At 36.0% G+C, this 72,089-nt stretch overlaps 1 protein-coding gene across 1 annotated transcript; it reads right to left on the bottom strand.

Annotated features, from left to right (window-relative positions):
- Positions 1–42,199: 42,199 nt before the first annotated feature.
- Positions 42,200–44,650, bottom strand: LOC100723129 (ras-GEF domain-containing family member 1B). The gene has a single exon (XM_063226694.1). The coding sequence runs from the start codon at positions 44,645–44,647 to the stop codon at positions 43,229–43,231; it is 1,419 nt and encodes a 472-aa protein (XP_063082764.1). The 5' UTR covers positions 44,648–44,650; the 3' UTR covers positions 42,200–43,228.
- Between the last annotated feature and the right edge of the window lie 27,439 nt (positions 44,651–72,089).

The following is a 72,089-nucleotide window of genomic DNA, read 5'->3' as shown; positions in this document are numbered from 1 at the left end:
TAGAGGGACCCAAACAGTCTGGGCTCTGGGCAGAGTGCACTGAGCACTCACCACAGGCTGCAGGGCCTCTGGAACCCGCGATGCTCCACCGCCCGCTGAGACATCCACAGTCCTCCAGACACACAGGGAGGCCGATATAGGTGCCCCAGATCCGCCCAGCCCCTCCTCTGCACACCGATGGCTAGGTACAGGAGGCCCAAACAGGCTGGGCTCTGGGGATAGTGTGGGCCTGCCCACCCGTTGTAAGCTCAGCAGTTCTCCAAGTGCAGCCGGGATGGGGAGGCGGATGGAGAGGCCTCAAATCCACTTCTCCACTTCACTGCACCCGAAAGCCTGGAGGGTCTGGAACAGTCTGGGATTTGGGCAGAGTGCACTGAGCACTCACCACAGGCCCTGGTGCCTCAGGAACCTGTGATCCCTCCCTCCAGGGTAGCCATTGTTGACTTCCTATTTTCTTGTTGTGAGATCCTATAATACTTTCATTCTTTTGTTTTGATTGGTTTTATTCTATTTTGTTTTGTTTGATTTTACTATGTATGAAGGTATGGACAGCAATTTTGAAGACAAGAAGAGACCTTATAGTAGCCATTGTTAATTTCCTGTTTTGAAGTCCTTTGTTGCTTGCACTGTTTTGTTCTGATTTGCTGTATTCTGTTTTGTTTTGTTTTGTTTTGTTCTCTTTAAAATAAAAAAAGTTTTGTCACTTATTACCTATGTGACCTTGACCAAATCATTTAAATTCTCTAAGATTAATTTTTCTTATCTGTAATATTAAAGTAATATCAATGGAATTATATGGTGCCTAAAATTTTCTTTTCATGATTCAGGTAGGTAAGAAAATAAGCAGGATATGAATAAATCAAAATTGACTATAGACAAGACTGAGCACACATTGATTTTTTTTTTAAATCAAGAATGGTAGAGTGAAGGCTGGCAGCATATCACAGCCTCTTCATAATCTGGAAACCAGAAACCTGAAAAAAAAAAAAAACAACTTAGCAATGGGAAGTGTCTTGGTTACTTTTCTCTCATTACTGGAACAAAATACTCAGCACCCAAAATTAAATAAAAGTTTATTTAGCCTCTGAGAATGATTCCTTATGCATGGCAGACCAGAGTTGAAGAAATCCACTGCAGTGCTCACCATATTTGGGAATGATTAATCAGGATCCATTTTGAAATGTGGTTAATTGTTTAACACTGAGTAACTCTGGGAATCAGAAGTCACAGAACAACTGACCTTCGCAATAACTGGGGGGAGGTGGCCACAGAGACATTCTCAGAGAGGTAGGTGGTTATCCATACACAGCTTCACAAATGTAAGTAGGAGGCAAGCTTAGGAGGGTCTCTGTGGTCCCACTTTGTGGTGAGAATCCATGCCAGTTGTGTGTGGTTTTCTGAGGGTGCTGAATCTGAAAGTGCTGGTATTAAGTCCCATGGATTGCTTGATCCTCACCCCTGCCTAATTGTCTATATCCTGCTGAGAACCCAGAAGTCTATCTGCTTTCCCCTCTAGCCATCATGATTGAGGATATGCCTCAGCTAGGATGGTGACCAAACCTAAGTGTTTATGGATATCAGGGCCTTTGGAGCAAGGGGAGCACTGCACAAGAACACAAGCCTTCCATAAAGCTAGGCAGAAATAGTAGCAACTTCCATAAAGCTAGGCAGAAATAGTAACAACCTTAGACGTGGTGGGGGCAGAAGTGAATACAGCACTGAGATGGACACAACACCATTGATTGACTACGCCCACTGGGAAATGGGGGTAGGAATCATCAGTCTTACACACACACACAGAGGTGTGGAAACAAAATAGACCCAAGTGTTATACACTATCTCTCCCTATACCTGGTGGATTCCAGTACAGTATCACAGACTCTGGAAAGAAAGCACTCATCCCAAGTAGGACAGAATTCTTTGGACTCATTTCTCCTTTTATTTGTTTGTTTGAGAGGTTCTGTTTTGGGTTTTGCTGTCTTTTCATGTGGAATTTTTCTGTTTGCTTTATTTTTTCAAATTTTTCTTTTTTCTTTTTCTTTTTAATTTTTAATTACATGTTTGCAGTATATAATGATTACATTCATTGTTGAACCTAAGGCCTTTGGCAATGAGCTACATCCTTATCACTTCTTTAAATTTTTATTTTGACTCATGATTTAACTACAAACTCTACTGGTATAAATGTAGGTGTGCATATATCACTGTGCTATGATGTTTTTAATTCTATCAAAAGGTAGCAAGGAGGAGAACAAGTAGATCAAATTGAACTTCTAGTTTTAGCTTTTTGAGGAAACTCCACACTAATTTCCACAGGGTTCCACCAGTTTATAATCCCACTAACATTGAAGAAATGTTCCTTTTTCCGCACATCCCTTCCAGCATCATTATTGGTTGATTTCTTGCTAATAGCTATTCTTTTGGGGGAGAGATGAAATCTCAGCATTGTTTGAATTTGCATCTTACCATTGTCCAATGATGTTCAACATTTTTTCATGTATTTATTTTCCACTTACTCATTTTTAATTTTCTGGATAAAGGTAAAACAAAATTTCCTAACAAAATAACAGGAGAATAACAATAGTTAACACATTACATGCTGCTATCTTTAAAGCAGTTGCTCAGGGTACTAGATATGGGTATTAAAACTTCTCCAGTTGATATTAGCACAAACTTTCCTTTTTAATGAACTAAGAGATACTAACACTATAACCAACTTGTATTTTTTTCTTTTCCCTACTGTCCTTTCCTTTTTGACCCATCGTAGTTCCTTTTACTTTAAACTAAGAGTTTCTATGCACAGAACAAGAAATCACTAACAGAGTTAAAAGATAATACACAGAGTGGGAAAATTTTAGCTAACTGTCCACTAAACAATGGGCTTCTATCTAGAGCATACAAATTTGAAAAATCAGGCTCCTCAAATTCAAAGATCCAATCCAAAAATGGGCAACCAAGATAAATATATACTTCTCAGATGAAGAAATACAAATGGCAAATAAATATGTGAAAAAATGCTCAACATCACTGGTCATTCAAGAATTGAAAATTAAAACAACACTGACATATGATCTCACTCTGGAAAGAATGGCCATCAAGAAATCAACCAATAAAAAATGCTGGGGGCTGTGGGGGAAAAGGAACACTTTTCCACTGTTAGTGGGAGTGTAGACTGGTGCAACCACTGTTGCACCAGGAAAGGAAATCAGTGTGGAGATTCCTCAGAAAACTAGGATTAGAGCTCCTATTTAACCCAACTATTCCTGGTTGGGTATCCCCAAAAGAATTAAAAATGTCATACCAAGCTGATATGTGAACAACCATGTTACAGCAACAATCTTGGAAACGTTTCTGCTTCTTCATATGAGAAGAGTCTATTCAATTCATATGCTCATGTTTGGATTGGGTCTTCAATTTGGGGGGTCTGGTTGGCTTTTTTTTAATTCTTATATATGCCTGATATTACTCCTTTATCTGAGAAACAGCAAGCAAAACTTTTTCTTACTTTGTGGGTTATCTCACTTTGCTGATCATTTCTTTTGCTGTGAATAAAGCTTTTTTTTAATAAGATGAGATCCTAGCTGTTGCTTCTTTGTGGTATTTCCCATGTAATCAGGGTTATGTTCATAAATTCTTTACCTGCACCTAAATCTTCAAGAATTCTACCTATGCTATATTCCATCGAATTCAGTGTTTTGTTGTAATTTTAAGATCTTTCATCCACTTCAACTTAGTTTAATAGATGGTGAAAGATATAGGTCCAGTTTTAATATCAGCAAGTAGAAGAAATCCAATATTTCCAGCACTATTTGTAAAAAGACTTACTTTCTTCCAGTAAACCTGTTTGGCCTTCTTGTCAAAAACAACATGGCTCATTGTGTTTGATGTTGTTTCTAACTCCTAATCTGTTCCACTGGTCCTCAGGTTTGTTTGTTTGGTTGATTGATTGGTTAATTGGTTGGAGTTTTTTGCCAGTACTATGCTGCTTTTATCATGGTAACTCTGTCATATAGTTTCAAGACAGAGACTGTGATGTCCCCTGCCTTGCCTTTGTGGGCCAGAATTCCCTTGCTATGCTAGGTCTCTTCTTCTTCCAAATTAATTTTATGAATGTTTTCTCTAGTTTTGTAAGGTATGCTAATTGTATTTTGAATGAATTTGCATTAAATCTAAATAACAATTTTGAGAATATGGTCATTTTTACTATGTTGGTTCTTCCTACCCATGTTCAAGGGCTATCTTTCCATTTTCTGCTATCTCCTTCAATCTCCTTTCTCAGAGTACCTTAGTTTTCAATGTAGAGATCTTTTACTCTCTTCGTGAGATTGATTCCTAAGTATTTCATTGTTTTATGCTATTGTGAAAGGTGTGGTTTCCCTAATTTCTCTCTCAGTTTGCTATTTGTACACATAAATGCTATTGATTTTGAGTGTTAACTTTTTATCCAGTTATGTGACTAAGTTTGGTTATTAAAATCTGGAAGTCTTTGGTGAAGTTTTGGGGTTCTTATTATATAGTATCATGTCATCTGCAAATAAGATAATTTAAATTCTTCATTTTATATCTTTATACCTCTTACTTCCTTCTCTTGTCTAATTGCTCTAGGTAGTTTCCAGAACTGTACTGAATAGGACTGCTGACACTGGACATCCTTGCCTTGTTCTTGAATTTAGAGAGAAAGCTTTCAGGTTTTTTAAATTGTACTTAAAAGGAAAAAAAAAGAAAAAACAAAGCAAAGCAAAACAGTGTGAGGGTACAAATAATACAGAATTACAAAAAAAACAGTAAGAAGTCACTAGTTAATAGATTACATATTGTCATCTTAGAAATAGTTGTTCAAGTTACAGGATTAAAACATACAAAGTGGACATTCAAACAGTGAGACTGCAAACAGTTGTGTTCAATGATCCAACAAAAACTCAGTAATATGGTCACCTATCTTAACATACCTAAACACACTTGAAGTTGTATCCTTTAGAGCACTTTTTTTCCTCTCTTTTTGACAACTAAATTTACACATTTTGGGTTTTATTACTCCTTAGTTCTTATTACCTTTTTTGGAAGAGAATAAAGTCAAATATGGCAAAACAAAGCTGTCAGTCAAAACCAAGGATAGACATAGCACATGATGTAAAAACAGAGTACAAGGTTATCAACAATGGTTACCATAATGTCTCTTGCTTACTTAAAAAGAGTTGCCCATATCATTAGGTATAATAAAGTTGAACAAAACAGTACAGAACAAGATCAATAAAACCTCAACATTGTAAACATTACAGGACTTCAAAAGAAGATAATAGTCAAACCAGAATGGGCATCATAGTGAATCTTATTGCCTTCAAAGTAGTTGCCTATACCCTCAAACTTGATACTATCAAACAGAACGGAACAGAGTCTAATCTGTCAAAACAAGATAGTGGGAGTAATACAGGACTTCAAATCAAGTTAATAGGAAATCAAAAAGTTACTATAATATATCCTGCTAATTTTTTTATTTTTCCCCTTAATTAAAAAAATAAATAAATATATATATAAATATTTTTTAATGAATAAGGGGGAGATTGAGATAAAAGAGGACATAACAACAAGCTTTCAGTTTTTGACCATGCAGTACAATGTTGGCTGTTGGTTTGTCATAGATGGCTTTTATTAGATTGCATTAAAGACAATCTATTTCAATTTTCTGTAGGGTTTAAATCATGAATGGGGTTGGACTTTGTAAAACACTTGTTCTTCATCTATTTAGATAATCATATGATTTTTGTTAGCATAGTATATTATATTTATTGACTGAAGTATGTTGAACCATTCCCTACTTACTATCAGAACCCCTATTCAATATAGTTCTGGAAACATTACTTAGAGCATTTGGACAGAGAAAGAAATAAAAGGAATAAAGATAGAGAAAAAGGGGGTTAAATTATCCTTATTTGCAGATGGCACGATTATAATAATTAGAGTCATAGTACATAATCTTCTTAATAATTTGCTGCATTCTGTTTGCCAATATTTGTTGAGGATTTTTGCATCAAAATTCATTAGGTGACCCCATAGGTCACATTTTTGGTTGGATTCTTCTCTCATTTTGGTATCAGGGTAATACTTGCTTGTATGAATGACTTTGGAAGTATTATTTCCCTTTCAATTCCATTAAAAATTTGCACAAATAGTGGCATTATATCTCTTCTAAATTTCCTGTAGAATTCAGAGTAAATCCATCATGGCCTGATCTTTTCTTTTAAGGTAAGTTCCTAATTACATTTTGAATTTTATTAACTGATATTGGGTTATTTAGAATTTTTATATCTTCTTGATCCAGTTTTGTTAGTTGATATGCATCTAGGAATCTATTATTTCTGTGTTTTCATCTTATTTAAATACACATTCTTGAAGTAGGTATTAATGATCATCTGGATTTCTGAAAGGAATGTGGTGAAATCTAAAATTAGACCCATCTATATCACCGTACACTAAACTAAAATCAAAATAAGTTGAAGTCTAAATATTAAAACATTAAATCTGGTGTAAGAGAGAATTAGTAGAACTCTTGAAGACATAGGCATAGGCAAAGACATCATGAACAAAACCTAACTTCACAGAAAATACTATCAAGAATCAAGAATCAGGATTTCATCTTTTAAAAAAAGCTTTTACACAGCAAAAGAAACCACCAACAGAAATCAAACCACAGAGTTGCTCTTCATACAAAGGACTAAAAATCTAGAACATATAAATAACTTTTAAAAATCATATCCCCTGCTAATTTAAAGACCCTGTCCAAAAGTGGGCATCTGAAATGAACAGATACTTCTCAGAAGAATAAATACAAATGGGAAACAAATACATGGAAAAAATTTTCAGTATCACAGGATAATGGAGAGACACAAACTAAAACAATGATGAGATTCCATCTCACTCCAGAGAATGGCAATTATCAAGAAATAAACCAATAACAAATGTTGGTGGGCTGTGGCTAAAAAGAAATCCTTTCTCCAGTATTGGTGAGAATGTAAACTGGTGTAACCACTGCATAAATCAGTGTGGAGATTCCATAAAAACCAGGGTTAGAGGCTTCACTTAACCCAACTAGTTCCCTTCTTCGTATCATCCCAAAAGAATTAAAACAACGTAGTACTGCAATATATATGTGCACCCATGTGTAGGTAGCACAGTTTGTAATAGGTGAATCTTGGAAACAACCCAAATACCCATCAACTGACAAATGAATAAAAAGATATTGGGGTTTTTTCCTACTATGGAGTACTACCCAGAAACTTAAGACATGGTATGGTCTGACCATGAGATCATACTCTTAAGTAAAATAAATGGAACACATACGTGTAAATATTTCATTGTCTTTCTGGTGTGAGAAACTGAAAGTATCACTAAGAACAAACATGTATAATAGATTTGTGAAAAAAGAAGCAATTGTTCAAAGAGAAAGGAGAATGAAAGGAAAAATAAAAATGAGGGAAGGATTAAAATAGAAACAAGGCTTTGTAATAAGGATAAGGAGAAGAGGGACAGAAAAGAGAAAGGGAAAAAAAGAGAAACAAAGATATATCATATGTAGGTATGAATTCCCAGTGACAAATATGATCATCTATATCTAAATTGTACCAATAAAATTAATCATCACCCTTTACTATGCATATCCAGCATGGGCAGAGAGAGCCAGACAGATCTGCCTTTGCCTGCCAGGTACCGCCACTGAAAAATCCTTCGCTATGCATGCCCAGCACAAGCAGAGAGCCAGCAGATCCACCTTTGTCTGCCGAGTGCTGCCACCAGGAGGCTCTTTCCTACAGGTGCCCAGTGTGGGCAGAGAGAACCAGACTGTTCCACCTCTGCCTGCCAGGCACCACCACTAGAAGATCCTTTTTTATGGGTGCCCAGCACATACAGAGAGAGCCAGACAATTTTGCCTCTACCTGCAAGGTGCTGCCACCAGAAGGCCCCATCCTGAAGGTGGCCAGCATGGGCAAAAGAACCAGAAGATCTACCTCCACCTGCAGGGACTCTCACCAGAAGGCTCCTTCCTGCAGACAGCCAGCAAGAGCAGGGATACATGGCCAGGTAAGCCCTGTTCATCTGTAGGCCACCTTTGGAGGCTGTTGGTTCCCTCAGGCAGCTATCAGCCACTAGCAAAATCAGACAAACACACCATCTGCCACCATCTGCTACCATCATAAGAGTCCCAATATAGACACACAGGCTAAGAGAAGCACCTCCACACACCACTGATCATCATGAAAGCCCCAGTATAGGTGCACAGGTCTGGAGAAGCCCACTCCATACCCTGCTACCTCCCTGTAAAACTGGAGTTAGAGGAACCCAGGTGCCTGTCTTTTCCCCCTATATTGCATAGGGAAAGCCAATGTGGGAAATGCGTTGGGCGCTACAACCAGCTTGTTGGGAGGAACCAGGAGAATGTCAAGACAGAGAAGCAAAAGGAAATCTCAGACCTCTAGCCCATAGGAGAACAAGTCTGGGAGATACAGTCATAGAATAAAATGGGAGTCACACACCTGAAATCTCTGAAAGGATAGCAACTGAAGTAAGGAAACAACTTCATGCGATTGTAAAAGCAGTCAAATCAGAAATAATATCTCAGGTAAAAATAAAAAATCACAAACATACTGAAAGAATTGCTCAGCATGTCTAAAGAAAATATAGACAAAAAAAGAGGAGCACAGGAAAATGATGGAAACCTTGAATGAATATAGAAAGGAATTACAATGCATGAAACAGATTCAAAGAGAGATCCAAGAAATTAAAAATTCAATCAAAAGCTGACAAAAACTGCTTGAAAGAGACTAAAGATAGACTTGCAAACCTTGAGACAGGATTGCAGCTAGTGATCATGAAAGGAAAGATCTCTTAAAAATAACACGGAATCAGGAAATAATAATGCAAGATGACTCAAAGAAGCATAACTTAAGAGTGATAGGTGTTGGTGAAGAAGCAGGGGTCAACACAAATGAAATTAAAAGGCTCTTGACAAATGTAATAGAAGACTTCCCAAACATGGGAAATGGAGCTAGCATGCAGATAAGTGAGGCATATAGGGACTCTAACTAGCCATAACAAAAATAAACCTATCCCAGACATGTAATAATCAAGATCCCAGAAATTCAGCACAAGAACAGAATATTAAAAACTTTTAGAGAAAAGAGACAAATCACCTATAAAAGAAAACCAGCAATTTTCAGCACAAACCATCAAAAAGAGTTTGTAGTAAAGTGTTTCAAATTCTTAAAGAAAACAACTTCCAACCCAGATTGATGTAGCCTGAAAAACTATCTTTCAAACTTGATGGAAAAATAAGAAACTTCCATGATAAAGAACAACTGAAGGAATTCATGAATAACAAACCAACCTTGCAGAGAGTGCTAAAGGATACTCTAGAAAGAGATAAAATGACCATGGTTCCAAGAACAGCAGCAGAGGAGGATCGCCAAACAAGGCAGGCAATTGAATGAAAGGGAGAAGTGGAGGACCAACAACAGGAGGATAGCATGGCAGAGACAAACCAGTGTGTGCTGGTTGTAACCCCTAATGTAAAAGGACTCAGTTCAGCAATAAAAAGAAACACAAGGGGGGTGGATCAAGAAACAAAATCCATCAGTATACTGTATGCCAGAAACATTTAAACTGGAAAGGAAATTCATAGACTGAAAATCAAAGGAGAGAAAACAATTGTTCCATGTGACAGGAAACCAGGAAAAACATAGGCAAGAGTAACTTGTCCATCAACCACAGAATGGATAAGAAAGATACGGTATTTTCATGCAGTGGAAAGCTACCCAGCTGAAGTAGAATAATATCAAGGCTTCTATAGGTAAATGGACACAACTGGAGATCCTGTTCATGGACGAAAGTTTGAACTCATACATGTGAACCCTAGCATGAGAAACAGAAGGAGTTAATGGGATCCAAAAGCAATATTGGTAATTGTAAGAGTGATAGGGAAGGAAATACCTGTGAGGGAAAGGTGGTAACTACTGTTAATATCTTATTTTCTTGTCTTGAATGTTTGCATCGCTTTCACAGTTTTGTTAGGTTTGGCTTTATTCTGTCTTGTTTTGTTAGATTTTACTGTGTCTGATAATATGGGAAGCCAGTTTTAACATAACAGAATATATTAAAGTAATCATGATTTCCAATTATATTGCTTTGAAGTCTTATAATGCTTTCATTCATGTTTGATTGGTTTTATTGTTTTGTTTGATCATATTATGTGCGATGGTATGAACAGTTATTTTGAAGAAAATGAGACATTACGGTAGCCATTGCTGATTTCCTATCATCTTGTTTTGAAGTCTTATTATTCTTTTGTTCTTGTTTTGATTGATTCTATCCTGTTGTGTTTTATTTGATTTTATTATGTGTGATGGTATGGACAATTTTTTTAGGAAAATGAGATATTATAGTAGCCGTTGTTTATTTTGTTATCTGGTCCTGTAATGCCTTCAATCTTTTGAATAGTTTTATACTATTTTATTATTATTGTGTGTGCAAAGATATGGTCAACTATTTCGAAGAAAACAAGAGACATTATGGTAGCCATTGTTGATGTCCTATTGTCTTGTTGTGAAGTGCTGTGTTGTTTGCATTGCTCTGTTCTAATTTGCTTTTTTCTGTTTTGCTTTGTTTTCTTTTGTTTTATTCTCTTTAAAATAAAAAAAGAAAAAAGTTAATTTTTAAAAAAGTAACATGGCCTAAAATAATACAATAGTAAGTGGGAGAGTGGAGATTTTAATTTAGGAATGACTTCACATGAACCAGAGTCCATTCTCTTAATAATCACCATATGCTACTTCTCAATTAAGATTGCTGCCTTCAACCCACCTTCCACCTCCTCTACCAGGAATCACAGAGAGATACCCTGAGAGTGACATTAAGAAATCAACCAGGACGGGGCTGGGGATTTAGCTCAGCGGCATAAGCACCTGCTTTGCAAGTGTGCGGTCGTGAGTTCGATCCCGGGTACCGATAAAAACAAAAAAAGACGAAAAAAAAAAAAAAAAGAAGAAGAAGAAATCAGCCAGGAGGCAGAAATGTGCTGGAACTTGTTCCTATGGCTCATAAAACCTACCATGTACACTTGCAGTGACATCTTATATGTAGTCAATCTGTCATATTGGGAGCATTTATAACAGGAATAACAGAAAACACTAAGAATCAGAGCTTGTTAATTTTTTCAGCAAATGCACCATAATAATGCCCTGCACACCACAGAATCTACCCCAGGAAATCAGCTGGTCTTAAACATCAAAATGTGTGAGTCGCCTTCTTTGGTAAGTAGGTTCAGGGCACTTGGTACAGCAGGCTCACTTAAAAGGCCATGGGAAGAGAAATGAATGAATGCATGCTTGAATGCATGATTTATCCTAAAGGGAACCCTAATGAAAACTCCTAAAGGAGCCACATTATAAGCAATTTTGGTAATTGCAGCTTTTCAGGTGGCAAATGAGAGGCATCCCCTACAGATTGCAGTCAAGAACTCAAGCATCATTAGTCAATCATTGACATCTCTTTGAGAAGCACAGTAAACAGTTTTTAGAGGACCTGGAAACAAGCCAATTCCTGCAACAACCTTCTCCTTTCTGCAAGAAGAGTGGGAAATTTTAGAATGACAGCATCTGTGCCAACAGAAACAAATGTGGGCTGGCCTCTACCAGCAGGTGAAGCCTCTCCAGCTGTAGCAGAATCAGTTGTACAAACAGGAAGCCACCCATCTCCAGCCTCAGCTGTGCCTCTACCAAGACCATCTCAGCTGGCTCCATCTGGACAAGACAAGAGGGTTTGGTATACAATTAACTTAGCCCAAGGTTGCACTACAAGTTATCTGTGAAAACTAACAACATCCTCTCTGCCTCTTTACCTTGTGTACAAGAATGCATTCAGTCCAGAAGCATTTTTAAAAACAGTCTGAACAAGTTCTTGTAGGTGGTTTTTTAAAGGGATGAGGGATTTATACAGATTCCTCAACTCATTTTGAATTTTCCAAGCAGTACATTTGGATAATCACTGTATGGACAATTCCCAGCATATGATGATTCAACTTACAACGTTTTTTTTTACATTAGTGTGTAATGTGAAAGCAATATGCATTCAACATAAACTGTAGTTTCAATCTTAATTTCTGTATTTTTTTTCTGGGCTAGTGATATGCTCCATGATACTGCCTTACAACACTGGACAGCAGCAGCAAACCACAGCTCTCAATCTGCCATGAAGTCATTGGGGTGGATGACCAACACTCAGCACCCTACACTGATGTACCATGATATGCACTAGGTGAGGTGGATTAAATGCACTGACAACTTACAATATTTTCAGCCTCTGAAAGGTTGAGGCCTTTCAGCCTCTATAGGTTTATAGAGATGTAATGCACTATATAATTTTGCTGGATATTTTAAATATATATGCTAGAAAATCTGAGAAATGTGTGGGTGTTCTTTAAGAGAATCTATTCTCAGAGAAGCAAGATAATAAAACAGCTCTTGCTAAAGACTGACTACATTGCAATGTCTATCTCCCAATAGGTGCTCAATATGTATATATCTTTTGAGAAAATGCAGTAGAGTGATTAGGAGAAGAAAAGCAGGGAGCTTATGAGAACATATGTTTTTTCCTTTTCCAATTTGTTCAAAAAGAAAACTTGATTAGGGAGGACTGAGATGTTATCCTCAGAAAGAAAGCTCAGAAAAGGTGAAACAAATGGGGATGTTATAGGCATTAATAGCAATCAGGAAATTAGGAGGCAGAACAATATTTCCTCACCAACACATGCAAATGGATATTTGGGGCTTTCTGTAATATTTGAAGACACTCAAGTGAGGACTATGGACTTTAGTGATATTCTGAAGTTCAAACCATAGCAGCTCACCCCTATTCGTGTATAAACTCCCAAAAGCTTTGAGAATCATTCTTCTACTGGGTGCTAACACTACAGTTAATACTAAATTAAAATATTCACTATGAACAACTGAAAACTGCAAAGAAATATGCTAAACTACATTTAGGCATTGATAGCTCTTAAAATTTTGCTCAAGTTTTTTATATCTTTCAGTGTTTCTATCAGTGGTCAGTTCATTATGGTTTACTATATTGGTAGTTTATTTTTGTTAGCATAATCATTTGGCTAGGGTTTGAAATAAAGACCTAAGGGAATGTCTATGATTCCTTGATCACTCCCTGCTGTAATAATTCCCCTTCTCCTGGGGCTGGACCTCAGCCAAATGACATTCTAACAGGGCCCTGCTTCTCAGTACATCTGATGAAGTTAGTGTCATAACCGGCCCAGAAAGAGCCAACTCATCTCTTTCTTGAAAATCTCAAATTGCAATGCTAAAGATAGAAGCTAAGAATTACAGAATTGTTTGAATGATGGACATGAAACTTGGGACTTCTGTGTTAGCCAAAGATTGTAAAAAGAAAAGGAACTAATCTCTTAAAAAAGATATGAAGTACAAATGCTAAACAATAATCCAGAGGTTAGAAGATGTGACCGATGAACAATAGAAGCAGCTTGGATTTCTAGTGGCTTGATGGATTCTACTTCCAGCTTTCCCCAGTTCTAAATGCGCTTCTTTTTCATGCCTCCTATGGGGAAAAAGTGTCTTTTCTTCTAAAGTAGCTGTTGTTCTTCTTGTCATCGCCATCATCATTTACATGGATTTCCTCCAGAGAAAAGTGAGTTTCTATTACTTGCTACCAAAAGTAACCATCGGATCCTAGTGAAATATTTGTTCATAGCCCCAGCACAAGACAAAATTTTCTTCTGAGCTTGGATAGCTTCCTGGATCCCAGCCTTAAATCTGCCTTGATTCAGTCATGTGATTTTGACACATTCAATAACCTTACTTGACTTAGTGAGTCACAGTAGTGTTTACATTTTTGTGAGGTTCCAGTATCTATCTCTCAGTAGATACTGGTTTCATCCTCCTAACAATAATTTTTCCATCTAAAATATATGGTTCCTGGATCTGATTATTGTTTGAGTCCTAGACCTCTAAAAGTAAACATATTTAAAAGTAATTTAATCAAAATAGCATTCCTCATAGAACTGAGTAAAACAATCATAAAACTAATATGCAACAAGAAGAGCAAAACAAAAGGCATCACAATCCAGGACTTTAAGTGACATTCCAAACCTACAAAAACAGCATAGTATTGACAAAAACAAACAAACAAAAAAGACATGTGGCTCAGTGGAACAGAACAGATGAAACAGAATCTCCAGCCACATTCAGATATCTGTGACATACAGGCCAAAACACACAGTGGAGGAAAGATAGCCTCTTTAACAAATGGCCTAGGAAAACTCACTAGTCATATGCAGAAGACTGAATTTAGATACATACCTCTTATCATGTAATGAATTAAACTGAAATGGAACAAAAGTCTAAATGGTTTTCTTTTTGTTTTAAAAACAAAAAATAACAAAAGAATAAAAGCAATGATACAGAGTTTCAAAACAAAATAATAGGAAAATAACACTAGTAAATATATTGCATATTGTTATCTTCAAAGTGGTTGTTCAGATTACAAAATTTAGGTGTAAAATGATCAATAAAACAATGAAAACAGATTGTTCTTTCTGATGAACTAACGGAGATTAGTAGTATAATTATCATATATATATGATATAGTATATAGTCTTTTCTTTATATATAGTATATATATGTATATATAGTGTCACTTTGTTTTTTCTTTCCCCATCCCAGTTTTCTTTCCTTTCTAGCACTTTGCCTTTTCCTTTCCCTTTTGCAATATCTATAAAAGTTAAAACAGACACAATAGGCTAGAAGATAAAATAAGTAAAACTCAAAGATATGGGAAAGGGCAAGAAAAGAACCTCAAACGCACAAGAAATATTATCAAGAATCAACAAATGAGGTCATAGCAAATTAAGAAACTTCTGCACAACAAAGTAAACAACCAACCTACAGACTGTAGAAAGATTTTTGCCAGCTGTTTCTGACATAAGACTCACATCTAAAATCCAAAGAATTCAAAAAAGTTAGGCCCCCATCATAAAAAGACCTAATCAAAAAAATGGGCAGCAGAAATAAAGACATTTCTCAGAAGAACTACAAATGGTGGATAAATACATGAAAAAAAAATTCAACATCTCCTGCCAGTACATAAATGCAAAGTAAAACAACACTGAGATTCCACATTACAGGACCTAGGCAGCTTATTTGCCTACCCTCTTGGTAAGCGCCCCAGGCAAGGGCCAGAGGAGAACCAGCGCTCCCTAGACCATCCATGGTGGGACTCAGGCAGCTTATTCACCTACCCTCTTGCACTCCCAGGGAGGCCAGGAGGAGAACCAGTGCTCTTCATAACTTTCCATGGTGGGACTCAGGCAGCTTATTTTTCCGCCCTGTTGGTATGCGCCCCCAGCAAGGGCCAAGAGGAAAACCATTGGCTCCTGTCAATCTGCCAGCATGCAGGCTGAAAATCAAACACCTTTCCCCCTCCCCACCCTCCCCGGTAGTTACTGGGGATAGATGTCTCAGCATCTTTTGGGAGGATGACTACATGCAGTATAGCAAATATGGGGGGTTTCCTTCTATCTTCTGTTTGAAGGCAAAGGTTGTTTTCATTGTTTTGCTTTGTTATGTTTCTTTTGCTCTATTCAATACTCTTAATTGGTTTTATAGTGTTCTGTTTTTGTTTGATTTTGCTGTACCTAATTGACTGGACAACTATTGTGAAGTTAATGAGATATACCATAGTATCTATTATTACCATCCCGTATCCTACTGTGAAATTCTGTACCAGTTTCACTGCATTGTCTCAATTGGCTTGTTCTGTCTTATGCTGATGCATTTTTACTACTTTCATAATAAAATTTTAAAAAAGAGAGTTTCCACCTTACTCCAGAAAAAAACTGCCATCAAAAGCAAATTAAATAATGATAAATGCTGGCAAGGCTGAGGAAAAAGGAGTCCTTCTACATTATTTGTGGGACTCTGAACTGGTACAGCATTATAGAAATCAGTATAAGGAACCAAAAAAATAACCTAAAACTAAAAAGTTCATTTGGCCCAGATACTCCCCTTCTCGGTATCTTCCCAAAAGTATTAAATTCCCATCATATTACAATGATATATTTATACCTATCTTTATAACATCACAACTTACAATAGCTAACTCTTGGAAGAATCCTATATATCCATTGACAGATGAAGGAATAGAGAATGTGGGATTTACACACAATGGGGTATTACTTTTAAGGAGATAGATCTTTTTTCAAGTGGGAAGGGTATCAAGAGCCAGAGGGAGCAGGGACAGAGTGAAAGTAACAGGAATGAAATAGGAGAATTAAGATTTGTTATGTACAAGTACCAAGCTCCACAAGGACTGCAATCATTATGTATGAAAAAAAGTGTACAATAAAAAATGTATTTTTAAAAATTTTTCCATACTATTCTAATAAAATACTGTGTACCATCTTTTTTATCTGGATCTTTCATAGAGAATAGTTATTTTGAAATTCTTTTATAATTAAATCTCTAACTTCATCCTGGTTTTCTCTATAATTCTTTATTATTGAGAGCAGAATATTTAATTCTTTACAAATATGTGTTTGTCTAATTGTTCTTATAATTCTGCAAGTATTTTCTTCATATATTTGGAGCCTTGTTATATCTAAAAACATTACAATTATTTTGTCCTTTTAATAATTTGGCATCCTTCTTATTATAAAGTCACCTTCTTTATTCTTGATAATATTCTACACTCTGAAACTTGTGTAGTCTTATATAAATACATCCACTACAGTTTTGATTGTCTTAATATTAGCAAAGCACCTTACCAAAGTAAATTCTATATGGTCTACTTTCACATATACAATAAACTGAAATACTTTGTGGATGTAAATAAAAATACTTGTAGTACTTGATGCTCATCCCATGTCCAGCCCAAAAGACAGAAGAAACCTTTGGAACTAGCTTACAAAAGAAGTTTGGAAAGGTTGGAAGATTCTGGCTAGAGAGGTCCCAGATTGCTGTTAGCTGAACTTTATGGGAGGCTCTTGTCAGAGCTCATAAGACCAAATTGTTTATAAAAAGGCAGAAGGTAAAGACCAGTTTCATAAGCTTCAGCTGAGAACAAGGCCTCCATTGGCAGTTAAGCCAGAAACCATACGTATTACATTCCAGAAAAAAATTTGTTTACATGTTTCTCATGTCCTGAGACTTTGTGGGAGACTGAGACTAAGGAAGGATTCTAATTAATTTGACTGAGAAACGTTCAAGGTATCCCAATGTCCAGGCTGTCACATGGATACTGCATGCTGCTTTGATCCAGGTTTAACTTGAAAATAGGGAGCAAATTTCCCAATTTTCCCAAATTAGAAAAGTTTTCCACTTTTCCATAAAGTAAGGTCCTGAAAAATGTAGGCTGAAGAGAGGAAAAAAAAGATTAGCATTAAAAAGAAGCCAAGGATTTTGCATCGTGACAAAATGAGAAATGCCTTTAGAGCATGTTAAGGATCTGTAAGAGCTCACTAATCACAGAGTCAAGAGTAAGAGACTGTAAAACTTTCATTTGATAAGATACTCCTGGGGAATCATGAAGGGGAAGGGCTATCTGGAGAAATGGTTTGCCAAGATTCCTTTCACCATCAGCCATCCAGACACTCAGGGGCCATTGCAGCCATGGTTCAAAAGGTGTTGACCGCTGCTTGATCTGGTAGCAGACTTTGGCATCATCTATGTTGTGTTGGACTTATGGGGATACAGAATGCAAAATCTGTGAGATCAGAGCATCTTCCACTCAGATTTCAGAAGGCCTGGGATGCCAGGTAGTATGATCCTGAGAAGGCAGTACGTTAAACTGTGACAACGAACACAAAAGTAAAATGGAGACCTCAAGAAGTTATAAGTCAGCACAGTCAAATGTTTGCTGAAGAAGGCTACAGGCAGTAGGCAAAAGCAGTTTAAAAGAACTAAAGACCAGTGTCTGAAAGTAATAGCAAAGACAGGGCCTCCTCCAAAGAAACAAAAGGAGACTTCCTTCTTTCTTTTTTTATTCCATCTGGGCTACAAACCTATTGGTTGGCACCATTCAAGTTCATGGTGAATTTCCCACTTTAGTTTGCAGCCAGTTCTTATTCAAATCAAAATAGCAATCATAATTAATGCTCACACATGTGAGAAAAGGGACAATGCACAAATCTGTCTCCCTAAGAATATAGTTTAGAAATATTTATAAGACAAAAAATGGGTTATCTGGGGATCAGGATAGTGACAGAAGGTAAGAAAATATGATGTAACTGGTGTTCTTTACATTGCATAATTGAATTTTATAGCTTTTCAGAGTATGTATGTCTAGCAAACTGGTATTAGCATGATCTGTGGATGAATGGAGTTTTTGGACCTCTAATGTCAAAATGTCACCTGTCAGACATTTGTGAAGGCTCAAGTGGAGGGGCCAGTGACTTCAATTTGTTTAAGCTAGATAAGGCTATCTCCAAATCCCTAAAAAAATTAAACAGCTGTTACCAAGGAGACCATACATAAGAGATGCCAGCTATAGTAAAGTGAGTAGAGATATGTGACTTTATTGCTTAATTAAGCCATTTCTAAAATCAGTGATGAACATAACTAGGTCCAAGTGAAGATAGAGGGTTAATTAAGGCTTTCCCTAAATTAAAAAAAAAAAAGTGCTATGATTGGGTTTTAAACTTTAAGTAGGGAAGGAGAATGGTTCAAGCCTCTTAGAAAAGAAGTCTATTAATTTCATTTCAAGAACTCAGTTACACTTAATGGCCCTTCTCCAGAGCATGGCATGACACTGGTGAGCTCAAAGAATCTGAAAGAGGATTTCCTATAAGATATATACAAGACAGATGTTGACTCGGAACTATGAACACATTTATCTCACAGAGCCCTCTCTCTTGTACTCTCTATCTTCTACCACAGTGCTGAACAAGCTAATTTTAATGTTTAGCCTAGGCTAGTGTCCAGTATAATTTGAGTCTCTGACTATTCAACAGCATAACAAAGAAGGAAAAAGGGAAAGTTCAGTAATTCTTGAAATTTAGGTGTAATATGGATTAAATATTTACATTACCAATAAAACTCATGTCAAAATTTAATTCCCAATACAAAATATTTATAGGTGGGGCCTTGAGGTAGTGATTTAGAGTGTGACAGTTCATGAATGGTACTCATACTTTATAAAAGGGCAAAAGGCGTTATTAGGCATTATTGTTCTTTCACCAGATGAGAACATGGCATTTGTTGCTCTAGAGGAAGCAACATTAAGGTGCCATCTTGTCAATCACTATTTCCTATGGGCCTCTTCAGACACTAAACTTGCCAATGTCTTAACCTTGCATTTTCTAGCCTCGGGAACTGTGAGAAAATAAATTTCTTCTCTTTATGAAGTACCCAGGCCAAGGTATGATTTTGCAACATTAACAGACTAAAGCAAGGTGAGCATATAAAGAAAGCTTATTTCTGAATCTTGAGAGTGTGTTTATATATAGAATCTCCCTCTCCACTGCCTCTCACCATAGTTTCATAATGGGAATGGCCAACATTTAAGTCATATTGTTAAGAGGAGAGAGATTAATAGATGACACACAGGAAGACTGAATGGGAGAATCTGCTAAAACTCAAACTGAAGAGAAGGTAGGATGAAGCAAGGAAAAGAACTGATAATGGCCCAGCAGAGGCAGTAACCAAACAACCAGTGTTGGCAGGTGGTTTAATAGAGTGAGAGCCTCAGCATCAGTTCCCATTCAAGATGCACAGATCCTAGGAATGATCTAAGACAAGAAGGGTAAATGCTAAATAAAACTAGCCTTGGGCAGATCTTAAGAAAGGATAAATTTTAGAAAGCTTAAACCCATTTCACAAATCAATATGGGATCTTGTATCCATATTCTAGTTGCTTTAATACATAATCATGCTACACAGGGGTGGGGAAAGTGTGGGATCTGTAGGGGTAATTCAAGCACAAATACAACAGGAATGAGTGAGAATAGAATGAACAAAGAAAGCTGAGTAGGTACACAATTGGCCCAAATTGATTCATTTAGATAATGCATGAGCCTTGAAGTAGGAACAAGGACATAATGCTTGGGTATTGCTTCATAAATCTGAAAGATGTAGTTTTGTAAGCTCAAAGATATCAACCAATAATATGTCCAAAAACATTCCCAAATTCTACTCTTCTGGGGTCAACTTGATTGCCTGGTGCTGAAACAGTGTTTTTCAATGAATTCTTTATTAAACTTGTTTCTTGACATATGACCTGTCAACAAAAAGGACAGCTGTCTCCTAAAATATGGATCTGGTTTTTCAAAATCCCTTATCTTTAGTGGGCACAGCTTTAAGAATATTTTGACAGATTTTTTCTGCTGAAATACATCTTCTCCTCTTTCAGTCTGTATTCTTGTAGTGCCTGAAGCATTTATGCCTTTCTTAAACCTTTCATTACAATCAGCTTCCCTGAGCATGCTATGCCCTATAAGCACTTTGCCTCAATCATATATGCATTAGAACAATTGCCCTTTTCACTGTGGATCAAGTTACCTTTGGGGTGCCCTATGTAAATTAGAACACTCCAAAATGCTAATTTATAATAAGACAGAGGTTGATTGACAGATTAATACCAATACTACTATGAGTGAACTATTGAGAAGGTCAGGGGAATGGATCAAAAAGGCTATATCTGAGAAAAATAAGTTAAGTGCCCAAAAGCATGGACAAAAAAAGGAGAAAGAGAAACACAGGTAAGTAAAGGCTGCCAATGGGAGTAGAACTAGGTTAAGTGAGAACCAGAAAAGGACTAGCTTTCCTGTTACTCTCTGGTGAGTGTGGAGGTCCCCTTGGATGAGGGTGAATCTGGGTAGACTGACTGATATGATAAAACCCCTGAAAAAATCTGTATACATAAGAAAGTCAAACACTGAAAATAAGAAAAAAGAAAGGAAAGGAAAATAAGGCAATTAGAAATGTTTCACAGTAAAAAGCAGAAAATTTTTCAAATAAAGAAATATAAACATTAATAGACCTTTGGTTCTATTTCTATGAAAGTATTTGCTAGTGATATAATTATCTACATAATTATATTAAAAGGATGTTAAATAGGAAGTACAAGAGAGCTAAATCCTCATCCATTATTTCTGGATATGAATAGATAATATCCAAAGTTGATCATGCAACACTTTTATGTTATAATATTAAGTGAAATGAATCAGACACAAAAGTTTAAATATCACATTGTTTCTCTCATATTAGAAACCCAAAATATAAATAAATACCAAAATAAAAAATAATAGGAAGCAGGAAGATAGAGCTTTCTCAAATGGGAAGGGGACTAAGAGATGGAGGAAAGAGAAAGGAAGAAGATTTTTTAAAAAATAAGATCTGTTAAGATCTGTTGTGTACACGAACTGACTTCCCACAAGGAAGGCAATCATTAATACTACAAACACATACTAATAAAAAATAAAAACAAAAAATGATGTTAATGTATCAAAAAATAGGTAGAGAACTAGGTATGGTGATACATGTCTGAAATTGTAACACTCAGAGAGAATGAGGCAGGAGAATTGCAAATAAAAAGCCCAGCCTGGTCATCTCAGAAATAGCTACCATGTCTCAAATTAAAAGAAAAAAAAAAGAATTAGGATGCAGCTCAAAGGCTTTGGCTCAATACCCAGTACAAGGAAGAAAGAAAGGAAAGGAGAAATAAAGGATAAAGAAAGAAAAAAGAAATAGATTACTATAAAAGACATTGCTATGAAAGAGATTACTATGTGTTTTCTTTTTTAAAAAACCACTCAAAGGACCACTGGGAAAATGGTGGAGTGGTGAGCACCAGAGAAAGAGCCTCTCCAAAATTTGGTTTACAGACACTGGAACACACACATGAAGTAGAGAATAAGGAAGGAAACAGGTCCCCTGGACCCCAAGAGGAGCTACAGTAGAACTTGAAGAAAACAGGGCTCAGGCTGGGGATTTAGTTCAGCAGCATAAGTGCCTGCTTGGCAAGTGCAAGGTCATGAGTTCAATCCCTGGTGCCAATAAAAAAGAAAACCAGCTCACTGCCATGGGCCAAAGGAGAAGAAGCCATACCCCTTGGGAAACTGACCACCACAGGCCTGGAGAAGAAGCCACGCCCTCAGATGAGCCAGTAGTGGCAGGCCAGGAGGAGAAGCCATGCCCTCCCATTGCCTACTAGATGTGGGCCGAGAAGAAGCCACACTCCCTGGTGAGTCTCACCCAAAACAAGTTCAAGAGACATAAACACAAAAGAAGTTAGAAATCATGCACCCGAGGTTTCTGGAGTGATGATAACTGAAATAGGGAAACAATTTGGTACTTACATTGTTTGACTAATTTTGCATGCTATATCTCACCCAGAGCATGTCTGGGAGACATACACATAGAAGAAATTAGAAGCCACTTACCTGAAATTTCCAAAATGATAGCAGCTGAAGTAAAGAAACAACTAAGGGCTTATATTGTTTGATTAGCTTTGCATGCCTATGTCTAGTAGTCTGTGCAATTATTTGGAAGACAACAATGTGCAGTATAGAACCAAAAAATCACTTAAAGAGTTAAGCATAGTCACATTTGGAGAGCAGGAAAAGATGGTACAGCAAAAGATTGGGACTTTTCATCCCAAGTTCTTTAGTCTTATTTAATATTTTTAATTAGCATGAGACTTAATTCCAGAAAAAGTTTTACCAAGCATTTGCACTGTGCTAAGTATTTTACACATCTTGATTTATTTAAATCTAACAACAAAAACATTTCTCTAGTGTTTATTGTGTGCTAGATATTGTTTTTAAACACTCAACACTTATTAGTTCATTCTCTTTGAAACAAATTTATGAATACTCATTCTTATTTTGTCCACTTACCAGGTAAGATACTGAGTTGCAGATAAGGATGAGGATGAACAACTTCCTCAAGGTCATGCAATTGTGATAATAGTGTTGGGACCCCAGCGCTGGTAACCTGAATCAAAGTCTGTGTTCTTGATTCCCTTTGCTCTGCTGTGCTCATTAACAAAGCCAAGACATAAATATCATCTCATTCTTGAATGTGAAACACCATGCAGAAAAACAATCCTACTTTGGAAGATCACATAGCATACCATGGTACCTGGTTTGACCAGTTTGGATTAATTTTGACACCAATGTTTGGTCTCTCCATGACACCTTCCAATTCTGTGTTAAAAGATGAGCTAACTGAAAATAAGAAGAGATCCATCCACACAACTGCTACTCACCGTAATGGTGGAAATTACAATAAGAAAAGGGAATAAAAGGCACAAACTGACAAGAAGAGAGGAAAAAAGCAATCCAAATTTGCAGTGACACAATGGACTACATAGAAAAACCCAAGGGACTGACAAAAACTGGAATTTATAAATAAATTCAGTAAGTTTAAAAGATAAATATACAAATAAATAATTGTATACCTATAGATTAGACATTTATATATATTAGATATCTATATATTAACAATGAACACAAGGAAATTGAAATATTCTTTATGATTGCTCAAAAAGGAAACACTGAGTTGTAACTCTAATGCAATATATAAGAGGAATTATATGCTGAAAGTTGAAATTAAACATCTAAGTTAGGTGTGGGGTACACACCTATAATCACAGCACTCAGAAGGCTGGGGCATAAAGATCACCACGAATTCAAACCAGCCTGTGTCATGCTGTGAATTCAGGGCCAACCTGAACTATAAAATGAAAACCTTTGTCAAAAAAAAAAAAAAAAGAAGAAAGTCTATGTGAACAGAGCGATATACTATGTTCATGAATAGAATATTCAGTATAAACCTGGGTTCTTCTCAATTTATATATAAATTTAGCATAATTCCTATTAAAATCTTGGCAAGATTTTTATGGATAAAGACAAAAACATTATTAAACCTATATGGAAATACATAACTTTGAAACAACTTTGAAAAGAGAAAAACATAGAGCAATCATTATACCTAGAATGATCACTTATTATATATATATATAACTACAGCACTCAAACAATAATGAAATGCATGATTCCTAAAACAATCAATTGATAAACAGGATTTCAAAGTGAAAAATTCCTATTCTGCAAAATATCCTGTTAAGAGTAGAAAAGATAAGCTACAAACTGGAAGAAAATATTTGCAAGCCACACATCTAACAAAGGAATCACATTGAAAATAAAGAAATCTCAAAATCAACTGGGGGGAAAAAATTAGAAATGGTGGCACATACCTACAATCCCAGCACAGAGGGTGGCTAAGACTGGAGGACTGGCTGAGTCCAACCTGAGCAAATAATTTAAGAAATGGGATGCAGCTCAATTGTAGAGCACCCATAGATTCAATACCTAATACCAAAAAAGCAAACAAGCAAAAGGAACTTCATAAATAATCTAATGCTCACTTTCCCTGAGTCCAGCTTGTATGAGAGCCTCGCGCCTTCTGGGTGCACGGGAACAGCTCCATGGGTCTGGGACGCCTGCATCCGCCTCCCCATTCCCAGCCGTGCTTGGAGGATGGTGGAGTTCTAAGGTGGCAGGCAGGCACTACCAGTTTCAGAGGCCCAGCGGCCTGGCAGAAGTGGGTGCCAGAGTCCCAGGAGATGGGAGCATAGAAGAGGATTTCCAACAGACACTGAGGAAGCCTTAGAATAACACTTGAAACACAAAAATATAGGAAAATGACAAAATGAAAGAACAAATTACAATCTAAAACCTCCAGGATATCCAAAGAAAACTTTGGAGTGATGTATATAGAATAAAATACATGCCATACACCTCAAATATTGGACTTAATAACAACTGAAATAAGCAACTCCGGGAAGCTTTAAAGGAATTCAAACTACAAATAATCTCCCAAATAAAAGAAAAAATGATGAAAGAAATGAAAGAGATGCTGAATATATCTAAAGAAACACAGTTTAAAAACTGGAGGAACTAAACAAAAAGATAGAATCCCTAGGTGAGTAAAATAAGAAACAAACAGAATACGTATAGCAGATGCACAGAGATAGACAGGAAATAAAAAAATTCCAGTGAAAGCCGTAAAAGCTGCCTCAATGAAAGTGAAGATAGAATTTCAAACCTTGAAGACAAGATTGCAGCTAGTGAATAGGAAACGAAAGATCTTTGAAAAATAACAGAGAATCAGGAAATAACAATTCAAAAAACTGCAAGATGAGGCAAAAAAAAATGAACATAAGACTGATAGGGATTAACGAAAAAGAAGGGGACAACATAAAAGACATCAAAAGGATATTTAGACAAGTAATAGCTGAAAATTTCAGAAACACAAGATCGGAAACTGACATCAGGATCAGTGAAGCATATAGAACTCCAAATAGGCATAGCCAAAATAAAACTACACATAGACATATAATAATCACCATTCCAGAAATCCAACACAAGAATAGATTATTAAAAGCTGTCAGAGAGAAAAGACAGATCACTTATAAAGGAAAACCTATCAGAATCACAGCAAACTTCTCAGTACAAACAATAAAGTCAAGAAGAGCATGGAGTGAAGTATTGCAGACCCTAAAGGAAAATTATTTCCAACCTAGACTGATTTACCCTGAAAAACTGTCCTTCAAAATCGATGGTGAAATAAGATACTTCCACGACAAAGAACAGCTGAAGAACTTCATGATCACCAAGCCAACCCTTCAAAAAATACTGAAAGACAGTGTAGATACACTTAGGAAAAAACCACTAAGCAAAGCAGATAATTAAACAGAACAGAAAGAAAGATGTAACAGCAAAAATATAACATGTCACCAATAAACCAATATATAACAGTTATAACCATTAATGTAAATAGTCTCAATGCACCAATTAAAAGAAACAAACTGGCAGAATTGATCAAGAAACAAAATCCAACCATATGCTATTTACAGGAAACCCATCTAACCCAAAAGGATACCCACAGACTGAAAGTCAAAGGATGGAAAATAATACTTCACACAACAGGAACCCCCCAAAAAAGCAGGAGTAGCCATTCTGTAAGCAGACAATGTGAACTTTAAACCAGATATGATCAGAAGAGACAAAAAAGGTCACTACATACTTGTTAGGGAAAAACTTCAAGAGGAAGAGATAACTATCTAAATATATATGCACCAAATTCAAGAGCATTCAGGTATATAAAGCAAGTACTAACAGAAATGAAAAACCAAATTAGCAGTAACACAATTATAACAGGAGACCTTAACACAACATTGACACCAAGGGACAGATCAATCAGACAGAAAACCAGCAAAGAAATAACAACTGAATCACACCTGTGAACAAATGGACTTGATAGACAAATACAGAGTGTTCCATCCAACAACATTAATACACTTTCTTCTCAGCAGTACATGGTCATTCTCTAAAATAGACCATATATTAGCTCACAGAACATATTTGAATAAATACAAAAGAGTTGAAATTATCTTTTGCATGTTATCAGATCATAGCACTATGAAATAAGAAAATAATGATAAAGGATACTGAAAAACCCAACAAACACATGGAAACTGAATAACACACTATTCAGTAATCAGTGGATCACAGGGAAAATTAAAGAAGAAATTAAACAATACCTACAATCAAACAAAAACACAAATAAAACTTACCAGAATCTGTGGGATGCAATAAAAGCCATCCTCAGAGGAAAATTTATTGCACTGAGTTCCCACATCAGGAATCCAGAACGAATACACATAAATAACCTGATGCTACACCTCAAACATCTAGAAAAACAAGAGCAAGTCAAACCCAAACCAAAAGAAGAGAGGAAATTATAAAAATCAGAGCAGAAATCAATGCAATAGAGACTAAGAAAACAATGCAAAGAATCAATGAATCAAAAAGTTGGTTCTTTGAAATAATAAATAAAATTGATAAGCCCCTAGCCAACCCTATTAAAAAAAAGGGAAAGAAAAAGCTCAAATTCAGGCAATAAGGAATGAAAAAGATGAAATCACTACAGACCCAATAAACCAAAAGTAAGAATCACATGATCATGTCTATAGATGCAGAAAAAACTTTCAATAAGGTCCAACATTCATTCATGATAAGAACTTTACAGAAAATTGGAATAGATGGCATTTACCTCAGTATGACAAAGGTCCTCTATGACAAACCAACAGTCAGTATCACACTAAATGGCCAAAAATTGAAGGCCTTTACTTTAAAGTCAGGCACAAGACAAGGATGTCTTTAGCACCACTCCTATTTAATATAGTAATGAAAATACTAGTGAGAGCAATTACACAAGAGAGAGAAAAGGGGTAAAGATAGGAAAAGAAGAAGTTAAATTATCATTGTTTGCAGATGACATGATACTCTACATAGAAGACCCCCTAAACTCCATTGAAATACTCTTAGATATAACTAGCCCCTAGCCAACCTTATTAAAAAAAGGGAAGAAAAAGCTCAAATTCATGCAATAAGAAATGAAAAAGGAAAAATCACTACAGACCCAATAGAAATTCAGAAGATCATCAACACCTATTTCAAAAACCTCTACTCTCAAAAGTTTGATAACACAGAAGAAATAGATTCTTAGAAACATGTGAAGTACCAAAGCTAGTTCAAGAGGATGTAAAACTGTTGAATAACCCAATCTCTGTTAATGAAATTGAAAATGTAATTAAGGCCTTACCCACCAAGAAGAGCCCAGGCCCAGATGGATTCACTGCAGAATTCTACAAGAAATACAAAGAAAACCTAATGCTGACACTCCTCAAACTCTTCAATGAAATTGAAAGGAAAGCAATCCTTCCTAAGTCATTTCTGGAACCAATATTACTCTAGTACCAAAACCTGAAAAAGGCCCATCTAAAAAGAGAACTTTAGACCAATATACTGAACACAAATGCAAAAGTCCTCAATAAAATATTGTCAAATAGGATGCAGAAAATCATCAAGAAGATTATACACCATGACCAAGTGGGACTGATCCCAGGCATGCAGGGAGGGCTCAACATATGTAAATCAATAAATGTAAATAAACTTTATAAATAAACCAAAAGTAAGAATCACATGATCATGTCTATAGATGCAGAAAAAACTTTCAATAAGGTCCAACATTCATTCATGATAAGAACTTTACAGAAAATTGGAATAGATGGCATTTACCTCAGTATGACAAAGGTCCTCTATGACAAACCAACAGTCAGTATCACACTAAATGGCCAAAAATTGAAGGCCTTTACTTTAAAGTCAGGCACAAGACAAGGATGTCTTTAGCACCACTCCTATTTAATATAGTAATGAAAATACTAGTGAGAGCAATTACACAAGAGAGAGAAAAGGGGTAAAGATAGGAAAAGAAGAAGATAAATTACCATTGTTTGCAGATGACATGATACTCTACATAAAAGACCCCCTAAACTCCATTGAAAAACTCAAAAATAATAAATAAATTCAGTAATGTGGATACAAAATCAATACTCAGAAATCAATAGCATTTCTATACACTAACAAGAAAATCACATAGAGACAAATAAGAGAAGGCATACCCTTCACATTAGCAACCAAAAAAATGAAATATTTTGGAATTACTCTCACAAAAGAAATGAAAGACCTATACAGGGAAAATTATAATACACTGAAAAAAGAAATCAAAGATGATCTCAGAAAATGGAAAGTCATCCCTTGCTCATGGATAGGAAGAATAAATATTATGAAAATGGCCATTCTCTCAAAACAGTTATACAAATTTAATGCAATCCCAATAAAAATACCATCAACATACCTCATAGATCTACAGAAATCACTCCTAAAATTTATCTGGAGCGAGAAGAGACCTACAATAGCAAATACAGTTCTAAGCAACAAAGGCAAGGCAGGAGGCATCACAATCCCTGACTTGAAGTTATACTACAAAGCAACCGTAGTAAAATCAGCATGTCACTGGAATCAAAATAGAGCTGAAGATCAATGGAATAGATTAGAAGATACAACCACAACTACAAACACGCTCAATCACCTTAGCTTTCATAAAGGAGCCAAACAGTTTCACTGTAAGAATGACAGTCTCTTTAATAAATGGTGCTGGAAAAACTGGCTCTCCATATGCCAGAAACTAAAACTAGACCCATGCCTATCACCATGTACTAAATTAAAATCTAAATCAAAGATCTGAATAGTAAAACAGAAACATTAAATCTATTGGAAGACAAATTGGGTCAAAACCTTGAAGACATAGGTGTAGGTAGAGAATCCATGAACAGGACTCAAACTGCCCAGGAAATACTTCCCAGAATCAACTGGGATCACCTCTTATTAAAAAGTTTCTGCATGTCAAAAGAAATCTCCAGCATAATGAAAAGAAAACTCATAAACTGGGAAAAAATTTTAGTGAACTCTCCCTCAGACAAAGAACTTCTGTCTAAAACACATAAACAACTAAAAAAAATCAGACCCTCAAAATTCAAAGATCCAATCCAAAAATGGGCATCTGAGAGGAATACACACTTCTCAGATGAAGAAATACAAATGGCAAATAAATACATGAAAAAATGTTCATCATCACTAGTCATTAGAGAAATGCAAATTAAAACCACACTGAGATTCCATCTCACTCCTGAAAGAATGACGAGGATCAAGAAAACCATCAAGAACAAATGCTGGAGAGGCTGTGGGGAAAAAGGAACTCTCCTGAATTATTGGTGGGAGTGTAGACTGGTGCAACCATTGTGGAGGTCAGTCTGGAGATTTCTCAAAAAGCTGGGATTGGAAGTCTCATTTGTTCCAGCTATTCCACTTCTAGGCATATTCCCAGAAGAACTAAAAGCATCATACCACAGTGATATGTGCACCCATGTTTATAGCAGCACAATTTGTAATCGCCAGATCTTGGAAACAACCCAAGTGTCCATCCACTGAGGAATGGATAAAAAAGTTGTGGTATTTTTATACAATGGAGTACTACTCAGCTATAAAGAAGGATCACATTGAGATATTTATAAATAAATGGATGCAGCTTGAGACCATACTCATAAGTGAAATAAAACAAACTCATATGTATGGCTCTGCCTGCCACCTCTCCCACCTGAGGACCACACTACCACCACTGCCGGCCGGAAGGAGAGGGCCCAGCCCAACGGAGGGGACTCAAGTCCGCCCGCTGCCTCATCTGGCCAAGGAGCACACCACAGCTGCTGGCCGGAAGGAGGGAGCTGGGCCAAGTTGCTAAAACCTGCTCTGACCTCGCCTGTGACCTTCTTTTGATCTGGAGAGCACCAGCATTACTGCCCCTGCCTGGAGGAAGAAGTCCTGCTGAGGAGGTTTGAGGCCTACTTAGGCCATAAGGGAACATTCTTTTTTTTTTTTTCTTTTTTTTTTATTTAAAAGGAAAAAGAGAAAAACACAAAACAAAACAAAGCAGTGTAAGGGTACATGCAATACAGAACTACAAAAAAAAAAAAAAAAGACAGTAAGAAATCACCAGTTAATAGATTACATATTATCATCTTAGAAATAGTTGCTCAAATCACAGTATCAAAGAATACAAAGTGGACATTCAAACAGTGAGACTGCAAAGAGTTGTGTTCAATGATCCAACCAAAAACATTAATATGGTCAGCTATTTAACTCCCCTAAACACACTTGCTGTTGTATCCGTTAGAGCTCTTTTTTTCCCTCTCTTTTTTACAACAAATTTTACACATTTTGGGTTTATTACTTCTTAGTTCTTATTACTTTTTGGGGGGGGAGAGAATATAGTCAAATATGGCAAAACAAAGCTATCAGTCAAAACCAAGGATAGACATAGCACATGATGTAAAACAGAGTACAAGGTTATCAACAATGGTTATCAACGATGTCTCTTGTTTCCTTAAAAAGAATTGTCTATCTCATTAGATATTATAAAGTTGAACAAAACAGTAGAGAACAAGACCAATAAAACTTAGGCATTGTAAACATTACAGGACTTCCAAAGGAGACAATAGTCAAACCAGCATGGGCATCTTAGTGAATCTTATCGCCTTCAAAGTAGTTGACTGTACCTCAAACTTGATACTATCGTACAGAATGGAACAGAATCTAATCAGTCAAAACAAGATCGTGGGAGTATTACAGGACTTCAAAACAAGTTAATAGGAAATCAAAAAAAAGTTACTATTATACCTCCTGCTAATTTTTTTAATTTTTCCCGATAAGGGAACATTCTTTAAGCCTAGGGAGTTTTGCCATCCAAGGACCTGGATTGTTACAAAACATCCAATCCCTGGGAGATTATGAGATCCTTGCTCTAGGGTGTTGGGGGCCCACTGGGCTTGTAGCCACACTATACTGGGCTTAACAGGATTTGGGATTGCCTAGACCACACCAGGTGACCTTCTATCCCTCAGGGGAGCTTTTCTACCAGAAGGGGAAACTGTGCAAATTGAGGAGGCTTTAGGTCTACCTCAGAGGAGCCTGGCAAGCCTCTTTTAATCCAGGGGCTCTGCTGCCCAAGAAGGGAGCTACTACCAGAGGAGTCCCAAGAGCCCAGGACGTAAGAGTCAATTTACAACACAACCAGGAGAAACTCTGGAATAACACTTGAAACACAGTAATATAGGAAAATGAAAAAATGAAAGACCAAAATGCAATCTCAAACATCCAAGCCATCCCAAGAAAGACTAGGAGCCATGTACATAGAAGAAAATGCATGCTATATACCTGAAATACCTGAAACAATAGTAACAGAAATAAAGAAGCAGCTCCAAGAAGCTTTAAAGGAATTCAAACTATAAATAATCTATCAGGTAAAAGAAGAAATAATAAAAGAAATGAAGGAGATGCTGAACATATCTAAAGAAGACACAGCTAAAAAATTGGAGGAACTAAACAAAAAGATAGAATCTCTGGATGAACAATATAAGAAACAAACACAATATATAAAACAGATGCAAAGAAATATACAGGAAATCAAAAACTCCATTGAAAGTTGTAAAAATGGCCTGAATGAATGCGAAGATAGGATTTCGGACCTTGAAGACGAGATTGCAGCCAATGAACAGGAAAGGAAAGATCTTTTAAAAATAACAAGAAATCAAGAAATAACAATTTAACACCTGAAAGATGATGCAAAGAAAAACAACATAAGGTTGATAGGGATAAATGAAAAAGAAGGAGACATAACTAAGCCTGTCAAGAGGATATTTAGAGAAGTAAAAGCTGAAAATTTCCCAAACATGAGAATGGAAACTGACATCAGGATCAATGAGGCATATAGAACTCCAAATAGTCATAACCAAAATAAAACTACACATAAACATATAATAATCACCATTCCAGAAATCAAACAAAAGAATACAATATTAAAAGCTGTCAGAAAGAAAGCACAGATCACCTATAAAAGAAAACCTATCAGAATCACAGCAGACTTCTCAACACAAAAAATAAAGGCAAGAAGAGCATGGAGTGAAGCATTTCAGATCCTAAAGGAAAATGATTTCCAACCTAGACTGATGTAGCCTGAAAAACTGTCCTTCAAAATCGATAGAGAAATAAGATACTTCCACGACAAAGAACAGCTGAAGAACTTCATGATCACCAAGCCAATCCTGCAAAGAATACTGAAAGACAGTCTAGATACACTTAAGAAAAAACCAATTAACAAAGAAGACAATTAAATAGAACAGAAAGATAAAGATGCAACAGCAAAAATATAACATGTCACCAATAAACCAATATATAACAGTTATAACCATTAACATAAATAGTCTCAATGCACTAATTAAAAGAAATAGACTGGCAGAATGGATCAAGAAACAAAATCCAACCATATGCTGTCTACAAGAAACCCATCTAACCCAAAAGGATACTCACAGATTGAAAGTCAAAGGATGGAAAACAATACTTCATGCAACAGGAACCCAAAAAAAGCAGGGATAGCTATTCTGTTTGCAGACAATGTGACCTTCAAACCAATAATGATCAGAAGAGATAAAGCAGGTCACTACATACTGGTTACGGGAAAACTTCAAGAGGAAGAGATAACTATCTTAAATATATGTGCACCAAATTCCAAAGCACCCAGTTATATAAAATAAGTAATATCAGAAATGAAAAACCAAATTAACAGTAATACAATTATAACAGGAGATTTTTAACACACCATGACACCAATGGACAAATCAACAAGACAGAAAATCAGCAAAGAGATAAAAGAACTGAATCACACCTGTGAATAAATGGAATTGATAGACATATACAGAGTATTCCACCCAACAACAACAGAATACACATTCTTCTCAGCAGTACATGGGTCATTCTCTAAAATAGACCATATATTAACTCACAGAATACATTTAAACAAATGCAAAAGAGTTGAAATCATCCCCTGCATGTTATCAGATTATGGCACTATGAAATTAGTAATTAATGACAAAAGATACTGCAAAAAATCCCACAAACACATGGAAACTGAATAACACACTCATGAGTAATTAGTGGCTCACAGAGAAAATTAAAGAAGAAATTAAACAATATCTACAAACAGATGAAAACACAAATGCAACTTACCTAAATCTGTGGGATGCAAGGAAAGCTGTCCTCAGAGGGAAATTTATTGCACTGAGTTCCCACATCAGGAAAACAACAAATACAAATAAATAACTTGATGCTACACCTCAAATACCTAGAAAAAAGAGCAAGTCAAGCCCAAAGCCAAAAGAAGACAGGAAATAATAAAAATCAGAGCAGAAATCAATGCAATAGAGACTAAGAAAACAATGCAAAGAATCAATGAATCAAAAAGTTGGTTCTTTGAAATAATAAATAAAATTGATAAGCCCCTAGCCAACCCTATTAAAAAAAGGGAAAGAAAAAGCTCAAATTCAGGCAATAAGGAATGAAAAAGATGAAATCACTACAGACCCAATAGAAATACAGAAGATCATCTACACCTATATCAAAACCTCTACTCTCAAAGGTTTGATAACATAGAAGAAATAGACAGATTTCTAGAAGCATATGAAGTACCAAAGCTAGGTCAAGAAGATGTAAAACTGCTGAATAACCCAATTTCTATTAATGAAATCGAAAATGTAATTAAGTCATTACCTACAAAGAAGAGCCCAGGCCCAGATGGATTCACTTCAGAATTCTACAAGAAATACAAAGAGGACCCAATGCCGACACTCCTCAAACTCTTCAATGAAATTAAAAGGGAAGCAATCCTTCCCAAGTCCTTCCTGAAAACAAATACTCTAGTACCAAAACCTGAGAAAGACCCAACTGAAAAAGAGAACTACAGACCAATCTACCTAATGAACACAGATGCAAAGATCCTCAATAAAATATTGGCAAATAGGATGCAGCAAGTCATCAAGAAGATTATACACTATAACCAAGTGGGATTCATCCCAGGTATGCAGGGATGGTTCAATATACGTAAATCAATAAATGTAATACACCATATCAATAGAGTCAAAACTAAGAATCACATGATCATTTCTATTGATGCAGAAAAAGCATTTGATAAGGTACAACATTCATTTATGATAAGAACCTTGCAGAAAATTAGAATAGATGGTCTTTACCTCAACATAATAAAGGCCATTTATGACAAACCAAGAGCCAGTATCATACTAAATGGCCAAAAATTGAAGGCCTTTACTTTAAAATCAGGCACAAGACAAGGATGTCCCCTGTTACCACTCCTATTTAATATAGTACTGGAAATACTAGCCAGAGCAATTAGACATGAAAAAGAAAGAAAAAGCGTAAAGGTAGGAAAAGAAGAAGTAAAATTGTCACTATTTGCAGATGACATGATATTCTACATAGAAGACCCCCAAAACTCCATTGAAAGACTCCTAGATATAATAAATAAACTCAGCAATGTGGCTGGATACAAAATCAATACTCAAAAATCAATAGCATTCTTCTACACTAACAACAAAATCACATAGAGAGAAATAAGAGAAGCCACACCCTTCACACTAGCAACCAAGAAAATGAAATATCTAGGAATTACTCTCACGAAAGAAGTGAAAGGCCTATACAAGGAAAATTATAATACACTGAAAAAATAAATTGAAGATGATCTCAGAAAATGGAAAGACATCCTTTGCTCATGGACAGGAAGAATAAATATTGTGAAAATGGCCATTCTCCCAAAACTGTTATACAGATTCAATGCAATCCCAATAAAAATACCATCAACATACCTCATAGATCTCGAGAAATCAATCCTAAAATTCATCTGGAGTGAGAAGAGACCTAGAATAGCAAGGATAGTTCTAAGCTGCAAAGGCAAGGCAGGAGCAATCACAATCCCTGACTTGAAGTTATACTACAAAGCAACTGTAGTAAAATCAACATGGTACTGGAATCAAACAGAGCCGAAGACCAATGGAATAGATTAAAAGATACAACCACAACTACAAGCACACTCAACTGCCTTATCTTTGATAAAGGGGCCAAACATGTTCACTGGAAGAATGACAGTCTTTTTAATAAATGGTGTTGGAAAAACTGGCTCTCCATATGCTGAAAACTAAAACTAGACCCATGCCTGTCACGATAAACTAAAATAAAATCTAAATGAATCAAAGATCTAAATATTAAAACAGAAACACTAAATCTATTGGAATACAAATTGGGTAAAAACCTTGAAGACATAGGGGTAGGTAGAGAATTCATGAACAAGACTCAAACCACACGGGAAATACTTCCCAGAGTCAATAACTGGAATCACATCTTATTAAAAAGTTTCTGCACATCGAAATAAATCTCTAGGGGCTGGGGATTTAGCTCAGCGGCATAAATGCCTGCCTTGCAAGCAGGCAGTCGTGAGTTCGATCCCTGGTACCGATAAAAAGGAAAAAGACAAAAAAAAAAAAAAAAAAAAAATAATTAGAAATAAATCTCTAACATAGTGAAAAGAAAACCCACAAACTGGGAAAAATTCCTAGTGAACTGCCCCTCAGACAAAGGACTTCTGTCTAAAACATACAAAGAATTTAAAAAATCAGACCCCCAAAATTCAAAGACCACATCCAAAAATGGGCATCTGAGAGGAATACACAATTTTCAGATGAAGAAATACAAACGGCAAATAAATATATGAAAACATGTTCAGCATCACTAGTCATTAGAGAAATGCAAATTAAAACCACACTGAGATTTCATCTCACTCCTGAAAGAATGGCCAAGATCAAGAAAACCAACAACAACAAATGCTGGAGAGGCTGTGGGGAAAAAGGAACTCTCCTGCACTGTTGGTGGGAGTGTAGACTGGTGCAACCATTGTGGAGGTCAGTCTGGAGATTTCTCAGAAAGCTGGGACTGGAAGCACCATTTGACCCAGCTATTGCACCCATGTTTATAGCAGCACAATTTGTAATAGCCAGATCTTGAAAACAACCTAAGTGTCCATCAATGAGGAATGGATAAAAAAGTTGTGGTATTTTTATACAATGGAGTACTACTCAGCTATAAAGAATGATCACATTGAGACATTTATAAATAAATGGACTCAGCTCGAGACCATACTCATAAGTGAAATAAATCAAACTCACATGTATAAATATCAAATAGTTTCCCTAGTGTAAGAAACGATAAGAATACATGAAATTACGTGGTAATCATGATTCCCAGTCACACTGGTTTGAAGCCATATAACGTTTTCACTCATTAATTGGAATGGTTTTAATCTGGGTTGTTTTATTTTATTGTCTGTGATACTACAAATAACTATTTTGAAGAAAATAAGAGCGTAATAGCTAGCGCTGATTTAATATCATCCTGTTTTGAAGCCCCATCAAGTTGTTGTTCATTTGTTTCCGTTGGTTCTAACATGTTGTATCTTATCATATCTTAATGTATGCAATAGTATAAGCAAATTTTTTATAGACAAAGAGATAATATAGAAATTGATGTTTGGTTTCTGCTAGCTGGTTCTAAATACCTTGCAATAATTTTATTCTCTTGAACGGTTTCACACTGTCTTGGGAAGTTTGATGCTATAGTATACAAAGTTAGACTCAAATATTTCAAGGAAAGAGTCACTATGGTAACTACTATTAATGTCAGGCTATCTGGGGGTGAAACACAATGATGCTTAAATTTTTCGGTTCTGACCGGTGTTGTTCTATTGATATGTTCTTTTTTTATCTCAATCTCCGCCCCCCCCCTTTTCTGTCCTTTTTTTTAAATTAATTTATTTCTTAGTATCTTTTAAGTAAGGGAAAACTACATTAAAAATAGTGCGATAGATTATAGTAACTTTTTTGTTTCCCTGTTAACCTGATTTGAACTCCTGTATTGTTCTCCACATCTTGTTCTGACTGATTTTGTTATATTCTGTTTTGCTTAATAGTATCAAGTTTGAGGGTATAGGCAACCATTTGGAAGGCAACCAGGTATTCTATGATGCCCATTATTGTTTGACTATTATCTTCTTTGGAAGTCCTGTAAGCTCTCCAATGTGGGTTTTATTGGTCTTCTGTACAGTTTTGTTCAATTCTTTTATACCAGCTGGCATAGGCTACTCTTTTTAGATAACAAGAGGCATAATGGTAACCATTGTTGATCACCTAGTAATCCTTTTTTTTTTTTTTTTCATTATATACTATGTGCATCCTCCTGATCTAACTGACTCTGTTTTGCTTTGTCACATTGGGTTTTTCTTTGGTCCATCTTGTTTTGTTTTGTTTTGTGTTTTGTTTTTTGGCTTTTTTTTAATCTTTTTTCTTTTCCTCTTCAAAGAAAAAGTTATAAAAACTGTGGGAATAATGGAAACTAAAATGTGTAACTGTTAGCGTAAAAAAGAGAGGAAGGAAAGTGATCTAAAGGATATAACTGCAAGTATATTTAAATGTGTACAATAGAGAACCATGTTGTTAAGTTTTTCTTGGATCATTGAACAGAACTGACTGCAATCTCACTGTATTAATGTCCACTTTGTATGCTTTAATTTTGTAATCTGGACAACTGTTTCTAAGATGACAATATGTGATCTATTAACTGGTGAATTCTTACTGTATATTTTTTCTCTTGAAATTCTGTATTACTTCTAGCCTTTTACTGTTTTGCTTGGTTTAGTTTTGTTTTTCTCTTTAAATAAAAAAATTTTTTTTAAAAATTCATATGTATGAATCCCGAATTGTTTCCCTATTGTAAGAAATGATTCAAATATATAAAAGTACGTGGTAATCATGATTCCCCATTATGTGGCTTTGAATCCCTATAAAGTTTTCACTCATTAATTGGTTTGGCTTTATTCTGGGCTGTTTGCTATTATTGCTATGATGATATGAACAGCTATTTTGAAGAAAACAAGACATCATAATAGCTAGTGCTGATTTAATATCATCTTGTTTTGAAGTCCCACCAAACTGTTGTTCTTCTGTCTCCATTGGTTTTATCATGTTGTATCTTACTGGATTTTATTATATGTCATAGTATAAACAAAAAATTTTATAGGCAAAGAGATAATATAGAAAACATTTTTCGTTTTCTGTTAGCTGGTTCTAAATACCCTGTATTTTCATCCTCCTGAATGGTTTCACACTGCTTTGATACGTCTGAAGCCATAGTATACAAAGTTATACTCAAATATTTCAAGGAAAGAGACACTATGGTAACCACTATTAAGTCAGGTTATCTTGTAGTGAAGTACTAGGTTGCTGAAATTGTTATGCTTTGACCTATATTGTTATGTTGTTATGTCCTCTTTTATCTCAATCTCCCCTTTTTAAAAAAAATTATTTATTTTTTATTATTATTGTTTTCATTAAGGGAAAAAATCAAAAAAATAGCAGGGTATATTATGGTAACTTTTTAAATTTCCTACTAACTTGATTTGAAGCTCAGTATTGTTCGCACCATCATGTTTTGACTGATTTTACTCTGTTCTGTTCTGTTTGATAGTATCAAGTTTGAGGGTATAGGCAACTACTTTAAAGGCAATAAGATTCACTATGATGCCCATTCTGGATTGACTATTATCTTCTTTTGAAGTCCTGTAATGTCTCTAATGCTTAGGTTTTATTGGTCTTGTTCTGTACTGTTTTGTTCAATTTTATTATACCTAATGATATAGGCACTTCTTTTTAAGGTAGCAAGAGGCATTACAGTAACCAATGTTGATTACCTTGTATTCTGTTTTTACGTCATGTGCTACGTCCATCGTTTGTTTTGACTGACTCCTTTGTTTTGTCATATTTGGTTTTATTCTCTTCCAAAAAAAAGTAATAAGAACAGTGGGAGTAATAAAACTCAAAATGTGTAAATGTTGTTGTAAAAAAGAGAGGTAAAAAAAGTGCTCTAAAGGATACAACTGCAAGTGTGTTTAGGTGTGTAAGATAGATGACCATATTACTGAGGTTTTTTTGGATCATTGAACACAACTGTTTGCAGTCTCACTGTTTGAATGTCCACTTTGTATGCTTTAATCCTGTAACTTGAACAACTATTTCTAAGATGACAATATGTAATCTATTAACTAGCGATTTCTTACTGTTTTTTTTAAATTCTGTATTACTTGTACCCTTATACTGTTTTTTTCCTTTAAATAAAAAAAAAATCCAATGCTAAAATAGAAAAAAAAGCATTTCACCCAAAAGGATATATGGGTGGCAAATAAGCTTAGGTAAATATGTCTAATATCACTAGCAATTAGGAAAAGCAATCCAGATCATAACGAGGTGTCACTATTTAAAGGTATATCTATTAAAATAGCTAAATTAAGCTATAAGCAGTATTAAGTATTAAGCAATAATACTAAATGCTAGTAAGAATGCAAGAAACTAAATTCTTAGAATTTAAAATAGTGGGTGCTGGGGATTTAGCTCAGTGGCATAAGCTCTGTCTGGCAAGTACAACGGAATGAGTTCAATTCCTGGTCCCCCCCCCAAAAAAATCAATACACTATTGATACACATAACTTAGATGGGCATTATGCTGAACAAGAAAAGTTACTGCCTAAAAAATCACAGCCTTTATTATATAACTATCAATTATCTTTTCATCAATGTAACCAAATACCTGAGACAATCAACTTAAAGGACAAAATATTTATTTTGGAAGTTAACATTACCTTGATTCCAAAGCCAAACAAGAAAAGTATAGGACACTCTCATTAATGAACAGAAATGTCATTAAAAAGATCATACATTGTACGAAGTAGGCTTCATCCCAGGGATGCAATGATGCTTCAATATATGCAAATCAATAAATGTAATACATCACATAAACAAAATCAAACACAAAAATCACACAGTTATCTCAAAAGATTCAGAAAATGCCTTTGACATAATCCAAGATCAATTTATTATTTTTTAAAAAACTAATGAAAAATACATACAGAAGGATGTTTTTCTCAATCTAATAAAAGCCAATCATGAAAAACCTACTGCTATAATCACAATGAAATGTGAAAAGCTGAAACCTTTCCTCTACAATCAAAAGTAAAACAAAGTTGTCCACTATCATCATTCCTGTTCAAGATACTCCAAAATTTTAGCTACGGCAAACAAGAGGGGAAAAGAAATGATAAGAATATATAAAAGAAAGAAAGAAGAAAAATTCTTTATTCAGAAATATGCTCTTTTTATATTTAAGACCCCAAGAATTCCACCAAAAAGACTCCTAAAATCAATAAATTCATCAAAGTAGCATGATAAAAAATCAACACCCAAAAATAAACAGCATTCCTGTATGTTACTTATGCATCCACCAAGAATGAAATTAGGAAAACAATACTATTCACAAAAGCTTCAAGTTAAATACTTAGGACTAATTTAACCAAGGTAGTGAAAGACCTCTACAACAAAATCATAATACTCTGAAAATAAGAGATCATGGAGAATATCCAAAAAATGGAAAGATATTGTCTCTGCTTGTTCCAAAAAATGGAAAAATATTGTCTCAGCCTATTCCTCAATAGGCAGTGTCATGGTTTATGTCAGTGGCTCCAAGGCCTCATGCATTTATATTAAGCATCTGTGATTGTTTCACTGTATAGTTCTTGGATTGATGGTGTCAGTGCTTCACCCACATAGGGGTGGAGCCAGGATGTGATGTAATGGCAGGAAGAAGGCGTGTCTTGCTCTCTTGCCACTTTCTGCCTTGCTGTTTGCAGCCACCATGAACTGCAGCCCTGCCATGCCACCCTGCCTTGGAGCCAACAGAGCATGGACTGAAACCTCCAATATCTGTAAGACATAAACCTTTCCTTTCCCAACTTTGGGCATCAGGTATTTTGTCTCAGCGATGAGTAAAAAGTAACTAAGACAGGCAGAGATAATATTGTTAGAATAATCATATTTTCAGAACTGATGTATAGATGTAATATAATCTTAATTAAACTACTAACATTATTCTTCATAATACTAGAAAAAACAATCCTAAAATTCACATGGAGCCAGAAGAGCAAAAGTAATCCTGGGCAACAAAAGCAAAATGGAAGGCATCAAAATCCAGGATTTCAACTTAAACTACAAAAGTCAAGTAATAAAAACAGCATTGTACTGGCATGAAAACAGATACATGGATAAATTGAACAAAACAGAGAATGCAGGAAAAAAACCCAGACACATTAATCTTTGAAAACGATTAATACATTGGAGGAAACATACATTATAGGAAAGAGAACCTCTTTAAGGAAAACTGGCTACACATATGCAAAAGAGTGAAACTGACCCATATCTCTAACCATGCACTAAAATAAAACCATAATATATCAGAGAACTTAATATTAAAACAGAAACAGTGAAGGCTAAGTGTTGTGGCCCATTCTTACAATCTCAGCACCCAAGAGCTGAGGCAATAGGATCACTATAAGCTCAGGCCAAACTGGGATACACAGACAGTTCAAGATAATGAACTACAGAGAAAAACTTTCTTTTTTTTTTTTTTTTTTTTTTTTTTGGCCGCAGAGTGTAAAATATATTGATGTGGTAAAGGGACAACTGCAGCCAGTTTAGGCCTGCTGGGGTGACGCGCAGCACACATACATGCTCTGTTTCTCAAAACCGTGTCATGAAGTTCGCGAGTACATCTGTTTGGAACACGGTGTTTTGCTTTTTCGTCAGCACAGATTACTACTCTACAGTTTCTCCTAGAGTAAATATACACGACAGCTGTTTGCAGAGCACTACAGACCTATTTAGATGTTTAACATGGGTGAACTATTTCACAATTAAAATCAATCACTGAGTCAATAGCAATGTGTTTTTGCAGAGTTTTGTTCACTGCTATGGGGGAGGAGGCAACTTTTCCAAGTTCTTCTTGGTTTACATAGTCACCAACAGACTCCAAAAGGTATGAAAATTAACAGTCTGTTTTTAAAAGAATTGTGATGATGCCATGGGTTTTTCCAGGACCCTTAAAGTCAGATCACTTAAATTTACAAGAAAAAAATCAGGTGTTATGGAAAACATAGTAACAAAAGTACTGAAAAATACATCTGCAGAACACAGTGGTCAGTTGTAAACAGCTCAGAAGGGCAAAGGAAACAAAAAGTCCTTCTAGGGAGGTGAGCAGTCCGACAACCACAAGCTCTGCTTTTCTTTTTTCCCTTAGTGGCTATTTTCCTACCACAGTGTTGAGCTTCATTTTTATATTAAATAACTTATATGGGTAAAAAGGAGTTTGCTAACCAGCAGCCAACTCAAAACCTCATAGGAAGAGGGAAGAGAGGAATTTACAACACAGTACACACTAAAGGAAAGTCAAGTCCTCAGCCAGTCAGTGTTCCCCTCTCCAGCAAAGCTGCGAGTGGGGGGGTCTGGGATCTAAACTTAGGGGTTTTTTCCCCTCCCTCCTCTCCCTTTTTCATTTAAATTAACAAAGGAACATGGGCTTCCCAAGAGCCAGCACTCAGCTGGGTAAAGTCCCATTAGCAGCAAAAGTTCAACCAAATAAAAACACACACACAAAAGAAAACTCCATCCGGTGCTGAGCAGTGATTCACGTGGAAATTCCAGGAGATGAATCAGGCATTGCGCCGGGATCTTTAGAGGATTCTTTCTCAAGTGTCTTCAGTGAACATTTCAGTCCCACACACAAAAAAGTCAGTCAGTCTGTCAGTTGTGGGAAATGGGCTTCCCATTACACTGGAGTGAGCTTTCTCTGAGGCCTACAGAGTCCTCCTGGTTGTTTGTAGTTCTAGATGCCAGAAGACAAAAGCCGGCACTTGCAGGATCTGTGTGATGCAGCAGCAGCGGCGGCGGCGGCGGCAGCAGCAGCAGCAGCAGGTCCCATATGTTAAACTCTGCCCAAGAGGCTCGACCTTAAAGACTTCCATCTGTCTTTCTCTATGTGATTCTCAGGTCCTTCACTCTCATACGAAGCCAAATAGAGAGCATCTTCGCTGAAGACAGGCACCGTGAGCAGGTACTGCAGGATCTTCCGGTCCCTCTCAAAAGGGCACTCCACTTGTTTCCATGTCATAAATTCACTCACTTGTTTGGCCAGTTCCCAAAATTTCTCAAAATTGACGTGGCCATTTGGAAGGCGGTTGGCACAGCCCTCATTGAGGAAATAAATGTCTTTGATTAAGAGACTGAAGAACGGTATCACTATCTTCTCTCTGCTACTATGAGCAGTTAAAGACCTTTGAGCTGCCCCACGAAGAGCTGTTCGATAATTATAGAAGTTGCTGGAAGGGTCCATTTGATGCTCAAGAATGTCAAACTTCGCAGTCTTCACCTTGACCCAAGTCTTCTTTAGCCGTGAGACTGGACTCATATTCATTCCAGAGATGATCGCCATCAAGGAATTAAAGTTGCCAATGTTAAAACACTCCCGAGCCACGTCAATGAAGTACTCAATCATTCGTGCTCGGTGTTTCTTCTTAACAGGCATGCAGATTTCTGTAGCCACCAAGTAGCTTAAGCGATTAAACCATTCCACATAGGCTTCTAAGTTTCGTGTTTTCTTCCGCTCACTGAAGCAATTCTTGTCATTGTCCAAAGGATCCTTCTGCACAAATGCCTGAACAAAATCTTCAGGTCCAATGTAATTGAGCCGCTCCAGCTCTACGTGAGTCAGCTGCTGGGCCAGTGTGTATGGATCACTGCAGACAGTGATGATATCCCTCTGGATGGACTGCGGCTTGGTCTTGAGGACCGTGAGCCGATCTGTGGATGTGGAGCTGATCTTTGCCAAGACTTCCTCATACTGGCTGAGAGCAGCAAGTTTGCGGATGAGACACTGCATCATCTGCTGGACATTCTTCCGGTACGTCTCCTCACCACTGGTTATTCTGTGAGCCAGATCTTTCAAGTTTCTCATCATTCTTTCATCTCGAAAGTCATAAGGAAATGTTTCCGTCCATTCTGTCAAGAGTTGAAGAATTTTAGGTGCAATTTTTCTCATCTGGTTCTTATCACCATCAGGATCACTTAGCCTCTGATGCTCCACACATAAGTGGCAAACTTTGCCCATTAGTTCATAGGGGTGCATAAATAACCGTGAACTGAGCAGGAAGGTAAATATGTATGTTCTATCTGGGTAGTAATCCACGTTAGGTACCAAGTGCTGGATAAGCGCTTCCAGAGAACCAGAGAGGAGGTTGTTGTCATGGTAATACAATCCTCCACAGCTGTCCTCTGCAGACTGATAGAGGTTCCGGTTGTAACCACTGCTGTCAAACATTGCTGAAAAGGGAGGAGTCTGAGGCATGCTTTCCTGTCTTCTTTACAGTGACATTGTTAACTGCACTACGGCAAAGGCCTTTCTATGTTGTTCTTTCACAAGATTCTTTTGAGGTACACAATATCAGCACTCAGAAGACTCCCTCTGCACACAGCGAAACCCCGGGTCCTCTGCCACCGGGCTGCGTGCCGCGCGCCTCCAAATGCGACCAAAGGGCAGCTAGGAAAGCGCGCGGAAAGAAAGAAAAAAAATCTCGAAAAACTCACTTTCAAAAAACAAAAAAGCAGAAACACTTAGTCTGCTAGACGATAAAATAGGAAATATTCTTGAAGACATAGGCATAGACTTTCTGAACAGAACCCCAACTGTGTAAGAAAAAAAAATCAAGAATCGACAAATAGTATCATATCCAAATTTTTTAAAAAAACTTACACAGCAAAGAAGACAATCAACAGGATGAAGAAACAAGCTACACAATGGAATAATATTCATGCCACCTACTCCTCAGACAGAGGGCTAATAAATAGAATACATAAGAATATATAAAGAATTCAAAAATTTAGACCACCCAAAATAAAAGACCCAATCAAAAATGGGCAGCTGAATAAACATATCACAGAAGTACAAATGGCCAATAAATACATGAAAAAATGCTCCACATCTCTGGCAATTAGAAAAATACAAATTAAAACAACACTGAGAACACATCTTGATACAAAAGGAATGACCATCAACAAATCAAATAACAAACCCTGGAGAGACTTCAAATCTTTCTACACTGTTGGTGGGAAAGTAAAGTAGTATAAAGACTATTGAAATTAATATGGAGATTCCTCAAAAACTGGAAGTTCCATTTGACCTGGGTAAGCTCTTTCTTGGTATCTTCCTGAACACATGATATTACAGAAATACATGCATACTTGTGTTTATAGCAGCACAATTCATAATAGCTAAGTCTTGGAAATAGCCCATCTGTCCATCAGCAGATGAAATAAGAATGTGTGATTTATGTATAATAGGGTACTGCTTTGCCATAAATAAAGATAAACGAGTTATTTGTAGAAAAATGAATGCACCTTGAGATCATGTTAAGTGAAATAAATCAGATATATGAGCTTAGATATCATATGGTTTCTCTTATATGAGAACCTAGAGTAAAAATAAAGAGCACAATAAAAGATGGTGGAATTAGGGAGATGGTTCATTCTCAAAGAAAGAAATCCAGAGATGGAGGACTGGAGGAGGGAAGAGATAAGGAATACACAAGAAAAGAAATTGGGATGTATTTTATACATATACAAATGCCACAAGGTAATGTAAACATGTACTGCAAACATGTACAAAATAGAAAAAAGTAAAGGGATCAAGAAATTGGTAGAAGAAGAAGGAGGGAGGGAAGGGAATGGGGATGAAAAAAGAAATAACTATGTGTTACATACATGTACCAACTCTCTGCAAGAAATGTAAACATGTACTACACTCATGGTATAAAAATTAAAATTTAAAAAATCATAGCACAATGTTATATTATGAACTCAATAGCTTCTAGTAAATACATGTTGATAGAAACAGTAACATTTTAAAAAGAGAAAATGTGGTATTTATACATATTGGAGTATTACTCTGACATAAAGATAAATGAGTCAGGACATCTGGAAAGATAGTTGGAGCGGTAATAAGAAATAAGTAAGCCTCTCCAAGGTTTGGAATTCAGACACTAGAAAATAACAAACTGGGGAAGAAAAGGAAGAGTGAGGTGGATTCCTGAGACCAAGGAAGAAATCTGAGGGGAAAATTGGATCCTACAGAGGCCACAATGCAGAAAAAGAGACAATCTGCACTTCTCCCCCAGCTCCTGGCTTATGGCAAGAGAAAGGGGGATTGAAACTACAAAACAATGAAAGTGTGTGACTCCAGAAGCTTTCGGACAGAAATGCAATAATGGAATGGAGTGGCAAATGCCATGCATTACAACATCTGGTGAATGACTCCAGCCCAAGTATCTTCTATATATCTTGGAGCAGATACCTGGTTTGATGTCATTTTAGGGAGAAGCCAACTAAAACTGAGACTCAGAGGATCCTGGGTTGGCTTCATCTTCCAGTTTAAACTCCCACAGTGACTGTGAGAGGGATGCCCATGGTCAGGGATCTGTGGTCAGCATGGCAAGAGATACCCAGAGTATTATAAGCTAAATGACATAGGCCCAGCTCCCTTGATCTGAGACCTGGTTCAGCCTAAATTTGTGGATTTGAAAGTGACACGTGGCGTACTGTCCTAATCCTACTGCCAGTTTGCTGGGATTATCCAGCGTGGGTCTAGGATCTGACCGCCTCCCTTGTCTACCACTGAAGGTAGAGTCAGGCCTTGAATTGGACACTGCTACATAACTACAGAACCCACAAGATGACCACAAACTTGAAATCACAGAACTCTCTCTCTCCCTCTCTCTCTCTCTCTCTCTCTCTCTCTCTCCTCTCTCTCTCTCTCTCAGTCTCTCTCCCTCTCTCTCTCTCTCCTCTCTCTCTCTCAGTCTCTCTCTCTCCCTCTCTCTCTCTCTGTCTCTCTCTCTATCTCTCTCTCTCTGTCTCTCTCTCTCTCTCAGTCTCTCTCTCTCTCTTTCTGATATTGGTCTTTTTTCCTTTTTGTTCTTTGGGGGGATGAGTGCATTGCTTTTAAGTTTTTGTTCTGTTTTGTCTTGTTTTTAGTCTTATTTTGGCTTTCATTCCCTCTCTCCTCTTCATCAGTTTCCTGAGGCTTGGGTAGTCTTTCTTTGTGCTTCAGTCTTACTTCTAATCTTTTTCTTTTTTCATTTCTGTGTTTTACTCTTCTATCTTTGAAATTTTCTCCACTTACAGTAAAATTTCTCTAGTGAGTGAATATTTACTGTATATAATTTTCTGATTTATCTTAGATTTTGTTACACAAATATAAATTTTGCACCTATGGTTAAAGGTGGCAAATTTTAGTCATCCACAGTTTGTCATTTTCTAGTCCTTGTTACTGCTGATTGTACTACTTTAGCCAAGGTGACTTAGCTGTTGTGATCAATTAATCTTCCTTGCATGTCAATACCTAGATAGTCTGGGGACCATAAACAATACTCTAGCCCAGTGCCAAAGAGTTGAGTACAAGACCAAATAGTCTGTATCCTTTCATCCCTAATAAACAGAAGAAAGGCAATCCTGGGACAGACTCAAAGTCCAGAAGCCAGCTATTCCTAGATGATATCTTGGAAAAGTAGTTATTTCCCAGGAGGTCTTGATACTAGAAATAAAGCTACCTACCCTGAGTAATTTACAAGTCTTAATGCAGAAAACAAGTAAATAACAATAAAAACAATAAAATGAGGAAACGTGACCGTAGGATGCAACCCAATACCAAAACTTCACCCAAGGAAATCCAAGGTGGAAAAGGTAAAAAAAATCAAAAATCACCCAGCTGAACATTTTGAAATTGTCATAGTAGAATTATGAAAATGGCTAAAAAAACTCTCTTGACAAAACCAAAAATGAAATAACTAAACAAAATTATTAATAATGAAATAATTAAATAAGTCAGGACCATAGTGAAATAAACTAGAGTAGACACAGATAAAGGAAAATAGAGGAGCATAGAAAAGGCAGAGAAACTATGAATGTTCAACATAGGAAAGAGTAAAATGCCATAAAACAGATTCAAACAAATATCCAGAAGATTATAAATTTTATTGAAAGTACACACAGCAAAATCAACCAATGTGAAGCCAGTATATCAGATAGAGAGACAGGTTACAACTTTCAATCATCAAATGAAAACTTTCTTAAAAATATCTAGGGTTCACAAAAAATTAACCCAACAATTGCTAGATAACGCCAAGAAAAATAATTGGAATCAATGAAAAATCAGAAGATAGCACAAAGGACATTTAAAAAGTTGACCACAGAAGTAAGCAGAAAACCTTCCAAATATAGGTAAAGAATTTGAAATATACATAACTAAAGCATACAGACCTCAAATAACTATGATCAGAAAATCTGGGCACATGCCTGTAATCCCAGCACTTGAGAGCCTGAGGCAAGAGGACTGTTGTAAGTTCAAGATCAGCCTGGGCTACAAAGAAAGCACAAAGCCAGCTTGAACTTCATAGTGAGACCCTGTCTCAAAAGGCAATAAAAACTTCACCATGTAATATAATAGTCAAGATTCTAGGAATTCAGCACAAGGACAGATGTTAAAAGGCTGTTAGAGAAAAGAAACAAATCACATATAAAGGAAAACCCATCAGAATCACAAAAGACTTCTCAACACAAATGCCGAGGTCAAGGGAAGTTTGGAGTGAAGTGTTTCAAGCCTTTAAAAAAACCACCAAGTGAGGTTAATGTACCTCACAAAGTTATCTTTCAAAATTGATGGAGAAATAAAATATTTCCATGATGAAAAAAGACACCTGAAGAAATTCATGACCACTAAACCAGGACTCCAAAAGGTTCTAAAGCATGTTCTAGAAAAAGAAAATGAAGACAACTAAAATTTCAAGAATTCCAAAAGAATGAATCCACCAGATAAGGTAAGCAATTAAATAGAAAGAAAAGACAGAGAACCAACAACAGAAAAATAACATGACAAGGATAAATCAATGAATATCAGTTATAACCATCAGTGTAAATGGTCTCAGTTCACCAATCAAAAGAAACAGGTTTGAAGATTGGATCAAGAACAAGATCTAACAATACACTGCTTACAAAAATCACATTTAACTCAAAAAGAAATTTATAGACTGGAAACAAACACTATAAACAGTACTCTATGCAACAGGAAACTGAAAAAATAGTATGAATAGCTGTTCTATTTGCATATAAAGTGGATTTCAAGCCAAGAGTGATTAGAAGAGACTAAGCCACTACACATTTGCTAAAGGAAAATCCAAGAAGATATAACAGTCATAAATTTATATGCACCAAATACTGGCACCTGCAACTGTATACAACAAATACTAATAGATATGAAAAATCAGATAAGCACTGATATGACATAATGGAGGACCTCAATACTCCTCTGTCACAAATAAACAGACCAATTAGACAAAAAATCAATATCAGAGCTGAACTAAACCTTTGAACAAATGGACTAATAGATATCTACAGAAATTTTCCCCAAAAAATAGAATATATATTCTTCTCAGCAGCACATCAGACTTTGTCCCTAAAATAAAAAATTACTAACTCATAGAATATACTTAAGTAAGCACAAAAAAAAATTGGAGTTATCCCATGGATATTATCAGATCTCAGTACAATGAAATTCAAAATTAATGGCAGAAAAAACCCACAAAAACTACATAAACACATGGAAATTGCCAGGTGTAGTGGCACACACCCTTTAATTACAGCACTCAGGAGGCTAAGGCAGGAATTGCTGTGAGTGCGAGGCCAGCCTAAGCTATGCAGTGAATTCAAGGTGAGTCTGAACTACATACTGAGGTCTTGTCTCAAAACTAAAAGGAATACATGGATATCAAATAATATCCCCTGAATAACCAATGGGTTTTAGATAAAATTTAAAAAGAAATTATACAGTTTCTACAATTAAACAATAATGTTGATGTGACACACCAGAATTTAAGGAATGCAATGAAAGCAGTCATATAAGGTAAATTTATAGCAATAAATTACCACTTCAGAAAAACAGCACACTCAGCTTAATAACTTCATGTTAAATCTCAATGGTCTAGAAAAAAGTAAGTTAAACCCAAAGTTCATACGAGCAAGAAAATTGTAAATATTAGGACAGAAATTAATGCAATTGAAACTAAGAAAATAATACAAAGAATCAATGAATCAAAAGTTGGCTCTTTGAAAGATTAAATAAAACTAACAAATCTTAGCCAACATTATCCAAAACAGGAAGAAAAAAGATCCAAACTCATACAATTAGGAATGAAAAGGAAGACATCGCAACACATCTTGGAGAAATGTAGATCATCAATGTGTAGTTTGAGAACCTATATTCTAATAAGATGGAAAACCCAGGAAAAATGGACAGATCCCTAAATACATATGAATTTCCAAAACCGAATCAAGAAGATATAAAAATTGTAAATAATCCAACATTATTCAGTGAAATAGGTTTTATTGCAATATGATATTAGTAAAATTCCTATCATAATATACAAGCAAATAAAATTAAACTGTCATTTCTGAGACTCAGAGAAGTAGACTTAAAGACAATTGACATTTCCAACAAAGCATATATAATTTGTGAATATCTATTATCTTCCCAATTTAATATAGATTCAAAGCTAACTTAATTCTGATATTTAAAATGTGTTTTTCCCCCACCTTGGCTTAAATTGAAATAAAGTATCTCGATTAACAGGCATCTCATTTAATATTTCATTTTTTGTCTTGTGTGGGAAACCCAAAAGACAAATAAGGAGAAAACAGAGGATAGATGTGAGGAAGTAGGACAAACATGTTCAAACGGGAAGGGAAACAAGGGAGGAGAGAGAGGAAAGGGACAAGGGATTTCAAAACAAAGAGTGTATGGAAGGGAAAAATGGCAACAATTCTTTTATAAATGGTTGAAAGTAGGGGAGGGAAGTGGAGAAAAAATTAAGACATATAACATTACAGGTACAAATTCCCTGTGAAGAATGAGATAGGTCGTTACGTGTGGTAAATATGTGCTAATAAAAATTGCTAAAAAATGGGTCATTTGTTAAAAAAAAATAGATAAACCTTGAGGCCATAATGTTAAGTGAAATAAATCAGACATACAAGCTTAAACATCACGTGATTTCTCTTATGGGACAAACCAAAACTATAAAAAAGAGCAAAATAAATGTAGATAACAGGAAGCATAAAAAGAAGGAATAAAGATGTGCTCATGTTCATGTACCAACTTCACACAAGCATTGTAAGCATGTATTGCAAAACAGGCACTAAAAACCCTTGCTGCTCCTTTTACCTTACCTTGGTCATTCTTACTCCAGTCTTCATAGACTTTTTATTCTTTAGGTATGAGCATATCAACTATCACCTTACACTGGTTATTTAGCTTAGTGGTGTAAATGCCTTCCTGGCAAGCACGAGGTTGTGAGTTCGATCCCCAGTGCCCCCCAAAAAAACAAGTAATCAAATATCACTTCACCAGAGATGCATTCTTTGGTTTCTACATTTAAACTCAGTCTCCCAGATCAAGAAGGGGACTGGAAGTAGTGAGAGGCTGAAAGTATCAAAAGCTTGATGTGTACAAATAATACCAAATCTAAACCTATTATTCCATATAACTAATATGTACTAATAAAATAAAAAATTGAAACTTGTTCTTTTTTAGTTATGTTGATTGCATGAAGTCTTTTCTTACTATTCAGCTGATTATGTTATGAACTTCAGGAGAGCAGGGACTATGTTGTGTTACTAAATTCATCAAAGCAAATAACAAAATACCAAACATCAATGATACCTAAACGAATGAAAATCCAGGACATCCAGTTCAATTTGATCATTAAATAAATAACAAATAAGTGTTCAGAATTAGTATGCCCTGAGTATCACATGGGATATGTGAGATGCAGTCAAAATATACAGTGAATTTTAAATTAAAAGGATGTAATAGACATATTGTCATTAGTCCTCCTCAAAATAAGTCTCCCTCACCTTGAACATATTTATCCCATCGTTCTTTCCACTTTCTAAAGCAGTTCTAGAGGTCCTAATTTGTAAGTGTTCAAGGTATAATAAATATAATGAATGCAGCTGCCAAGTGCCATCCAATGTAAATGTAGTCTCATCGAACATTAGAGTGTCCTCATCCATCTTGATCACTGGATCTGGTACAGTGCAACTTCTGTTTTTTCCCAAAGTCAAAATGACCATGTAAGCAAGTGTTTTGAATCAATTCATGACATTGAGGCAGTCGTACCACAACTAAAGACTCATGTAAAAGACTTCCAGAACTGTTTCAGAAAATGGAAAGATAGGAAAGATGAATGGAGGGAAATATTTTGAGAAGAGTTCATGGCAATGTGTCTTTTAGCAGAATAATTTTTTAACTTACTGAAGTTTTTTATCACATCATTTACTTATACAAAATTATTTATTGTATATTTGAAGTTCATATTTAACTTATCATCTTTTATTCCATCTGGCAATCTTATCCCAAGCACTCATTCAAGTGCAAGATTTCATCTCACTCCGGAAAGAATGACTGCCATCAAGAAATCAACTGATAGCAAATGTTGGTGAGGATGCAGGGAAAAAGGAACAATTCGCTGTTGGTGGGAGTGCAGACTGGTGAAACCACTGTGGAAATCAGTATGGAGATTCTTCAAAAAACCAGGATTGGAAATTCCATTCAATCCAGCTATTCCCCACCTCGGTATTTTCCCAGAAAAACTGAAAAGTCATGTCATAGTGGTACATGTGCATCCATGTTCATAGCAGCACAATTTGTGATAGCTAAATCTTGGAAACATCCAAAATGCCCATCGACTATGGAGTGAATGAAAAAGATGTGGTATTTTTATACAATGTAATACTACTCAGTTATAAAAAATGGATGGTCTTGAGATCTTTATAGATAAATGGAGGCAACTTGAGAATATTCTCATTAGTGCAATAAACAAGACTCACATTAATAAATATCACATTGTCTCTATAGTGTAAAGAACAATAAAAATTGACAGAGTAATGGGATCCAAAAAGTATAATAGGTATTGTAAAAGTGAAAGAGAAGGAAAGTGCTCTAGAGGATATAATGGTATGTATAGTGTGTAAGATAGATGACCATATTACTAAATTTCTGTTAGATCATTGAACAGAAGGGTTTATACTGTCAATGTTTGAGTGCTTAGCCACTTTATGCTTTGATTTTCTAACTTTAACAGTTATTTTTAAGATGACAATATGTAAAGTATCGACTAGCAATCTTATGATGTTAATTGTTTTGAATTCTGTATTATTCTCTTCTCTTTTTTCTATTTTGTTTTTTTAATTTTCTTTTCTTTCTTTAAATAAAACAGAGAGTAACTAAAAAATAAAGTGTCTACAATGCATCAGTAGGTTGACTAACCATCATTTGTGAGTAGGTTGACTAACCATCATTAGTGAAATATTAAATAAATGAATTCAGAGAAAGCAACACAGTTGGAAAATAACCTTTGCTACAGTTTCCCCTCTATATCCTTATAGTTTCATTCACCTTCCTCTCTGCACTGCCCTCAACACCTAGCAATCATTAATGTATTTTTCACTTCTAAAATTTGTCTTTTTGAGAATGTTATTTATTATGAGTTAAAACTGAATTGTCCCCCAAAGTAATGTATTGAGAGGTGGAGCTTTCAGACGATGGTTAGATCATGGATGAAAACATTATCAGTGGATGAAAATCCATCGATGAGATCATAACTTTATGGCATTATTGGAAAATGATGGGAAGTTAAGCAGTAAGGTCTAGTTGAAGGGAGTGGATCATGGAGGTGTGACGTTGGGGACAATATCTGGTTGCTGGCCATTTCCCCTCTGGTTCTTTTCCTTTCTCTCTTCTTCCTGGCTACCAAGGAATGAGCAGATTTCTATTAACATGCTCTTTTATCATTCATCTGTTTACCTTTTAAAAAAAATTTTAAAATGCTTCTATGTATTACATGATTACATTCATCATTAAGAGTTGGTATATATACAATAACACACATCTTAATTTCTTTTTCTTCCCCTTCCCTTCTCATTCTTGCCTCCCTCCATCTCTCAGTTCCTCTCCCACTTATAAGAATTCTATCTTCCTGTTTCCTACTATATATAACTTATTTTGCTTTTAAATTATTTATGCTTCTGGTTTCTCATTTGAAGGAAATCACACTGTATTTTTAGCTTGTATGTCCGACTTATTTCAATTATGCTGCCAAGGTGCATCTATTTTTCTATAAAAACTTCTCTATCCTTCTTTATGAGAGTTGTACTCTATTGTGTGTAAATATGACATTTTCTTTGTCCACTCATTTTTGACGGACATACAGGCAACTTCCAAGCTGCTATAATTGTAGGTGTACAGCCATCAATGAAATATGTCTTTAACTCTTTCTTTAAGATACCTAGATGGGGAATACATAGGTCAAATGAAATTTCTTCTTTCAGGTTTTTATGAAATCTCCATATTGACTTCCATAATTGTAATTCTAGTTTAAACTCCCACCCAACAATGTAGCAAGGTTCTTTTTTCTCACCAACCTCACCAGTATTTTTTGTTACTTGATTTTGTCATGATAACCATTTTTTCTGGGGTAAGACAGAACTTCAGTGTTGTTTTTGTTTGCATTTCACTAATGGCCAGTGATGTTGACCTATCTTCATGTCCTTATTGGCCATTTGTACTTCTGTGAAATGTCTATTCAGTTGCTCATATTTTGACTGGGTATTTTTGGGGGGTGGTTTAATTTTTTTAATTCTTTATATATTCTAAATATTAGCCCTCTGTCTGAGAAGTAGGTGGCATAAATATTATCCCATTCTGTAGGTTGTCTCTTCATTCTGTTGGTTATTTATTTTGCTGTCTATAAGCATTTTAATTTCGTATAATAACATCTTTTGATTCTTGATTTTATTTCTTATGCAATTGGGGTTCTATTCAGAAAATGTGCCTATGTCTATATCTATGACCTTAACAATTTTATGTATTTTATTTTCCAGTGGGTTATATGTTTCTATTTTAACATTTATTTCATTGATCCAATTTACTTTAGTTTAGTACACAGTTAGAGATATGGATCTAGATTCAATCTTCTGCATGTGGATAGCCAGTTTCCCAACACCATTTATTAAAGAAGCTAACTTTCCTCCAGCATATGTTTTTAGCCCCTTTGTCAAAAATTGAATAGTTGAATTGCTTCAGGTTGCTTCTGCATCTGTGTTCTGTCCATTGATCTCCATGTGTAGTTTTGTACCAGCATTACAAACAAGGTTCTTGGTATAGGACTGGGTTTGGAAACAGAAGGTAGCCAGGGGAGTTGAAGCTAAGTAAGCAAGACAGTTGAATGGAGAGAAGGACATTTGGGGAGAAGCAAGACAAAATCCCTCGAGACACTGAAGGGGCATAATAAGGTGCTCTGCATTTGGGAAACAAGTGAATGGGAATGAAATATCTCTCAGCATACTCTATAAACAATGTTTTGACAGAGTAAGGAAAAAGCAAGAAAATTGAGTGAGAGAGACTGCATTAAATAATCCAAGTGGAGGTAATAATGGTGACTGTAATTAAGGCAGTGACAAGAAAATAGAAATGTTTTACAAATTCTGGAAATAGGGACAGCTGAACCTTTTGGGGGCCCAAGAGAAAGGGACAAGGAGAAGGGAAGGACCAAAGGTAACTCCCAGGTTTTTATTCGAACAAATGGAAAAATAACAATGCTGTTTGCCAAGGCACTGAAGACCATGATGAATGGGTTAGTGAAGGAGAGGGGTTCAGAAATCAAGCTCTCTCAGTGGTGGACATATTAAAATCAGAATTCCCAAGGGACAACCAAATGAAAATGCATACCAGAATCCATGAAGTCCAAAGGAGAGATCTGGGATAAAGTTTAGAAAGATGACTAACTCTGACAGCTCAATAAATGACCTAAAGAGTTTTAAAAGATTTCCTGGTCCTACAACATGGGGGTAGAAACTCTCTAGGGGTGGAAATCAGGCATCAGACCTTCTAAGGAGTACTTACATTAGGAGACCATGGACATGAGAAGGATCCATCAAAAGATGATTGAAAAGAAATGGACAGGGAAATAGGAAGGAAATATGGATATTTGGCTCCTGGAAGTTAAGAGGGTATCATTTCCAAAAAAGACATAAAGTACTATTATGCAAAGATACTGTGAGAACTGAATGAATGAATATAAATGGAAGTACTTTGCAAGCTGCTAGCTTATGAGCAAATACTAAAAGAAGCACTATCCTCTAAAGGCAAAAATTATACTCTTCTTAGTACAACATTCCACACCTGTGCTCACAGAGGAAGGAACTTAAAGGATTCCTGGAAGGTAGGTCTTTTCGCAGCATATAAGCACTTATGAGAGGTAGGCAAATGTTTTACAGTTTGAGAATTAAAGAAATTAATGTTCATTGTGCTTAACTAAATACCTACTACATCACCATTACCAACACAGCAAACAATTACATAATTTTTTCTATGTGCTACACAAATTTCTAAGTGCTCTATATCTATTTTCTCTGGTAGCATTCAAGAAAATATGGTTATTACAAAAACTTTCAAGAATCAACACAGAAAACAAAATAAAAATCTTTTGAAATAGGAAATGACAAGATGCAGAAACAAAACACGATCTCAGCCCTCCAGCCCACCCAGAAAAAGTCCAGAAGACAACAAGATAGATGAGAATGGAAGACATCTACCTAAAATTTCTGAAAGGATAGCAACAGACAAAAAGAAACAAATCCATAGACCAGGTATATAGTTCAGAGGTACAAGTGCCCGCCTGACAAGTGTGAGGCTGTGAGTTCAATCCCTGGTGCCAACAAAAAAATAGAAACAAACATATCCATGAGACTAAGGAAATCAGATCAGAAATAATCTTTCAGGTAACAAAAGAAATGGCAACCATAATAAAGGAACTGCCCAGCAAATCTAAAGTAGATATAGATTTTTTAAAAATAGAGGAACACAAGAAAATGATGGAAACCTTGAATGATCAATATAGGAAAAGAATCAGAATGCATAAAACAGACTCAAACAGATATATAGGAAATTAAAAATTCCACTGAAAGTTGACAAAACCCCTTAAACAAAGCTGAAGATAGAATGAAGACAGGATTGTGGCTAGCATTCAAAAAAGGGGGGGAAAGCTGTTTAAAATAACAAGAGATCAATAAATAACCATTCAACATCTGCAAGACGATGCAAAGTAAAACAACGTAAGACTGACAGATGTCAATGAAAAACCTGGAGTCAACTCAAATAGCATAAGAAAAAACTATTAGCAAAGTAATAGCAGAAAATTTCTTGACTGTGTGAATCTGACATATAGATAAGTGAAGTCCAATATGTATAGAAATCCAATTATCCATGACCAAAATAAAGCTACACCCAGACATATAATTATCAAGATCCCAGAAATTCAGCACAAGAACAGAATATTAAAAATTGTTAGAGAAAAGAACACAGTCAACTAAAAAGGAAAGCCATAAGAACCATGGCAGACTTTTCAACACAAATCCTCAAGTCAAGAAGAGTTTGGAGTGAAGTATTTCAGGTCCTGAAAGAAAACAAGTTCAACCTCAGATTGATGTACCTTGCAAAACCATATTTCAAAATTAATGGACAAATAAGATACTTCCATTACAAAGAACAAATGAAGAAATTCATGACCACCAAACCAACCCTACAAAGAACACTGAAACATATTCTAGATAAAGATCAAAATGACCACAATTCCAAGAGCAGCAGTGGTAAAAAAAAAAAAAACTACCAGACATGGCTAACAACAAAGAGAAAAAGAAGAGAACAAACAGCAGGAAAATAACATGACAAAGACAAGTTAATACATATCAGTTCTAACCATCAATGTAAATGGCCTCAACTCAGAGATACATTGGTAGAACAGATCAAGAAACAAGATCCAACAATATGCAATAACAAGAAGCACATTTAACTCAAGAAGAAACTCATAGACTGAAAGTTAAAAGATGGAAAATAATACTCCATGTAACCGGAACCCAGAAAAAAAGTAGGAGTAGATATTTCATTTTCCAGACAATCTGAATTTCAAACCAAAAATGGTCAAGAGAGATAAAGAAGGTCACTACATACTTGTTAGGAAAAAACTTCAAGAGGAAGAAATAACAATCATAAATACGTATGCACCAAATAGGGGAGCACATATCTATATAAAATAAATAATTAATAGATATGAAAAATCAAATAACCAATAACACAATCATAATGGGAGACCTTATTACTCCATTGTCACAAAAAGATAGATCAACTAGACAAACATCAGCAATGAAATATCAGAACTGAACCAAATGGGCATCTGAAATGAATATGTACTTCTCAGATGAAGAAATACAGATAGCAAATAAATATATGAAAAAATGTTCAACATCATTGGTCATTTGAGACACAAAAATTAAAACAACACTGAGATTTCATCTTACCCCAGAACAAATGCATATCATTAGGAAATCAACCAATAATAAATGCTGGTAGGGTTGTGAGAAAAAAAGAATCTTCTTTACTTTTGGTGGGAGTTTTGACTGGTACAACCACTATGGAAACCAGTGTGGAGGTTCCTCAAAAAGTAGGATTAGATGCCTAAAATCAAAGATATTTAAAAAGACCCAAATAAAAGAATAGAGAATTCTAGGTATTTTCCCAGAAGATTTAAAAATTCATACCCATGTTATATGCACATCCATGTTAACAGCAGCATGATTTGTAATAGCTGAATTTTGGAAACAACCCAAATGCCCATCAGCTGAGGAACAGATTAAAAAGGTGTGATGTGGTCTTTTTCTACAATGGAGTACTACTGAACTATAAAGAAAGGTAAACTTGAGACTTTTATAGACCTGAGACCTGAGACTATACTCATAAGTGAAATAAATCAGACAGACATCATATTGTCTCTCTAGCATAAGAAGCTGAAAAAACAATTAAAATCCAAAACGTACAATAGATACAGTGAAATGGGAAGAAACTATTCAAAAAGAAAGAACAACTTGGATGGAGGAAAGGAGAAAAGAAGGAATGGAAAAGGAAAAGTAATTATACATACACACACACACACACACACACACACACACATATATATATATACACACACACATATGCAAGATAATTAAGATTGTTATACCACTGATTTCTACTAGTTCACTAAAAGGAAAGGTTTGTGCTTATATTGTTTGATCAATTTTTCATGCCTTTTTCTTATAATATGAACAACTACTTTAAAAATAGCAATACACAATGTATTAACAATTGTTACTTTCCTATTATCTGACTTTGAGATTTTGTATCATTGATTTTACTATTTTTTTCTTTAAAATACAATTTTTTTAAATGTACTCATTGCTATTTTGTCATTATCATTAATTTTCAAGTTTGTATTAACCAGTGGACATTAAGGGAAAGCATAGAGTTTCTGTTCTGAGGTGGTGGTTGATAATGTCCTATTGTACTTCCATGGAAGAAGCAGAAAAATATTTGAGGGAAGTCCTTGAGCAGTCCAGAGGTCTCCAGAATCAAAGTATAGTACTAGGGCAACCTTGCAGACAGCAGAACTGTCCGACGTGTGGGCTATTATGCCATGATGATATTTGAATACCTATGTGGCAGGCAGGTTCTTAACCATATCTGATGTGAGGGCTGTTATCTCATGATGATATTTGAATACCTACTACAGGCAGGTTCTTAACCATATCTGAAAGCCTCTGGTGAACTTCACTGGGTTCTTCAGGAAAGCATTATTTACTGATCACTCATAGATATTGGCACATATAGGCCTCTATCTGACCTTGAAAAAGAGAGATGCTTCGCCCCATTTTCCAAATTCACAGAGCCAATTACCATCAGACTCAAATAGATAACCCTAATTGCAAATTCAGACTCTTTCTTTTACCATGCTTGTCCTTTCTATATTTTAATTAAAATTTGAAAAGGTAGGACTTGGATAAAGAAAAAGAATCCGAAAATAAAGTCCAGAAATACTTCAGTGCACACTGTAAGAAGAAAAATGGGCAAAGGACATGAACAGGAAACCTGCACAAGAGGCACACAAATGTCAAAAAAAGTCAGAAGATACAACACACATTTGACATTTGAAAAATACACACCCAGATTCATGATGGGGAGGCCAGCTGGAAAACAGTGAGTTTGCCATCCAGTCCTCCTCCATTGCATCCCAGAAGGTAGGCTGGCTGGAGAAGCATAAGACCAATGAAAATCCTGTGACCCAAGACAGAAGCCTGGCACACAGATGCACACACACCTCTGGAGAGTGAAGTAATCAGCAAGGCCTGTAACATGGAAGCATCTGAAGCAGTAGCAAAGAGACAGCAGTTGGACTCTGGAGAACTCACCAACAGAAGACCAATCCCATCCCCTATATCCAGAGGCAAAGATAGGCTCCAGAACCCAGCACATTTCTAGCATGTAATATAGACATTATCACAGAACTGTAAACACTGGAAGATTATAGGTTCTTCAGATACCTATAAAAACCAACATCTTTGAGAGACCTCAATGCTAGTGGTAGAGCTATATATCATGGGAGGTTATCAGCATTAACATAGAAGACAAAATAATAGAAAAAAGAGAAATTGGAGAATGGCAAGATGCAGAGACAGGGTCTGTTGCTCCAGACCCCAAGCCTACCCAGGACAGGCATGAAACTCAATAAGATGGGTAAAGTTGGAAGTCAGACACTGGAACTCTCTGAAATGATAACAACAGAAGTAAAAATATAAGTGTAAAAGGCTATAGAGAAAATGATCTCTCAGGTACAAAAAGAAATGATGTTAAAATCAAAGATGTTAGAGAAGACCCAAATAAAAGAATAGATGATTTTAGAGAATGATGGGGAAAAAATGCTCAACATAGGAGAGAAATGAAATTCATGAAACAGATCCAAACAGAGATCCAGGAAATTAAAACCTCCATCAAAATTACATGCAACAAATTGAATGAAGGAAAGGATAGAATTTCAGATCTTGAAGACAGAATTGCAGCTAGTGATCATGAAAAGAAAAATACCTTAAAAATAGCAAGAGGCCATGAGAAATCAATCCAACAGCTACAAGGTGAATCAAAGAAGAATAATACAAGATTGACTGAGGTTAATGAAAAAGCTGGAGACAGCACAGATGTCATAACAATCATAAATATATACACACCTAATACAAGAGTACCTAACTATATAAGACAGCTATTGGTAGAGAAGAAAATCAAAGAAGCAATAACACAGTTATAACAGGAGGCCTCAAAACTGAATTGGAGGAGTATCAAAATGGCGGCTTGCTAGGGGATCGGGCGAAGAGTCTCTCCAGAGAAATCATACTAGAAGCTAGAATATGACAACATGGAGAGGGCCAGACAAATAGATAGCGATTCTTATTAACCAAGACAGTGCAGCTGGAGGATTTAAAGTCGTGCTGAGACCGTGAACGCTGATAACGGGAGGCTGCAAATCCCGCGCCTTTAAATCGACAAACTGACCCGGGGACCCAGCAGGAAAAGCTGTGTTGGCTTTTGGTGACTGCGGGAAACTGAGACCCAAGACTCCGAGTAGCAGCCAGGACTCCACCGCTGCACCAGAGGAGATCGTAAAAGGCCCTGGAGTTCCAAAGCCAAAAGCTGTGCAGATTTCTGACCATTCCGCGCTGTGCAGGGAGTGCACACTGTGCACCGTTCCGTGCTGTGCCGGGAGTGCAGGAAAGGTGGGGCAGCTTGGTGTGCGGTGGACCCGGGACGAGGACCTGTGCGGACTCTGGTGAGTACTTGGAATCCCGTGGCTGCTGGGATTGGCCAGAGAACATCTTGGAACTGGACAGTGCCCGCCACCACGGGGACATCAATAACACAAAGTCTGCTGGCAGACATCTTAGTGTTGGGCAGAAACTACAGCTCGGTGACATCACCAGGTCCCCCTGTAGGGAGGGCTGGTGGAAGACATCTTGAAATTGGGCAGAGCCTGATTACGTGCTGGCTTCAGCTTCATACAGAGAACTAGTGGGAGACATCTTGGATTTGGGCAGATCTGCTGTCCTGGTGCTCCTGTCACAGAGAGGTCTGGAAGAGAACAGCTGGGATTTGGGCAGAACCCTGTGCCATAGTGACATTAGTCAGCTGCTTCTGGTACAAAGAGAACTGGCAGGAGCTACTGGGGCTAAACCAAGCCTCTGCTTGGGGCCCAACAAGCAGATACAAAATAGTCACAACTCAGTGACATCCAGATAGTACAGCCTAATTTATGGATTAACTGGCACAGAGGCTGGAGACTAGCCTGTACTGCCCCTGCATCCCAGCCTACCCCAGATAACAGCAAATTGGAGAGGACAGCAAAAACTCAAGTCAGCACGCTTCTGAAAGACCCTAAGCAATTCAGAGAGGGCCAGAGAACCCCAGGACAGTCTGAAAGAAACCAGAAACATGACAAGAGATAAAAATTTTTTTAAAAAATCCCCAGCTGCCCAACATGAGAAAATAAGTCCAGGAGAAGTAAACACTGAAGAGAACAAGCACAGTAACCATCCATTGCTCGACACAGCATCAGCCAAAATTAAAAAGTACCTTCATGATCTCATAGATGAATTTAAAGCTGTACTCCTGATCCAAGTGAGGCAAGATATAAAGAGATTAATTAAAGAAATGACAAGCCCCGCCCAAGAGAACACAGATGGAAGAACTGAGGAAATCAGAAAAGAAAGAGAAACTTCTGAAGAAGAATTTAAACATAACTTAGAATACATGAAACAGATCCAAAGAAAATACCAGGAAACTAAAAACTCTATTGAACACTGGCAAAATGCCTTGACAGAAACTAAAGACAGCCTTCTGAAACTTGAAGAGAGATTTATGGCATATGATCGTGAAAGAAAAAGCCTCTTAAAAATAACAAGGAACCAGAAAGAAGCAATTCAAAAACTGGAAGATGACAAAAAGATACATAACTTAAGAATAAAGAATGTGAGTGAGGAAGCAGGAGCAACCAAAAATGAAATACAAAAAATACTCACAGATATATTAAAGCAAAATTTCCCATGTATATCAAAAAGAAATGATATCCAGATAAAAGAGGCATACAGAACACCAGCTACCTACAACCAAAACAGATCTACGCCCAGACATATAATAATCAAGATTCCAGAAATCCACCAAAAGAACAGAATATTAAAAGCAGTCAGAGAAAAGACGCAGATTACCTACAATGGGAAAACTATCAAAATAACAGCAGACTTATCAACACAAACTCTTAAGTCAAGAAGGGAGTGGGGAGAAATATTCCAAGTCCTGAAAGAAAATAATATGCAACCAAAGTTCATGTACCCATCAAAACTCTCTCTCAAAATTAATGGAGAAATAAGATACTTTCAAGACAAGGAGGAACTGTTGGAGTTCATGGCCACCAATTCAACCCTACAGAGAGTGCTGAAGGACATTACAGAGAAAGAGAGGAAGAGATACCAGGATTCCAGCAACAGTGGCAGAGAGGCCTCAGTGAATGGGGCAGACAATGGAATGAGGGAATAAGGTGGACAAATTATAGCAGAAAAGTGGAGTAGCAGACATGAGGCAGAGACAGTAAGCTATAGTCTTTAGTATAGACAGTTCTGAAACTATATTTTTAAAAAAGCCAGAGGTCATTGTTAAAGGTGTGTAATGATTTAAAAGACACAGTAGTCCTATTGCCATATTTAGTTTGAATTTAACTTATTCTGGTCTGTCCACTCATGTCAGATTTGAGGGCACAAACATCTTGACCCAAAAATAGCAGGTTATACCATGGTAACTATCCTTACTTTCCTATTAACTTAAACTGAAATCCTGTATTACTTACATTGTCTTACTATGACTGATCTTAATTGAATCTGAATCATAAGACTATGGGTTGGCCTTGGCTGATTTTATTTGAAATTGTTATGCTTGTTAGTATCAACCCTAAAAGTAGAGGCAACTACTCTGAGGATGACAAGATGTAAAGGATATCCATATGGGTATTAATTAGTAACAGCTCTCAAATCCTACAATGCTGTCAAAGTTAAGTTTTTATAAAAATAGGTGATATTATGTTTAACTATAATAAGCCAGTGTTGTGGACAAATCTATTGAAAATAACAAGAGAAAACATAGTAGCTACGGAAGATCATTTATATTGTGGTCTTATATGTCTTATCCATTGCATGTTTTTCTAGGAAATTGTTTTGCTGTCTTGCTATGACTTGGTTTTCCCTATAATACAGAGAGGATAGATATATATGTAGAAATTCACACATGGGTTTTTTTAATTATTTATGGGAACAGATTATAAAATGCAAGATGTAAGGAACAGATACTCTATAGAAGAGACGCTGAGAAACCCGAGGCTTATTTTGTAGCATTATAATATAAATTCTAGCAATCTATTGTTTGCTGATTAGAATGATATTGGACTGGTTCTTGAGTTTAATTTCAGCATATGTAGAGATGGGGACAGCTATCACAAAGAGAATGAGAGATGCGATGGTAGTTACTATTGTCTTCCCTAATTTGGAACTTGAGGACCTAAAAAGCCTTCATCATCCTGTAATGATTTGATTAGTTCTATAATATGCAATAAGTATATAAAGTGGGTGAAGATAGGGACAACTATTTGTAAGAAACTAGAGACAGTTAGATAGACAATGAAGATCTCCAGTGGACTTGCTTTGAAATCTGTATTTTTTTAAATGTTCATTTTTTCAAATGTTCTGTTCTGTTTTGATATGTTTAATCTTACCCTCTTTGAGATGTAAAACAAATGTGTAGGACTGATAACCATATTACTGAGCTTTTGTTCGATCATAGAGCAGAACGGTTTGTAATGTCACTCTTTGAATGTCATTCTAAATACTTTAATTCTAAAACCTGAACCGCTATTTCTAAGATGACAATGTGTAACTTATCAACCAGCAATTTCTTACTGTTTGTTTTTCTGTAATTTTGTATTATTTCTACCCTTTTTTATCTCCATGTATTTTTTTGTTTCCTTTTCTTTAAACAAAAAAAAACTGAATTGGCATAGAGAGACAGATCAACTAGACAAAAAAATCAGCAAAGAAATATCAGAGCTGAACCAAATCCGTGAACAAATGTACTTAATAAGAAGCCATGACTTGAGGCCCTGCACCAGCAGGCTAGAGAGATCTAGGAAGCCCTGTCAGGGCCTAGAGAATAAGCCATGCCCTGAGGCCCCACTGTCAATTAGCAGAGCATCAGTGCACCACTGCCCCATGGCTCTCCACCACTCTAGGAACCGTGGATCAGAGGAATCCAGATGCCTAATCCAAAGCACTACACTGTGGGACTGGGAGCCAATGCAGGAAGTACCTAGGATGCAACAAGGGGATGATTTGGAGGAACAGAGGAAAGTGTCAAGACAAAGGAGCAAAATACAATTTAAGACCTGTGGCACAAACAGCACAAGTTCAGGACACATAGACATATTAGAAATTAGAAGTCACACACCTGAAATTTCTGAAAAAAAAATAGCTGAAGTAAAGAAGCAATTAAGTTCTTGTATTCTTTGGTTAATTTTACATGCCTGTGTCTGATGGTCAGGATAGCTTGTTTCAAGATAACAAGAGGCAACCAGCCCAGACAGGTCCTGAGCAGGCCTGCAACTGAAATAAAGGAGCAACTCTGGGAACCTTTAAAGGAATTCAAACTAGAAATAATTTCCCGGGTAAAAGAAGAAATGATAAAAGAAATAAAGGAGATGCTGAAAATATCTAAAGAAGACACAGTTAAAAAATTGGAGGAACTAGCAAAAAGATAGAATCCCTGGATGAACAATAAAAGAAACAAACAGAATACATAAACCAGATGCAAAGAGAAATACAGGAAATCAAAAATTCCATTAAAAGCTGTAAAACCGGCCTCAATGAAAGTGAAAATAGAATTTCAGACCTCAAAAACAAGACTGCAGCTAGTGAACAGGAAAGGAAAGATCTTTTAAAAATAACAAGGAATCAAGAAATAACAATTCAACAACTGCAAGATGATGCAAAGAAAAACAATACAAGATTGATATGGATAAATGAAAAAGAAGGGGACAACATAAAGGATGTCAAGAGGATATTTAGAGAACTAATAGTTAAAAATTTCTCAAACATGAGATTGGAAACTGACATAAGGATCATTGAAGCATACAGAATTCCAAATAGTCACAGCCAAAATAAAACTACACCCAGACATATAATAATCACCATTCCAGAAATCCAACATAAGAACAGAATATTAAAAGCTGTCAGAGGGAAAAGACAGATCACTTATGAAGGAAAACCTATCAAAATCAAAGCATACTTCTCAGCACAAACAATAAAGTCAAGAAGAGCATCGAGTGAAGTATTTCAGATCCTAAAGGAAAAGGATTTCCAACCTAGACTGATGTACCTTGAAAAACTATCCTTCAAAATGGATGGAGAAATAAGATACTTCCATGACAAAGAACAGCTGAAGAACTTCACGATCACCAAGCCAACCCTGCAAAGAATTTTGAAAGACAGTTTAGACACATTTAGGAAAAACCACTAAGCAAAGCAGACAATTAAACAGAACAGAAAGAAAGATGCAACAGCAGAAAGTTAACATGTCAACAATAAACCAACGTATAACAGTTATAACCATTAATGCAAAGGGTCTCAATGCACCAATTAAAAGAAACAGACTAGAAGAATGGATCAAGAAACAAAATCCAACCATATGCTGTTTAAAAGGACCCATCTAACCCAAAGGGATACTCACAGACTGAAAGTGAAAGGATGGAAAACAATACTTCATGCAACAGGAACCCCCCCCCAAAAAGTGGGAGTAGCTATTCTGTTTGCAGACAATGTGAATTTAAACCAATAATAATCACAAGAGATAAAGAAGGTCACTATCTACTGGTTAGGGGAAAACTTCAAGAGGAAGAGATAACTATCTTAAACATATATGCACCAAATTCCAGAGCACACAGTTATATAAAACAAGTATTAACAGAAATGAAAAACCAAATTAGCAGTAACACAATTATAACAGGAGACCTTAACACAACATTGACACCAAGGAACAGATCAACCAAACAGAAAATCAGCAAAGAAATAACAGAACTGAATCACACCTGTGGACAAATGGACTTGATAGACAAATACCGAGTGTTCCATCCAACAACATCAGAATACACATTCTTCTCAGCAGTACATGGGTCATTCTCTAAAACAGAACATATATTAGCTCACAGAACACATTTAAATAAATGCAAAAGAGTTGAAATTATCCCGTGCATGTTATCATACCATAGCACTATAAAATTAGAAAACAATGATAAAAGATAATGCAAAAACCCCACAAACACATGGAAACTGAATAACACACTATTCAGTAATCAGTGGGTGACAGGGGAAATTAAAGAAGAAATTAAACAATACCTACAAGCAAACAAAAATACAAATACAACTTACTGAAATCTGTGGGATGCAATGAAAGCCATCCTCAGAGGAATATTTATTGCACTGAGCTCCCACATCAGGAAAACAGAACGAATACAAATAAATAACCTGTTGTTACTCTTCAAACATCTAGAAAAAGAACAAGTCAAGCCCAAAATCAAAAGAAGGGAGGAAATTATAAAAATCAGAGCAGAAATCAATGCAATAGAGACCAAGAAAACAATCCAAAGAATCAATGAATCAAAGAGTTGGTTCTTTGAAAGAATAAATAAAATTGATAAGCCTCTAGCCAATCTTATTTTAAAAGGAAATAAATAGCTGAAATTCATGCAACAAGGAATGAAAAAGGTGAAATCACTACAGACCGTGCGGAAATACAGAGGATCATCAACACCTATTTCAAAAACTTCTACTCTCATAGGTTTGATGACACAAAAGAAATAGACAGATTCCTAGAAACATATGAAGTACCAAAGCTGGGTCAAGAAGATGTAAAGCTGCTGAATAACTCAATTTCTATTAATGAAATTGAAAATGTAATTAAGTCTTTACCTACAAAGAAGAGCCCAGGCCCAGACGGATTCACTGCAGAATTCTATAAGAAATACAAAGAAGACTTAATACCAACACTCCTCAAACTCTTCAATGAAATTAAAAGGGAAGCAATCCTTCATAAGTCATTCCTGAAAGTGAATATTACTCTAGTACCAAAGCCTGAGAAAGACCCAACTAAAAAAGAGAACTATAGACCAATCTCTCTAATGAACACAGATGCAAAAATCCTCAATAAAATATTGGCAAATAGCATGCAGCAAATCATCAAGAAGATTGTACACCATGACCAAGTAGGATTCATCCCAGGCATGCAGGGATGGTTCAGCATATATAAATCAATAAATGTAATCCACCATATCAATAAAGCCAAAAGCAAGAATCACATGATCATTTCTATAGATGCAAAAAAAGCTTCTGATAAGGTCCAACATTCATTCATGATAAGAACTTTACAGAAAATTGGAATAGTTGGTCTTTATGTCAACATGATAAAAGCCATCTATGACAAACCATCATCATATTAAATGGCCAAAAACTGAAGGCCTTTACCTTAAAATAAGGCACAAGACAAGGATGTCACTTATCACCACTCTTATTCAATATAGTACTTGAAATACTAGCCAGAGCAATTAGACAAGAGAGAAGAATAAAAGGGGTAAAATAGGAAAAGAAGAAGTTAAATTATCATTGTTTGCAGATGACATGATACTCTACATGGAAGACGCCAAAACTCCATTGAAAAACTCTTAGATATAATAAATAAATTCAGCAAGGGAAGCTGGATACAAAATAAATACTCAAAAATCAATAGCATTCCTATACACAAACAACAAAATCACTGACAGAGAAATAAGAGAAGCCACATCCTTCACACTAGCAACCAAAAAAATGAAATATTTTGGAATTACTCTCATGAAAGAAGTGAAAGACCCATACAGGGAAAATTATAATACACTGAAAAAAGAAATTGAAGATGATCTCAAAAAATGGAAAGACATCCCTTGCTCATGGACAGGAAGAATAAATATTGTGAAAATGGCCATTCTCCCAAAACTCTTATACGGATTCAATGCAATCCCAATAGAAATACCATCAACATACCTCATAGATCTAGAGAAATCACTCCTAAAATTAATCTGGAGTGAGAAGAGACCTAGAATAGCAAAGACAGTTCTAAGCAGCAAAGGCAAGGTAGGAGGCATCACAATCCCTGACTTAAAGTTATACTACAAAGTAACTATAGTAAAATCAACATGGTCCTGAAATCAAAACAGAGCTGAGAATCAATGGAATAGATTAGAAGACATAACCACAACTACCAACACACTCAACCACCTTATCTTTGATAAAGTGGCCAAACATGTTCACTGGAAGAAGGACAGTCTCTTAAATAAATGGTGTTGGAAAAACTGGCTCTCCATATGCCAAAAACTAAAACTAGACCCAAGCCTATCACCATATACTAAAATAAAATCTAAATGGATCAAAGATCTGAATAGTAAAACAGAAATACTAAATCTATTGGAAGAAAATTGAGTAAAAACCTTGAAGACATAAGAGTAGGTAGAGAATTCATGAACAAGACTCGAACCACATAGGAAATACTTCCCAGAATCAATAACTGGGGTCATCTCTTATTAAAAAATTTCTGCATGTCAAAAGAAATCTCCAGCATAGTGAAAAGAAAACCCACAAACTGGAAAAAATCTTAGTAAACTCTCCCTCAGACAAAGGACTTCTGTCTAAAACATACAAAGAATTTTTAAAAATCAGACCCCGAAATTCAAAGAGTCAATCCAAAAATGGGCATCTGAGATGAATACACAATACTCAGATGAAGAAATTCAAATGGCAAATAAATACATGAAAAAATGTTCTTCATCATTAGTCATTAGAGAAATGCAAATTAAAACCACACTGAGATTCCATCTCACTCCTGAAAGAATGGCCAGGATCAAGAAAACCACCAAGAACAAATGCTACAGAGGCTATGGGGAAAAAGGAACTCTCCTGAATTGTTGGTGGGAGTGTAGTCTGGTGCAACCCTCGTGGTGGTTAGTCTGGAGATTTCTCAAAACCTGGGGTTGGAAGTCCCATTTGTTCCAGCTATTCCACTTCTAGGCATATTCCCAGAAGAACTAAAAGCATCATCCCACAGTGATATGTGCACCCATGTTTATAGCAGCACAATTTGTAATAGCCAGATCTTGGAAACAACTTAAGTGTCCATCAACTGAGGAATGGGTAAAAAAGTTGTGGTATTTTTATACAATGGAGTACTACTCAGCTATAAAGAAGGATCACATTGAGATACCTATAAATAAATGGGCACAGCTTGAGACCATACTCATAAGCGAAATAAATCAAACTCACATCTATGAATACTGAATAGTTTCCCTAGTATAAGAAATGATATAACTACATAAAATTATGTGGTAACCATGATCCCCATTATTTGGCTTTGAAGCCTTATAAAGTTTTCACTCATTAACTGGAATGGTTTTATTCTGGGCTGTTTGATTTCATTGTCTGTGATGACATGAACAGCTATTTTGAAGAAAACAAGACATCATAATAGCTAGTGCTGATTTAATATCATCTTGTTTTGAAGTCCCATCAAGGTGTTGTTCTTCTGTCTCCATTGGTTTTACATGTTATATCTTTGGATTTTATTACATGTGATGTGTATAAACAAAAATTTTACAGGCAAAGAGATAATATAGAAACCATTGTTCGTTTTCTGTTAGCTGGTTCTAAATACGCTGTAATACTTTCATCCTCTTGAATGGTTTCATACTGTCTTGATATGTTTGATGCTATAGTATATGAAGTTAATACTCAAATATTTCAAGGAAAGAGACACTATGGTTAATACCAAGTTAGGTTATCTTGTGATGAAACACTATGTTGCTTAAATTGTTTGTTCTGACCTGTATTGTTATGTTCCTATGTCCTCTTTTATCTCAATCTCCCCCTTTTTAATTTATTTATTTTTTATTACTTTTTAATTAAGGGAAAAAATTTTAAAAATTAGCAGGATATATTATAGTAACTTTTTTGATTCCCTATTAACTTGATTTGAAGCCCTATATTTCTCTCACCATCTTTTTTTTGACTGGTTTTACTCTATCCTGTTTTGTTTGATAGTATCAAGTTTGAGGGTATAGGCAACTACTTTGAAGGCAGTAAGATTCACTATGATGCCCATTCTGGTTTGACTATTATCTTCTTTTGAAGTCCTGTAATGTCTCCAATGTTTCAGTTTTATTGGTTTTGTTCTATACTGTTTTGTTCAATTTTATTATATCTGATGATATAGGCAATTCTTTTTAAGGTACCAAGAGGCATTATGGTAACCATTGTTGATTACCTTGTATTCTGTTTTTACATCATGTACTATGTCCATCCTTTATTTTGACTAACTCGGCTTTGTTTTGTCACATTTGGTTTTATTCTCTTCCAAAAAAAAGTAATAAGAACCATGGGAGTAATAAAACCCAAACTGTGTAATTGTTACTGTAAAAAAGAGAGGAAAAGAAAGTGCTCTAAAGGATACAACTGCAAGTGTGTTTAGGTGTGTAAGATAGATGACCATATTACTAAGTTTTTGTTGGATCATTGAACACAACTGTTTGCAGTCTCACTGTTTGAATGTCCACTTTGTATGCTTTAAATTTGTAACTTGAACAACTATTTCTAAGATGACAATATGTAATCTATTAACTAATGATTTCTTACTGTTTATTTTTTTTGAAATTCTGTAT

Source organism: Cavia porcellus, unplaced genomic scaffold (assembly GCF_034190915.1).
Source record: "Cavia porcellus strain 051 isolate PalLab524CR breed Dunkin Hartley unplaced genomic scaffold, mCavPor4.1 scaffold_16, whole genome shotgun sequence".
Taxonomy (NCBI): Eukaryota; Metazoa; Chordata; class Mammalia; order Rodentia; family Caviidae; genus Cavia; species Cavia porcellus.
Note: the sequence above shows the minus strand (reverse complement) of the source record. Positions and strands in the feature narration are given on the sequence as shown.

Bases quoted from the DNA above. Each gene is read 5' to 3' on its own strand.
- LOC100723129 (XM_063226694.1), bottom strand. From the start codon at position 44,647: ATGCCTCAGACTCCTCCCTTTTCAGCAATGTTTGACAGCAGTGGTTAC.